General features: G+C 39.2%; 5 protein-coding genes, 1 long non-coding RNA gene and 1 pseudogene across 9 annotated transcripts; 2 read left to right on the top strand and 5 right to left on the bottom strand.

Annotated features, from left to right (window-relative positions):
- Positions 1 to 3224: 3224 nt before the first annotated feature.
- On the bottom strand, positions 3225 to 4432 carry LOC133714286 (uncharacterized). Of its 2 annotated transcripts, XM_062140375.1 has the most exons (3): positions 4327 to 4432; positions 3742 to 4202; positions 3225 to 3442 (listed from the first exon to the last, which is right to left on the bottom strand). In XM_062140375.1, the coding sequence occupies exons 1-2, from the start codon at positions 4426 to 4428 to the stop codon at positions 3750 to 3752; spliced, it is 555 nt and encodes a 184-aa protein (XP_061996359.1). In that variant the 5' UTR covers positions 4429 to 4432; the 3' UTR covers positions 3225 to 3442; positions 3742 to 3749. The 2 variants fall into 2 exon arrangements, with proteins under 2 accessions (XP_061996359.1, XP_061996356.1); XM_062140372.1 differs by lacking the exon at positions 3225 to 3442 and having other exon boundaries at positions 3533 to 4202.
- Positions 4433 to 12592: 8160 nt separating this feature from the next.
- Positions 12593 to 15499, top strand: LOC133716395 (uncharacterized). The gene has a single exon (XM_062143107.1). The coding sequence runs from the start codon at positions 12593 to 12595 to the stop codon at positions 15497 to 15499; it is 2907 nt and encodes a 968-aa protein (XP_061999091.1).
- A 4518-nt stretch (positions 15500 to 20017) lies between these two features.
- Positions 20018 to 25676, bottom strand: LOC133713832 (uncharacterized). Of its 2 annotated transcripts, none has more exons than XM_062139874.1 (5): positions 25514 to 25676; positions 25366 to 25415; positions 24463 to 24568; positions 24318 to 24376; positions 20018 to 20587 (listed from the first exon to the last, which is right to left on the bottom strand). In XM_062139874.1, exons 1-5 carry the CDS (start codon positions 25625 to 25627, stop codon positions 20473 to 20475), a joined length of 444 nt encoding a protein of 147 aa, XP_061995858.1. In that variant the 5' UTR covers positions 25628 to 25676; the 3' UTR covers positions 20018 to 20472. The 2 variants fall into 2 exon arrangements, with proteins under 2 accessions (XP_061995858.1, XP_061995859.1); XM_062139875.1 differs by having other exon boundaries at positions 20018 to 20567.
- A 10479-nt stretch (positions 25677 to 36155) lies between these two features.
- LOC133713827 (squalene monooxygenase SE1-like) lies at positions 36156 to 39343 on the bottom strand (annotated as a pseudogene).
- Positions 39344 to 41547: 2204 nt separating this feature from the next.
- LOC133716394 (squalene monooxygenase SE1-like) lies at positions 41548 to 43144 on the top strand. The gene is made up of 4 exons (XM_062143105.1): positions 41548 to 41622; positions 41736 to 41954; positions 42052 to 42327; positions 42490 to 43144. Exons 1-4 carry the CDS (start codon positions 41548 to 41550, stop codon positions 42682 to 42684), a joined length of 765 nt encoding a protein of 254 aa, XP_061999089.1. The 3' UTR covers positions 42685 to 43144.
- A 1698-nt stretch (positions 43145 to 44842) lies between these two features.
- On the bottom strand, positions 44843 to 46531 carry LOC133713828 (WAT1-related protein At2g39510-like). The gene is made up of 6 exons (XM_062139859.1): positions 46235 to 46531; positions 46031 to 46147; positions 45734 to 45956; positions 45482 to 45643; positions 45254 to 45402; positions 44843 to 45110 (listed from the first exon to the last, which is right to left on the bottom strand). Exons 1-6 carry the CDS (start codon positions 46474 to 46476, stop codon positions 44981 to 44983), a joined length of 1023 nt encoding a protein of 340 aa, XP_061995843.1. The 5' UTR covers positions 46477 to 46531; the 3' UTR covers positions 44843 to 44980.
- Positions 46532 to 51399: 4868 nt separating this feature from the next.
- On the bottom strand, positions 51400 to 55202 carry LOC133713833 (uncharacterized). Of its 2 annotated transcripts, none has more exons than XR_009848262.1 (5): positions 54310 to 55202; positions 52674 to 52713; positions 52136 to 52242; positions 51850 to 51936; positions 51400 to 51610 (listed from the first exon to the last, which is right to left on the bottom strand). It is a non-coding gene; the product is annotated as an uncharacterized LOC133713833 (long non-coding RNA). The 2 variants fall into 2 exon arrangements; XR_009848263.1 differs by lacking the exon at positions 54310 to 55202 and adding an exon at positions 53609 to 54303.
- Positions 55203 to 57653: the final 2451 nt, after the last annotated feature.

Raw genomic sequence — 57653 nt, 5'->3', positions numbered from 1 at the left:
AAGAGAGGGAGAGGAGTTGCTCTTAGAGAGGTTTGCTCTAGAGAGAACTTAGATCATCTTAGAGATGTTGTTGTTGAATGTGAATGTGTGTGTTAGAATGAGAGGAGAATGTGTTTATATAGGGAAGAAAAAGAAGAGTGAAATGATGAGTGGAAGAAAAATAATGAAAGTAGATCTAAGTTCACTTGTAAAATATGGAAAAGATAGAGAAAAGATGAAATGAAAGCAAAGCATGAAGGTGCAGCAACATGGAAGTGGTGATGATCTATTAAAGAGATTGTAGAAGAAAAATATATCCAAGGAAAAAGAGAAAAGCATCTGGCTTTCTTCATGTGGGTAGGAAACATGAACATGTGAATATTGAGCTGGTTTTAGGTCAGTTTCTGCCCCTTTATTCCTTCAATTATTTATCCAACAAGACTTCATTATATGCCTTCGACTTCTTCATATGAAATGTTCCACTATGAGTGTAGATCATTCTGACAAATTTTCAGATTTTTATTCCATGTGGTTAGGCAGAAAATGCTGCTGGACCTCTTACAGGTCCAGTTTTCCAGTTTTGCTTCTGTAGAAAATTGGGCTGATTGTTTGAAGGCCTTCCACTCAAAAAAAGCTCTGGCACTCTTCATAAGAAATGATTCTTGGGCTGTCTAGAATGGATCTGCAGAGTTTCAGCTCATTTCAAGTTCATTTGGTCAGTCTTCCGCCCCTCCTTCCGTGTTTAGCTCGGTTTCTCCTAGCCGAAGTAGGAAAATGTGCTAAAGTTGACTTTTCATGTTTCCATGCTTCCATGCTTTCATAGTAGGCTTTATTTAGCCTCTAAATATATATTTCGAACTTGTCGACAATATATAGCTTGAGCCACTGACATTGGCTCAATTTCTCCAAGACACGCCTTGTCAGGCCAAAATGCTTATTTTGGGTCCAAACAACATTAATATTGCTAATTTTCCTTCTCTCCCATATTCGCCAGAAATAACAACAAATATATGCTTTCAAATACTACTATATTCAGGTATGTCTTCAACACAAGTACTATTCTATTTACCAAAAAGAGAAAGTGTTTAGTCTTGACACGTCTCCGAGCTTCTCGGAGCGAGTGACCTTGGTTTTTTTCGAAACCTAGGTTTCGACTGGCAGCGGCGGCGCTCTTCCTTCAGGCAAGGCGACGATCGTGGACGGTGGCGACGCAGGGAAGGCTCTCTGCGGCGATCGTGGGTGCAGCGGGGAGGGCTTCCTGGTTTGGAGGCTTCTCAGATTGTGTTGGTGGGTTTCGATCCAGGTTGTGGCAAGCGTTGCTCGTGGTGAGGTCAGTGGTGGTCTATGACGTTGATCGATCCAGGTGTGCGGGGCTCCGATCGCGGTTGTCTTAGCGAGGAGGCGGTGGCTTGTGTGGTGTGATCCAAGTCGGAGATCTGCTGTCTAGCTTTTGAAGGACGGCGGCAAAGATTTGTGATCGGAGGTTCTGAGGCGGATCGCAGTCTGTTGAGGCTCCGATCGCGGTGTGACAGCGGAGGGTGCGAGTTCGGGCGGCTTTGAGAGCGGGTGCTGGTGGTTCCCGGGCTCCGTTGATCGGCTTTTGAAGTAGGCGTTCCGGCCGGTCTCTAGGAGGACCTAGTGATGGTGGAGGAGAGATGGAGGCTGCCGGAATGGTGAACGGCGGGGCTGCCTTCTGGGAAGGCCGGTCTAGTCCGGCTGGTGTGAGGAAGTTGGATCTTGGTAGTGGGCTCGGGCCTCTGCCATACTGGGTTATGGTGCAGCCTAGTGATCTGGGTCTTTGGCTCAGGTCTCCTCTTTCCTTTCACTAGTTTGGGTTGGATTAGGCTTTTGGGGAGGTAGATAGTTTATCTTCTAGCCCTATTTTGTCTTCTGGATGTTACCGTGCTCTGTGTTGTTGTGTTGCGACGTACACCATTTGGGTCTTAGGCGTCAAGATGCTCAAGACAGTGGTTCCATCTTTGGATAGGGTAGGGTTAGGGGAGTTTTATTTATTTGCTTTTCTTTTCTGCAGTTCCTTTAGGTTTTCGATTTGTTGGCTAGTAATAATTTAGCTGCTTTGGGCAGATTGGTTAGGAGTTTTCTGGCTGCCTTGCGCAGTCTATATTGTGCTTGTACTTGTACTATGAGTGGTTTCATGAAACCCTCTAACTTGACGCAGTGACGTCGTAATATATTTGGAACCTGATTCCATTTCCCTCAAAAAAAAAAAAAAAAGGTACTATTCTATTTACCTATTTCACATATGATCTCTCTAATTCTATTATGTATTTGCTTGAGATTCAAATACAATACAACTTTATTATGTATTTACACACTGTATGAATTGCAGGTCTGACAACACACTGTAGCCAGCCATTAAAAAGTTCTGATGCACCGAGTTTGGTTTGGATTTATTCACTGTAATGGAAAATTTTAGGTAAAGTGTGCCTGACCTCAAAAGGTAGCTTACCTAAATTTCTCCACCATTATCAAAAAGTTTCACACCAGACCAAATGTATAAACCAAACCTTTTGTACACTCGGGATGCCAGAGAGGCTTCCATCTTTAATATATAGTCTTTTCGTATTAAAAAAAAAAAAAACCTTTTGTACCATATAACATTACAAAATCAATAATATTCTTATGTATAGAACAATTAGTTTTCTAAGCAATTCATTGATAATTCATTAGTTTTCTTATGTAAATCCCGCAGCAGAGCGCGGGCAATTTTGCTAGTGTAAACTATACGTAATGAATATAGATACAAACGATCGATACGATATCAAAACACAATATAACATGAACTATTAATTGTTGAAATCATTAAACATAACCTTAAGCCTGTAAGAATTATTGTGGACACATATAAATAGTAATTACAATAACATGTTAACAATTTAAGAATAAAGTAATTGAGATTGCTTAGAGATTCTAATCTTATTACAATATGAATATTGTATCTGCATGTATATTGATTAAGAAAGCTTAATATACTTGAATATTAAGTAATGTAATATAGATGATTATTTAGAACTAGATGACTTAGTTTTCTACCCTACGCAACTTCTCTGCCATCAACAAATACATTGTATTCACGCTCATGATGATGATGATGACGACGACGACGACAGAGATTCCTATGTTTCAATAAAAGTGCTTCTTATATTGCTTTTGCTTCTTTTTTTTCTTTGATCTATTGGCATGGTGGCATGGTGAGGGAGAATTATTTTGAACTAAAAATCTCTCATTCAGTACTGTATGTATGGACAAAATTATCATTGAAACAAGTCTGTTTATACTTAATTTATTCATAATCTCATATTGAAACATCGATCAATTCTTACAATATTCAAGTACCTATGAATACGGAATACCCATGAACACATACCATCTGGCTAGAGATTTATGAAGACATACCCCATGCATAGTTTCAACAGTGTCTATGTGAGTAAGGAGTTACGGGCTGAAAATATGTAAAATTCATACCAAAGTTAGTCTACAATGCTCAAGAAAATATAGGTTATCGATTGGATAAACGATAAGTTGATGGATCTCGATCTTTTTGAAGTATAAAACAACAATATCTATAATAAAATCAAGACTTTAGAATGATCGATTATGATTCTCGTTAAACAAATATAACCAAAGATATGGTCTGATCCAGATAGCTGGCGCGCTGAACTTATAAAAGTGGTGGCCATGCAAAACAATGTAAATTAAGGTTTTAAATTAATTGAGAATATTAATTATCCTGCTGGTTACCTCATTAGTTAGTCCACTTGAACATCAACCTCGGCATCAAGGTTGAAAGCATTGCCATGGGAATGTTGAGCAGCCAAAGGAGCCCGCTGCAAGACAAGGACATTGCTTGGTAGCTCAAAATCAGGTTGATGCATGTTCATGACTTGGAAAATGGGCGTTGCTAATGGAGGCGTTGTGTTTCGTCCCTTAATGGCACAGATCAACTGAACCAACCCTATTAGAATAAGAATGAGGATGAGCACCGATATAAGACAGCGTTTTACGAGATCTGACACTGCATAGGCACTACTAGCACTCTTGGTTTGAGAAGGATCCATTGGGGGTTGACCAACACCTTGATATACTCGAACAATTGACAAAGTATAATCATGAGTTGTCTGGGTTTTATGACGAGCGATTGGTTGGGCAAGATATTGAGCCCCCATCATCGCAGGAGGTGCAATAGCACAGTCCACCGTCAACTACAAGTATAGGAGAGGGATCGACAATAACTAATTAAATTTTGGAATTTTAGAACTTAAAGAGACCGAGAAAAAATTAATTAATAAAAGAAAACTCTATGATCAGGTATACTGGTATACATACTATATGAGTTTCCTGTAGGCTGGAGTTTGTGTTGAAGAAGTTGAAGACAGGATGAGAAACCAGCAGCAAAAGCAACATTGATGAAAATGAGAAACGAGCCATTTTGGCTTTCATTTGCTTGATTACATGTCGATCATATGAGAGGAGGTGATGTTGAATTATACCTTTTTTTTTTTTTTTTTTAGTAAATGCCGATGGGTTATACTCTTTTTTGGTGTATATGCCGTCCAATAAAGGTTAGCTTTGCTGCACAGCAATTTCATAAACTAATTACGAAAAGAACAAATTTGCTTATTATGAGGCAATGAATCGGTAGTGAGGAGGTAATTACCGTCTCCTTTCCATGCATGTGTTACCTGTATCTAACCATGGTTATTGTCAAGAAAAGCTGTTAATTGTTGTTGCTTACTTCTTTAACCTTTGCTTTAGTTAGGTTTTAACTTGAGTTAAAAAATTTCTGTACATATTTGAGTTACTTTTACTTTGACTTTTGTGTTTCATGTTGGTATGTCTAAGTTTCTAAGAAGATAACTGTAATAACCTCGTTAGAGGAATTGTACGAAACTCGTTGGAGGAATAATACAAACCTCGATAGAGGAATAATACCATCTCGTGAAAGAATCAAAGACAAACATTTCACCCTTCCTTTAGTTTTCTCACCCCTCCCTTTAGCTGTAACGGTCCTCCTCTTGTCGGAGAGCCATCATTCTGTTTCTTTTTTTCGTTTCTCTATCGACCTCTCTCTCTCACTCTCTCTCGTCCGAAAGATACCGAAACAAAGAAAAAATTTCTCCAAGCTCTCTTTTCCTCCACAGGCCATCATTCAACGCCGGACAACCTCCAGTGGCATCATCTCAGCCTTGCGAAGCTACCTGCAGCGGTTTTGGGTCACGGCACAGTCGGAAACGGCGGCGAAGAGACCGGGTACGTCCAGCCCCGATTTCTTTCCAAGTGTGATAACTCGAGCTACAGATCACGAAACCTCCTCAAACTTCGTCCACAGCTTCGCTTCAACCATCTGAAACTCCCAGAAACACCCTTTCACGGCGGCGCTGTCTCTGGAGGCGGTTGGAGTTCAACCCCGACTTGAATCGAAACGGAGCAAGGGATCCAAATATCTCGAGTTACAGGACTTCGTTTTAGGTGTTTCTTGAACCAGTGAGTTCACCATTAAGTTCCGAACAAGTCTCCCGAAGGAATCGAAGCGAAAGGAGGACATTTTTATGTTGATCGGAGCTTCGCCGGTTTCTGCAAATTCTCGCCTGTTTCTGGAAAAATTCCGGTCACCTTCAACTGTTCTAGGTTATTTTCGACCACTTCCGGTCATTTTCAGCTTACATGGTAGTTATGAAAGTTGTTAAGCATGATGAGGGGAAGAGGAGCAGCCCGGCCCCGACACCATTGGCGGTGGTCGGCGGCGGCTCTGCCACTAACTCCGGCGGCCCTTTCCGGCCACCTCCGGGGGTCAAAAATATAGTTTCTGTGCATTTTTAGATTCTATATTTCAATATGATCATCTCAATATATTATACGCAATTTTCGGATATCGTATGATTAAGTTATGAATTTTTACGTTTCGATCGATTTCGAATCGTTCGATTTATGATCTGTGAAGATTCTGACCGTCCGATGGACTTGTAGTTTGATATGTTGATCGTATGATTGTCCCAGAGGCCTTGTGTGGTCATGGGCGAAGATCCGACCGTTGGATCTTCGTATAAGTGTGAATTAGAGTTTTGGAAGGCGATTTGTGAGAATCCGACCGTCGGATTTTCTTATAAAATTGTGAAGATGTTAGTAAGGACGATTCAGGAAGATCTGACCGTTGGATCTTCATGATAATTTTGGAGGATGATCCTAAAGGCGATCCGTGAGGATCCGACCGTTGGATCATCATTTAATTTCGATCCGACCGTTGGATTGTCGTTTGAGTATGTTTTTGAGCTATTGGCTAAGTTAAGGTCATGTTTGATTAGGTGATTGACGGTCTTCCTTGGGTGAGCGGTTTCGGTGTGTATTGTGTTAAATTGAAGACGCAGCGGGAATATCGAGGTGAGTAAACCTCACGTGGTTCATATTAAAAACCGAATAAATTTAATTACTTTATTTTGTCGTAATTGTGTGAAAATATTTATGAAATAAATATTTGTTTTAAATCATATGGGCTTGATCAACTACGGTCCATAGGTAAGTAAAATGATTTAATTATACAAAATGAATTTCACGATTTTTATGCTTGAACTATAGTTGGTATTAGTGATTATCCCTGAGCGGATAATTACGTATATATATATTTACGTGGTTATATATGGATTGGTGTGACATGGAGATGTGTGATTTTATAATGATTTAAGTGATGTGAAATCGAAAACGTGATTTACCATATTCATTTATGATGATAGTGATTGGTGAAATTATATTGGAAATTTAGGGATGACGTGGTATTGAGTGATGATATGATTGAGTATGGATTGGTGATTTTTGGAGTGTATTTTGAGTACATATATATACACAATAATAGTACGTATCATGGTATTATTGATCCTATTGTGTGAAAGAATATTATTGTACTCGATTTTGGTTTTAGGGTCAACATAGTGTCCAGTATGGGGGAATCAGATGCTCTAATACTAGGTGGATGATGGGCTACGATTGGTTGAGTTTAGGGTCAACGTAGTGACCAGTATGGGGGAATCGGATGCTCTAATACTAGGTGGATGATGGGCTACGATTGGTCGAGTGTAAGAGACGCCCCAACCCTTATTGGGTGATGGGCTAAGTTGAGTATGTGTATCGGATGTTCTAACCTATGTTGATGAACTACGATATTGATAATCATGTCGGATGCCATAACCTAGGCCAGGTGATGGGCTACGATTCAGTTAGAGCTCTAGTCTGTCAGTCACCGTATTTGTATAAATACGCTTTCGGGGTTTTGAGAAGAAAGATGTGAGTTTAGATCCCGTATTAATCTTTGGTGATTTAGAGTGGTGATTTTAGTGACTGATTTTGGGGATTGTGGATTGCTTTGTGGTTGTTGTGATTGTTGGTTGTTTTGCTTGAGTTAAAAGAAATATGATTTAATAAATCAACCGTTCATTTTTTGTTTACTCATACGAGCTGTCAAAAGCTTACCGGGTTTGGTGTTGTTGCAATCCCGGTACACTATTCAAATTGTGTAGCGGGAAATCCTGCAGGTCAGGAGAATCAGGGCGGTGATCGTGCGGGTTAGAGTATTTGTTATAGATTTACAGCAATTGTAATAGTGAGGTGAGTTAAGCTCATTTGAGCCTTACAATTTGATTTGGTGAGAGTGTGCTGTAATAAATAATTTGAGGATTTGGTTTATTGTGATATTGAGAGGTGTGAAGTGTGGTTGTTTGTGAGAAAAAATTTTAGGACGTTTATTCTATTAAGTTGTATAATTCATGTTTCGGATTTTAATTGTATTTAAAATTCGGGGCGTGACAATAACCATTAATCGGATACATGGTTAGATACATGCAATGTTCTAAAAATCGCTAGACAGTAGGCGGGCGGTTGGGAGGGGTCTAGTGCTAGTTACTTAGGTGGGTGCCTAGGCGGATGTTTGGTCTAATTAATCTTATTAGACAGTATATAAATAAGTGCAATTAAAATATTAAAAAAAAAACTATACTTAGTAGTATAATTGATTGAAAATATAGTATAAAAGTTAAGCATATAATGGATACTTACATATAAGAAGTCAATCTTTTAGTATTTGACCAAAAAAGATAAATATTTTGAATATTTTTTAAACCAGATCAACTTATGCACCTCCCAGACTAATCGGGACGGCCGGACACCGCCTAGCGCCTAAACGGCCGCCCATAGGGATTTTTAGAACACTAGGTACATGTGATATATGGTCTCATACATGGATGATACATATTCTGTTTTTTTCTGATATATAAAGGAGCTGCTAAGTGACATCTCAGGAAGCCTACCACTTGCTATTTTGATTGTTCCTTTGCTTTGCATCTCCTCTTTCTATCTAAAGTAGCTGGAGTTTGATTGTGTGAGTGCATATATATAGTGAGAGATGCAATCTTAATAAGAGCGACCGCTGGAATCAACATGTGCTAAAATAAGTTTGATGTCGAATCCACCCGAACCGGATTCATTTCGCCTAGAAAATCTCTCCTATTCAAGTCCAGCATAGTAATTAAAACTCTCTCAGTACCACACAGTAAAACTTCACTATGGTCCAAAGTCCAAACTACCTAAAAGGGTGCCACTACATAGTAAATACCTAACTGGTTAAATTAAAGTGAGCATCAACCTTGGTGGACTCTTGGCCGGTCACCAATCTCACTCGTTCATTCCTTCTAGCTGCTTCTTCTGAACTTCCCTTATCACCTTTTGTATTTTCATGGCCTTTATATATCGACCGAAAGGAACAGCCTTGACTTTTAGTTCACACACACACACACACACACAAAAACTTGGCTATTAGTCCTATGGCCACTGCTACCTCATGCAGCAAGCTCCTCTAGCTATATAGCTGGGACTCATGTTCAACAATTTGCCCACAATCCTTTCCTAGACCTCGAATTTGTTGATGAACCCTGTTTGTAACTAGTAAAATTGATGGTGTATCACATCTCTGTTGTGCGCTTTGAAACCCATATCACCATCCTTCTCCACGTGAAAATTTCTTGAGCCACACCGATAACCACTTCTCTGCCTGCAAGATCCTTAATTAGCAAGAGACCGAATTCCTGCTCAAATGATTATGGAGAAATGTGAGTGCATTGCTTTATGATTGTAAGGGAGGTGTTTATTAATTATTATATGGAGTCCTCTCCTTGTACTATATCGCGCGCACCTCCAAACTCCTAATCCTAATTCATATTCTACTCTGCATGGTTAAAAACCAAAACTAATTATATCAGGTTTCCAGTGCACTCCATGTTGAACAAAACACTGAAACAGTAATGCATGTTTTGCAATTATAATTACTTGTGCCAGTTAATGACATGTATCCTAAGATCTTGGTCAAGGTGAAGATTTTAACTTCAACAAAGGAATGAGAAGCTGCCAAACAACATCTTATTTCTACGTTTTTTTTTTTTGGACATATGGGATTAAACATATGAACAAGCCCCATGGCCACCCAGGGCAAGATAACAAACAATAAACGAGTTCTAATGGACAAGCCCATACAGACCATAGAACGTACATAAGAAATTTTAATTTCCAACTGAACTACATAGAGCCAGCATAAGGAAAATAAGGAAGAGTCTGCAATGAACCAACAAAATTGTAGACCAAGGGGGGTCCACTGACGTGGCCGTTTCACATCCTCAGGAATTGCTTAATTATGGTTGACCGTGAATTGAACGTTAACTGTAAAAGTGTTGGCGTCATGGTGAAACAAGCTGGGCGTAATGGTATTTCGCAGCAAAATATCTCCATACCCAGCTAGTCATCTGCCTCTCACGCCTCACAAATATGTGGTACTGCCCTTATCGAATCTATCTTTCCCCTTACAGCTGATTAGAAGCAGAGAGAGCAAAGCTATCCCGTAATCAGACAACCATCATTGTGGGTCAATACCGCCGACTCCTTCAATCTCATCCTTGTTATGTAGATGAATCTTGATTTGTGTTATTGAGTTTGATTTTGTCACGTAAGAACGCCCCTTCCTCAATGATAAATCGTTTGCGGTTTGGTGTTTTCTTCAGAGGGAATTTTGATGTGTAGAAATTATAACCACAAAGAACTCATATGCAACAAAGAAACTACTTTTGTGCAAGACATCTCATGACTCATCTGGGAATAAAGAGATGAGGATTGGCCATTTTGGGTTACAGGTGGCTGGAATTATAACAAATCTTGAGCCAAAACTACTTTAAAGGAGAAGTCATCAGCGAACCCCTTCTTTTTCCTTGCATTTTTCGTTCTTTACCCTTTTGCAGGGTCGATTCTCATATGGCTCTTCTTTGGAATCAGAAAGATCATCCTGTTCCTCTTCTCCTTCATTCACTCTACTCCTCTTCATTCGTTGCATATGGAGGACGATGGATACCACTATTTAGTCTGCCAACCTTATCTCCTTCTCGGTGCACCTGCCTCTCCCCTTCTCCCCTAAAAGCCCCTATGGTTAATTCATACTTTACAGTTTCATCTTCCCTGTCGTATGCGAGTTTGACGCGGTCAATCTAACGGAAACTCTGACGCCATCTCTTGGTCTACAAATGCATTGGTTCATTGCAGCCTACTCCGGAAAATAAACCGAAAAACTAATAAAAGCAAAGCCGCACGGAGCCGTCATAAACCAAACAAAGCTTTCACAAGCCGCAGCAAGCTGCCATAAGCTGCTGAGTAACTCTGTAACTAAAATATCCCAAAAAGCAGATCTGAGACATGGGATGGTGAAGCTAAAACCACACCTTGAACCACTTTTCTCTTCTCCATTAGAGATGCACCATCTGTGAAGGAGCCGAGGCCACCGAAGACATAAGCTAAAAGCAAAGAACTATTACAATGGAGAATGGTGGTTGTGAAACCCATGTGTGACCACCCATACTCGCCTAGGTAAGTGATTTTCACTTTTGAAAGCTAGCCAAGTGAACTTTCATAGAAGTAATCTGAGATAAAAAGAGGAGAGATGATATGAGGTGTTGGGTGGAAGAGATCATGGAGGATTAAGTCAGATATGAAAATTTTGGGATAGATTGACAAAGAGAAGATAAGAAATCAAGCAAGTAATATCAGTCAAGGGGTTCAGGTTCTCGGTCGATTCCCGTTCACCTGCCTGCCTCCTATAGTCCATTACATCTAGATTTGAACATAGTCAGTACAAAACACCATAGAGGGTGTACAATCACCACATTCACAAAACAACACAGCTAGAGGGTGTACAATCACCACATAGATAGGGTGTAAAATCTACCAGAGAGTGGATAAGGGGCTAATGATTGTGGGTAAGGGTGGATTGAAAAGGAATCAAAGGAGAAAGAAGATGGCGGTGGGTGGTGAGATCTGAGCTGACGGTGGACTCTCAGTGTGAAAGGAAGTGTTGAAAACTCTAGAGAGAACAGGGAGCCTCTCTATCAGTCTATCTAGAATTTTCTCTTGTTGTAAGATCGAAGATTAGTAACATCTTTCTACGTTGAAGGAAATAAAAGGTACTGATCAAGCAGTCCATATATAATAGCAATGAGACCAAGCATTTTGGAGTAAAAAGGAACAAAATTAAAAACTTAGGGGGATTAATTATGATAGTACTGGTTTGTGTACATTTCGAGAGATAGCTTGTATTGAGCAGTACCAATATAGTAAAAGTTGGGCAACTGCCAATTTATTTAATAGGAAAATAAAACAACTCAAAAAGATTATCAATTATAGTGAACTACCTCCTTCACCCGTACTATATAAATATATTACTCCGCTGAAACATCCACCTTGACATCAAGTTCAAAACCATTGTCATGGGGTTGATTGACTGTCAAAGGAACCCGTTGTGTGTCGAAGATATTGCTTGTTAGCTGAAAATCGGGTGGCATATTCATGACTTGGAAAACAGGTGCAGTTGATGGAGGCACTGGTTGTTTTCCCTTAATGGCACAAATCAACTGAACCAACGCAGATAGAATAAGGATACAGATCAACACCGATATGAGACAGCGTTGTACAAGGTCCGACACAGTGTAGGCAGTACTAGCACATGTACTCGTGGTTTCAAGAGGAACTGTTGTTGGTTGACCAACGTTCTGATGCAGAACAGATGACAGCCCAATTTGAAGAACAGTTGGATCGTGCTAAAGGAGGAAAACGAAAAGTGACTAGTAGACGCGAAACAGCTCCTCGGAGTCCGTTTGGGACACACCTTATCTTTCCGGAAAGGGAATCGCGCCAGAAATCAAACTCGTCGCTATGCCACGACCTGTGGCCTTTTTCTGGCTTTCGGGGTCGTTTAGGGCCTCAAAATTGCATTTTCTATTTTCCGGTGTTTTGGTTTTCCTAGTTATTTTCGGGTTGTTTTCGTTTTTTCCCATGGGCTTTAGGGTTTCATTGTTAGTCGCCCTAGGGTTTATTTTCTTATAAATAAGCCGCCTTAAGGCTGCAGAACGGATCTTTTCATCTTTTATCAATAAATTGAGATTATTCTCTTTTATCTCTGGTGGACTCCAGAACTCTTTTGCTAGGTTTATTGCTGGTAAACCTATTTATAAAATCTGTCTGCGTCAGGTGGTATCAGAGCAGGTCTTCCCTGTCTCTCCTATTTACCTTGGTAGCAATGGGTGAAGTTACAAAATCAGATATCGAAGCTCTCACAGCAGCGTTTACCGCTGCCATCAACACCATGAACAATCGGATGGACCAACAGATTGGAGAAATTCGTGGGTTGTTGGGAGAGAGAAACAACCACAACAACAACGGTCAGAATAGAGACAGGGAAGGAGGCCAGCGAATTAGGGCTCCACGTAGAGAGGTTGTTGTTCATACTTCAGAATCTGAGTCTGAAGAAGAGGTTGTGCAATATGAACCACAAGGACAAGCTGACCAAGATTACAAAGTCAAGGCCGAAATTCCTTTCTTTTCGGGCAACTTGGGTGTAGAAGATTATCTAGATTGGCAGCTTCAGGTGGACAGGTTCTTTGAGATTATGGAAGTTCCTGAACACAAGCAGGTTAAGCATGTTGCATGGAGATTGAAGAGTACTGCTGCAGTTTGGTGGGATAAATTGCAGAACACTCAAAAGAAGCAGAGGAAGCAGGGTGTTAAGACATGGCGAAGAATGAAGCAGTTGATGATGGAGAGGTTCTTGCCGGACGATTATGAGCAGATTCTGTACAGGTTGTATATTGAATGTGTCCAGGGAACTAGGACAGTGGCTGATTACACCGCTGAGTTCTTACGCTACTCAGAGCGTAATGAACTAGGAGAAACTGAAGGCCAGAAGGTGGCTCGCTATGTCAGTGGGCTGAAGCCTTCCATTCAGGACAAAATTGGGTTACAAACTGTTCATACTATGGCAGAAGCTTCGTACTTAGCATTGAAGGCAGAGTTGTTAGAGAAGCCTTCACGAGCTTCTTCTTTCCAGAGATATAACTATCAAAGGAGCACAGATTTAGCAAACGCCTCGACTGACAAGGGTAAAACCACACTGCAGAAAACAGAAGGCGCTTTTAGGACTTCCAACCCTCCTTTTAAAGGGGCTGGCAGTTCTAGTGGTGCTCAAAACAGGGCCCCGAACCAGAGGCTTAATAATCCTTATGCTAGGCCTACAACAGAAATTTGTTATCGATGCAACAAGCCTGGTCATAGATCTAATGTATGCCCTGAGAGGAGAACTGCCCTTATAGATGATTATGATAAGGAAGAAGGAGAAGTTGGAAGAGATGGCGATTATGATGGGGCTGAATTTGCGGAGGAGGAGTCCCCTGAAAAGGTTAATATTGTGCTGCAGCGAGTACTATTATGTCCTAAAGAGGAGGGGCAGCGACGCAATATTTTCAGGTCCCTTTGTTCCATTAATAACAAAGTGTGCAATTTAATTGTGGATAATGGAAGCTGCGAAAATTTTGTAGCCAAGAAACTGGTGGAGTATTTACAGTTACCTACGCAGCCTCATGAGGCACCTTATTCCCTCGGGTGGGTCAAGAAAGGTCCACAAGTTCGAGTTGTTGAATCCTGCAAAGTACCGGTATCCATTGGTAAGCATTATAAAGATGAAGTTATGTGCGACATTATTGATATGGATGCTTGTCATATTTTGTTTGGACGACCTTGGCAATATGATGTGGATGTGACGTATAAAGGCAGGGATAATGTGATGTTGTTTATGTGGAAAGACCATAAAATTGCTATGGCTCCTGTGTGTCAATTTGAGAAATCTGGTGGAAAGAAAGGGGAGAGTTTTCTGACCTTGTCTAGCAGTGAATTTGAGATGGAGGAGGCCTTTAAAGAATCTGAGATTTTCTGTCCAGTGGTGATTAAGGGGTTGTTGGCTGCAGAAAATGAAGAGGTGGTGATTCCTAAGGAAGTGCAGAATATGTTGGGAGAGTTTGAAGAGTTGATCGCGGATGAGTTACCCAACGAGTTACCACCTATGAGAGACATTCAGCATCAGATTGATTTGGTGCCTGGAGCTAGCTTGCCCAATCTGCCACATTACCGAATGAGTCCCAAGGAGAATGAGATTCTGAGAGAACAGATTGAAGACTTGTTGAAGAAAGGGTTCATTCGAGAGAGTATGAGTCCTTGTGCAGTTCCCGTCCTCCTTGTTCCTAAGAAGGGCAATCAATGGCGGATGTGTGTTGATAGCAGGGCCATTAATAAGATAACTGTGAAGTACAGGTTTCCTATTCCTCGTTTGGAAGACATGCTTGATGAGCTAGAGGGTTCCAAAGTGTTTACCAAGATAGACCTTCGTAGTGGATACCACCAGATTCGAATCAAGCCAGGAGATGAATGGAAGACAGCTTTTAAGAGCAAGGATGGCTTGTACGAGTGGATGGTTATGCCATTCGGATTGTCTAATGCACCCAGCACCTTTATGAGGCTTATGAACCAGGTTCTTCGTCCTTTTATTGGTTCCTTTGTAGTGGTGTATTTTGATGATATACTGATATATAGCAGGACCAAAGAAGAACATCTTGTACACTTGAAGCAGGTTTTGGGAGCTTTACAGGAGAATAAACTGTACATCAACCTGAAAAAGTGTACATTCTGCACCAACAAGTTATTGTTTCTGGGATTTGTGGTTGGAGAAGAAGGCATTCAGGTTGATGAAGAGAAGGTACAAGCTATAAGAGAGTGGCCAGCTCCAAAAACAGCTTCTGAGGTGCGGAGCTTTCATGGTTTAGCTACCTTCTACAGGAGGTTTGTGAAGAATTTCAGTACCATTACTGCCCCTATTACTGAATGTTTGAAGAAAGGCAAATTCCAGTGGGAAGAGGAACAAGAGAAGAGTTTTGCCTTGATCAAGGAAAAACTTTGTACTGCACCAGTTCTCGCTCTTCCTAATTTTGATAAGGTTTTTGAGGTTGAATGTGATGCTAGTGGCGTGGGAGTAGGTGCTGTATTGTCACAAGAAAAGAAACCAGTAGCATTCTTTAGTGAAAAGCTGAGTGAAGCTCATCAGAAGTGGAGTACTTATGATCAAGAATTTTATGCAGTGTTCCGAGCGTTGAGGCAATGAGAGCACTACCTGATTCAGAGAGAATTTGTACTGTTCACGGATCATCAAGCCTTGAAGTACCTTAACAGTCAGAAAACTGTGAATAAGATGCATGCAAGGTGGGTGAGTTTTCTGCAGAAATTCCTTTTTGTGATTCAACATAAATCTGGCACTCTTAATAGGGTGGCAGATGCTTTGAGTAGGAGGGCCTCCTTGCTGGTCACTTTAGCCCAGGAGATTGTGGGGTTTGAGCTCTTGAAAGAGTTGTATGAGGAAGATACTGATTTTAAGGAGATCTGGACCAAGTGCAGTAGCAATAATGCAGTTGCAGATTTTTATGTGAATGAAGGATATTTATTCAAAGGCAATCGACTTTGTATCCCTAGTTCTTCGTTGAGAGAGAAACTAATCAGAGATCTGCATGGAGGGGGTTTGAGTGGACACTTGGGCCGAGATAAAACTATTGCTAGCCTTGAGGAGAGGTATTTCTGGCCACAGTTGAAAAAGGATGCAGGAACTATCGTGAGGAAGTGCTACACCTGCCAGGTTTCTAAGGGTCAGTCCCAAAACACAGGACTTTATCTTCCTTTACCTGTTCCTGATGATATTTGGCAGGATCTTGCTATGGATTTTGTGCTGGGATTACCCCGTACCCAAAGAGGTGTGGATTCTGTGTTTGTGGTAGTTGACAGGTTCTCCAAGATGGCGCACTTTATAGCTTGTAAGAAGACTGCTGATGCGTCCAATATAGCCAAACTGTTTTTCAGCGAGGTGGTTCGTTTGCATGGAGTGCCCAAGTCCATCACCTCTGATAGAGACACAAAATTCCTTAGTCACTTTTGGCTTACGTTGTGGAGGATGTTTGGAACAGCCTTGAACCGTAGCAGCACAGCTCATCCTCAAACTGATGGACAGACAGAGGTTACTAATCGAACTTTGGGTAACATGGTTCGGAGTGTTTGTGGAGATAGGCCCAAACAGTGGGATTATACTTTGCCACAGGTGGAGTTTGCTTATAACAGTGCTGTGCATAGTGCAACAGGGAAGTCCCCATTCTCCTTAGTTTATACTGCTGTTCCTCGACATGTGGTGGATTTGGTGAAGCTTCCTAAAGTTCCTGGTGTTAGTGTTGCTGCTGAAAGCATGGCCAAGGATGTGCAGTTTGTTAGAGAATCAGTTAAGGCCAAGCTGGAACAAACTAATGCTAAGTATAAAGCTGCAGCTGACAAGCATCGATGAGTTAAGGTGTTCCAAGAAGGTGATGACGTGATGATGTTCCTGAGGAAGGAGAGATTTCCTGTTGGTACCTATAACAAGCTGAAGCCCAGGAAATATGGTCCTTTTAAAGTGGTGAAGAAGATCAATGATAATGCTTATGTTGTTGCACTTCCAGATTCGATGGCCATTTCTAACACTTTCAATGTTGCTGATATGCATGAGTTTCGTGAAGATGAGGCTCTTTACCCTGAAGAGAACTCGGGGTCGAGTTCTTCGGAGGTGGAGGAGACTGATGCAGAACAGATGGCAGCCCAATTTGAAGAACAGTTGGATCGTGCTAAAGGAGGAAAACGAAAAGTGACTAGTAGACGCGAAACAGCTCCTCGGAGTCCGTTTGGGACGCACCTTATCTTTCCGGAAAGGGAATCGCGCCAGAAATCAAACTCGTCACTATGCCACGACCTGTGGCCTTTTTCGGGCTTTCGGGTCGTTTAGGGCCTCAAAACTGCATTTTTCTATTTTCCGGTGTTTTGGTTTTCCTAGTTATTTTCGGGTTGTTTTCGTTTTTACCCATGGGCTTTAGGGTTTCATTGTTAGTCGCCCTAGGGTTTATTTTCTTATAAATAAGCCGCCTTAAGGCTGCAGAACGGATCTTTTCATCTTTTATCAATAAATTGAGATTATTCTCTTTTATCTCTCCAGAACTCTTTTGCTAGGTTTATTGCTGGTAAACCTATTTATCAAATCTGTCTGCGTCACGTTCTGATCTTCATCTGCCAACTCAGACAGTTGTTTGTTATGAAACGCCGAGTTTAAAACATCTTCTGGAACTGGTCTGGTGCTACCAGCAGAAGCTGCATGTATGAGTGCCAAAATATAGGCAGGCTAGGTACTCTTACTCTTGGTTTTATGAGTGATCGGTTGACCAAGATCTTTATCATGATCCTTTGACGCGGACGCTAAATCTTCAGACGCGGACGCTAAATCTTCAGAAGCTAGTCTGGTGCGAGTGCGACTAACAGATGATGGAGCAAGGTCCACCGTCAACGACGACTGCAAGTGTAGGTAGTTGAATAGTGAATTAGTTATATATACTAGTTTCTGTTCTTAACATAAAGCGAGCACCAGCTAGAGTTGGAGAAACAAAGTAACAAACTAATTACTAAAGAGAAGTTACCGATTACTCACAATATTGATCCTTTGGATTTCTAGTAGGCTGGGATTAATGTTGTTGAAGTGTGAGAGATCACGATAAGTACGAGCATAAGCAACGGCTCCAAGCGACGAAATCACCTGCAAAAAAATCAGTGAGAAACGAGCCATTTTTCCTTAACAATTTTCTTTGATCGTTGAATTATCTCGTAAATCCGTTGCTTATACTGTAGCTAGATATATAAACTTTTTGCTTGCTTTTGTCTTCTGTGCCGCCTAATGCAAAGTAAAAACAGAGAATAATGTACACAGCTAGCTTTGATATTCTCTTCCCGTCTTCCGTACGGCTAGCTAAGATCCTTGATATTTCCCTCTCTGCTGTTAAAATTTGGTAAACTTCTCAGCATGTTCGTGAACTCTATCGTAACTATTATAACAAGAATCTTTTCAAAAAAAAAAAAGACAAGAATAAATATGTTCACCCATATATGGATACGTGGTATAATTATGGTTATCCTCCTTATCTAAAATGATTTATTAATTAATTAAGGAAATTAGAGAGAAGTTACCTGGATATATTAATGAAATGTGGGCAAGTTATTCATAGAAAGAACATATTACAAAGATCGGGTGATTATCCAAGGGATTTTGATAATCCTAGTCTTGCTTACTGATTGTAGCTTTGTAGTAAATTAGCAACTAACATTGTTTTCATTATTGATAGTTTTTTACAGGTAAGTCCCAACTAGTTACAAATGAGATTTCCTGGTGCTATCACTGCTATTTAGTGGCCTCACTAAACGTTTCCTAGGTAAATCACTTGGGATCAAACCTAGGCAGGGAAAGAGTCAACCTCACAACTTCAACTGAAATATTAAACACTAACAACTTGAATTCAATGCTACACAGCAGCTTAGTAGTTAAGCACTAGGAAACGAACTGATAACTAAGCACTATGACTCACTTGACTATCGATCTTGACAAACTGTCTTGATGGATTGGAACAATTGGCCAAGGAGTTGCGCCTCCTATCAACTGCAAAACTAATTGCTAAGGCATGCTTTGCAGCTTCATGCGCTACTTTGTTGCAATCTCTGGGAACAAAACTCCAAGCGCAGTACTCCACACCAGCACCAAATTTATTTCCTCCATAAGGAGGCCTTCTGCGCTGAAATCAAGCTCATTAATTAGTTTGCAGAGATTTTATAGCACCCAACACGTCGCTTACCACATCAATCCTCGAAAACCCCCAAGCCCTACACAGCTTCAATCCTTGAAGTATTGCCTGTGTTTATACCGCCCTTGCTTCCCCATTTACCATGATAAGGGATCTCCAATCCGCCCATGACCTGTTCCCTCTTCAACACCGGTACCCTGCCAACCCCAAAGATGCCGGTCGCTCCGTCTACATTAAGTTTCACTATCACTGAGGGTGGAGGAACCCAACTCGGTTGATCTATTTGTTCTGTTTAGACAGTGGCAAGCATCTGAGTTGGCATTCGCTACATCGAATTCTTTCCTGCCGTTGTGCTGCAAGATGAGGTACTTTCTCCATTTCCGGTGCTTTTTTTCCAATACCTCCGAAGGGTTTGACACCGCCAGATCCACCAACAGTACTATAATGCATATACATAACATGGCTGCTGCATGCTGTAGGTCTTTAACTATAATTTTCCATGCAGGTAACTTGATAGAATAGATTGTATAATTTGAGTTGAAAATTGGAAGCCAATATATGGCAAGAACACGAATGAAGGAAGCAAAGCAGATTCAATGTTACTGGCTTACCCGACTTGTCACTTGATCTAAAAGGGGAGACTGGGTGCTACGTAACGCTTTGTTGAGTAGTTGAACACCAATGTCATAGGCAGTACTAAAACCCAGGTGAGATTCTTTTTGCCACGGATTCACCTATAAATGCCAGCAGTGACCTTTCAAAAAAAAAAAAAAATGCCAGCAGGGGTGCTGTGCCGGAGTACTCGGATGACAACAAAATGGTAGTCTGCCATTATACGCCTCTTTGCCTGTCTTTGTTTTCCAGAGAAATCATAACCAATCAACTCGGTACTAAAATCTAAAATCATCCCCCATATGCCTTGGTTTACACAATAGTATCAACTCAAACTAGTAATGATAAAAATAACCCTTGATATCATCTGAGAAAAGAAGTGAAAACTAGATATATTATCAGACGCTGATTCATTTCATCTCCATCAACTATTTTTCTTTTTTCGGAAATTACATATTTCATAGAAGATAGAACAGTACTGACACGTATTAAAAAAAAAAAAAATTCCAACATAGTAGCTCGGTTCATAATTTCTTAACACACGACTGATCTGAATTTCTTACGCCAGGCTACTGATTGTATCATTCATATCCAAACATCCAAGTAGACAACTAAATGAAACAGTTTAAGAATAAAACAGAATGGTCTCTGCTTGTCACATTTTTTTTTTCTTTTGTTAACTGCTTCCAGTCATAATTTCGGACTCTGGACAACCTGGATTTGAACTTCAGCTCGTGTATAGAATCATTCCACATGCAAACACCAAGGAGAAAATTACCAATTGATTACTGGAAAATGGAAGTCTGACAGTCCAACATACCTTCTTTAAGGAGAATCAAAGCTTCATATATCTTATAAGCGATGCTGTGAACTCAGTTTTAATAATTAAAGGAGCCCTTAATACCCTCAAGGTTCTCCCCCAAAGATAACCTGCAAGCCAACATGAATACCTGAGATTTTATAACGACCTCAAGTAAATCATCATGAGTCAGCGGAAATATTCGAAGACAAACGTAAGGGTTGGCAGACCCAAAAAGTTAAACAGGAGAGAAAGCAAAGGTCAGCGGAGAAGCTAGTAACTTCCAAGACAACAATACAGCAAAATCAACATTATTGAAATGCCTAGATCAACCTCATTAACCAAAAGTAAAATCAACAAAAAGATAAAAGAAAGGATAAGGAAAAAGACATGCAGAAACAAAGCAATCCACTGGTAAGGTTTATATCCTGTTCAGCAAAACGTTCCTAGCCTAAACCTACATCTAAGGATTTGAAGCTCACTCTATTATTACCGAGGCACAGTGTCAGGCATGCTTTGTCAAGAAACTGTAATAAACTGATTTAAGTAGCTCAAACTGTCATGCATTATTTACATAAACAGAATTAAAGCTGCTGCTCATAACTATCGGAGACCTGGAAGTGTAATTTTCTCTGAGAACATAAAGCACAAAAAATATCCTGGTTCCTAGCTTCATCTGCACATGAATTTATCCTTTGAATTTGACTGGTCATATATTTATATCCACTCTTTCAATGAAAAAGCACCAAAATTTTAACACCCTTACACATTGGATAAGATCATTTCTAAATGCTAACTGATGCATATTGACATCAACTACAAGTGGCAGATTACAGGTTGCAATATACCAACCAAGCACATGCATGCTCCCCAGCCAACATTATCATTTCTAATTCTGAATCTGTGATTATTTGTTAATAAAACCATAGGATACAATATGAAAAATTCATAGACCCCATAAGAGTTAACAGGACTGACGTTGCACATGATTATGCAGATTAAAAACCATGTTTTCAAAACACTTTTAGCAAGAGCTCATTTTTCGTCTGTATGGAATGCAGACATATTATCTTCACCACTATCCTACAAGTACATGTGATAATAGGATTCATTTACTCACACTACAAGAAATATAAAATAAAATCAAATAAGTGCAACTCGTCCAACCTAACTGCATCCTTTTTTCAGGACTTTTCTCTTTTCAAGTAAAACATACAAAAAGAATGCCCAGGGTGCCAGAAGTACACAGAAATGATGTGTGAAAAAGTAGACTAGTCACAAAGTCACCACACCAAATACTTCTAGCCCAACAACAAAGCTCCTCCCTCAAAAGTACCCTTATGCTATACTTTTTATTTGATTCTCAATACATCGTCATAATAAGTTTTGATTTAACAAATGGTTCCTTCCACCATAGATATATTGTTTCTGTTTATGAAGAGAAACCAAATTTCATTATCTTGAAAAAGAAAAGTACAAACAAGTGGATGAGCAATCCACATCCAAAAACAAAAATCACAAACAAAAGACCAAGACAACAAGCTAACATAGTTTGATAAACTAAAAGCTAATAGAATGACTAGTCACTTCTGTATTCATTATCTTATTGACCTGGACACTCAAACTGCCATGAGCCAAAAAGGCCTTAATTTCCGACTGCCCATGGCTGCTTGGGGTTCCAGAGAGGGTACTTTTCTAGCCAAGCTGTAGCTACAACATTACTTCTCTCCCTCTGCAAGGAACTCGACTTGGTTGAGTGTGGATCTGGACTGAGAATAGAATCACCAGCTTCAATGTGTATTAGGAGAAAAGTGTGCTGTCCTCTCGGGGTTTATGGGTAGCAAAAATTTAGCAGGCAAAAATTTGAATCCCCATCTGTAAAAGAAAATCGATATAGCAGTATAGCAACAATTTTTTCACCTTTCTATCTGCCCAAAAAGAATATGCCACACTTCCATGGACTGTTCTCTGAGAAAAAACCAATAGAATAAGTCACCAAACAGCATCCATGGACTTTGAGGTTTGTATTATTTTCCCACATTTGTATTACTTACACATGCCACCTTGTAAGGATTTGGATGTGGTTCAGTAGGCAACCCGAGCTTGTGAACAGCATCCTCAAAAACAAATTAGAGACAATTTCCACGGTCTTTAACCATGTTGCACAACTGATTATAAAATCCACAGGTTTTAGCCAAATGTTGCTCTATCTTACTGTTTGTATTCATTGTGCATATGAGAAACAGAGCTAAACCCGAACAATGTTGTTGCTTTATCATTACTTCATGTTCCTTTTCTGCTTCAAATACTAGAGATGCTTCCTTTTTTTGTTTTTCTTTTTTTGCCTCGAATACTGTGGGTGTTCCCTTTTTTGCCACTAGTACTGTAAGCACTCCCTTTTCTGCTTCAAACACACTGGACCGTAGGAGTCCCTTGTCTGCCTCAAATACTTTAGGTTTCTGCCTAGGGACTGAAGATAAAAAATCCTTATTTACATCTCAAGTCATGTTATCCCAAAGCATAGCAGAAAAAGTTTGAATGCTTTTTCTCAACTGACCCATGCAAACAATTCAATGGTTGCCACCTTATCACTTTTTAATCTTGAGACAGAGCCTCAATTCGTGATGAATGCATTGCTAACCATAGTAGTTGAAAAGTAAGAGAAGGGGAGATGATGTATTGCTCTGATACCTATTGATGTAGCACAAGAACCCCAAATAATTGTTCTCTAGGACAATGATGGCTTAAGATAGGAATTCAAGATATAGGCCAGAAACTTAGAAGCTTTGGAGTTGCTGGTTTTCAGAGAACCTAGAAAAGTAGATATTTAAGGGAGAAGAGAGAGGAAACGGTAGGGAAGGAGATCAGAAGCTATCAACCTTCAATAACACTAACTATGATTAATTCCAAAATCTGATTTGCCTTACAGGAGGCCTTATACACTCATCAAAAAACCAAACAAACACTCGAATAAAAGGTGTCATTAAGACATTAAAATATCCCTTTCACTTAATTATTTTCTAATGGACTTGGACACTTAAACAATAACTAAGACATCTCTTTGAACCAAAAAGGCCAGTGTTAGAGTTGGGCCAATGGCTTAGTCTTTGGATTCCAAAGAGAGTACTTTCTAGTCACTATAGCTCTGACAAAAGCTAAGATTCAATGTAACATTCTATCTCATCAAAACTCTGGCTATTATGTTCTCTGTGAGCTTCTCGGTATTTCCCTTCACTGGTCCAACAACTCAGGTGGACTACTATTAGCTCAAATCCAGCACAACACATGCTAAGTCTCTATGGCAGATATACTATTATAAATTAGACAACAATTTAATTAAGATTATCAAACAGGAATGCTCAACCAAGAATTAGGTTCGTAATGAACTCCAAGGCACTACTGCAAACTGCAGAACAAATCAATCTCTTACAAACTTGTCTCTCAATCAGCCTATTAATCTTCCTAACATTCTATAAACTATTGCAAAAATGTTGATGTTTTCTATATTTGTATAAAAGATACAAGAACTCCAGGATTATCATTTTCAGATTCTGCAACGAAGACTTGAGTTTCCACATTCTTAGTGAACCAGTTCATGGTTCCCAAAAATCTATCCTAATGATAGCAAGGACTTCAAAAGGAAAACTGAAAACTCGGTAACTGCGGTTTTCAGTAATCTATCACATTAACACACTTGGCACTGTTGATGAACACTTTGTCTATTGACAATTTGTCCCTCACATGAAGACATCAATGAAATAAAACACTGATAGTTTCAAAACATGGTCCTTGTGTTATCTTAAATTCCAGGATTCCTAATCATTAAGTTGCTCATGAAACATGTACCAAAAAAATAAGAACCCTAAATAAATGGAACTTACTTATGCATACAGTACTTGAACTCTTGTCCTCTAAGAAGATCTTTCTCTCCTTCTTCAAGCTACAATGAGAACATGACAAAGTCAAAAGCAGAAATTTTTCATGTACTTGTCAATCCATAGAGTCTTACAGTATACACCATCGTACCGGATCGCTCTCATAGACGAGCTCATAACAAGTTGGAGAGAGGCATTTCAAAACACAATTCTCCTTTGCTATCATAGTTGACTTGCATTGCCATCCCCACAAGCCACTATTCCAAATGTAAAAGAACAAAGTAGAGCAATCAGAGCAGAACACATTTATAAAAGAAATAATCCCCATGCCAGTCTATTATCATCTTTAAAAGAAACAAGAAACTGAAATTTTGTTGGAAAAAAAAAAAACAGAAGCAATGGATTTAGGTTCGTATGGAAATAAAATATATCTGTTACATCTGATTGTTCCGATCTGAAACTGATGAAGGATGGCCATTTCAGGACAAATTTACAGATACGGCCAGCAGCTAAATGCAACCTTCAGAACTTTCAGAGCATTGTACAAGAAAGAACACATATGTTATTGAAATGTAACTATTTGACTTTTATTTATCATGTTTAGGCATATGTATATCTATGCATAACTTTCCCACTTATTTTTGAAATTTCCCTATCATGTAAATGTCCTAGCTTCCAGATGCCACGAGTAGACAAGACCCAAATGAAATTTGTTCAACAAAACCACCAGCTAAATTCAAGCTTCTTTACTCCCAAGGCCGTAGATTTTTCCGAGCAACAGGCCAGAATGGCTTTGGTTTCAAAGCTTGTAAAATATTTTTTTGTTAAATGCTGGCAGTTCTTAAATTGGACCATATGCTAAGAAAAACACCACTTGTGTTCCAGTCTAGTTACATAATATAGCAAAGTGAAAACAACTAAAAAGAGTTCTCTCTAAAACCTCAAATATATCTAATGGGTTTAACCGAATTCCACAACTGACACAGAAGCCATAAGAAAAAATAAAAATTTGACAGGAAAATGCAAAGAGATGAAGGATATTGTAGATGGGTACCTGTCAATATCAGCATAGCATTGGGTCTTCTTCTGCCTTGTCTCAATGTCCTGTCAAATACCCACATGCACAAACCCAACCATGATTCAGAATTAAGGAACAAAAATTCACAACGTCGTAAATTGACAGAGGAAAAAGAGATACATACACTGATTGGGCGACGGGACTTGGCGAGAACTGCGGGAGAGAATAGCAACGACAATACTAAGAGGATTTGGATTCTGAGTGGAGAAGAACAACATGAGGAATTTCGGCTCACCATTTTGTTCTTCTTCTTCTTCTTCGACTTCCTCTCGACTTCACTAAGCTAAAATAATGAGCATCATGGGTTAGATTTGTTCAGAGGGGTATTTTGGGTTTTTTGCTACGTACCTTAGATTTCGAAGGTAAAAATATTTTTATATATATAATAATTAATTTTAGGTGGGCACAATTTTTTTTTTTGTTTTTTTGAGTGTAAAATTTTACTCCTTATATTATAACACTGAGTCATTTCTGAATTGAAATGTTTTAGTTTAATTAATACATTTCATTAAAATTAGATTATAGCATTCTTATTATATTATTCTCCGTTTCACGACGTAATTGTTTATCGATCTCATTGTTTTAAACAATAAGTCAGTGATTATCATGTGTAAATTTTTTTTTGATATTCATCAGAGTTGTGGCTGAACATTGCAATAAACAAAAAGTAACAAATGTAAAATATAAAAATTCCAACTTATGAACAATTGGATGAACAGATTTTGGCCAAAATTTTATTATTATCTGGTGTGATCGATCTCTCTGTTCGTTAGCAACTTCAACATATATATTCTCTTTTGTTCGCCTGAAGACAAAGATAAGAAATCTATACATGTAGTTTGTGGATACCTTAATGTCTATCTAGGTGCATAGAAGTGTTTTGATTTTTCACATATACATAAGTTATAGAATTAGTAACAGTGATGATGCATGAACACTTACGCAGATGAGAGTAACAAGGAATTTAATGAATAAACTTTGTTAGATGCTAATTAATTTTGGTTATATAGATCAATGAATCAATTGTTACAGTTGATTATATTTGTAATACCCCGAAAAATCCAAATTAATTTCCGTGGATTTTTAGAAATGATTTCACGATAGTGGGAGCGAGTACGAGGCTTGGAGAAGTTATGGAATTAGTTCGAACGATTAATTTTCGAAAACGAACGTTATTTAGGAGGTCTCAAAAAGTGACTTTTTATACATTGGGAATTTGGGAAAACTTCATTCATGAAAGTTGTAGAGCGCGTCGATACGAGTTCGTGGACATATGGAATGCGAAAATCGGAGTTCGTATGAGAAAGTTATAAGCGATTGAAAATCGGGAAAATTCTATAAATACAAAAAAAAGTTCCGGAAATTGCATTGGAGGACAGAAATTTCAGAAACCTATATTTTCTCCCCAATTCTCTCCCGAGCCCAGATTTGTTCCTCTCTCTTCCACCGGCCATATCTCCCTCCACAGACCTCCGATCGACTTGATTCCAAAAGTATTTTCATTCGCCTTGAAGTCAGTTAAAACTTCCTAGAAGACATCAAAGTGAGAAAAGAACCATGGAAGGTGCTAGGAGGCCGAGAAGCTGCACAGCTCGAGCTGGAATTCGCCCGATGCTGCTCTTCCTTCACCGGCCGATATCTCTCTCATCCAACCTCGAATCGAGTTGATTCCAAAAGGGATTTTGCTGGGCCTGAGCTATATTACAACTTTGTAGAAGACATCGAGGGGAAATAACCAACGTGGTAGCCGCTACAAGTCGAAGAACACGGTGCAGTCGAGCTGGAAATCACCTCCTTTCCCCACCGTCGTTCTCCCTCCTCCGGCCACCTTTTGCCGTGATTCTTGAGAGGATTCTGCACTTCTGAGGATGTAGATCATTTCCCCTAAGGTGGATTGCATCGATTTCATCTGTGGAGATCGAATTGGAACGAATTCAAAACTAGGGTTCTTCGGGTTTCAAACCTTATAAGGTAAAATTCTACTTTTTGGCTTATAATCTGACTTTGGTGTAGTTATGAAAGTTTCAATTCGAGTTAAGATGAAGAACTTTCGTGTTGGGAGTTTTGTCTAATTTTGACTTTGGATGGGTGGCGGTGCCGCCACTGTGATGGTGGTTTCCGGCGACCTCCGGCCACCCCAAGGACAGTTTCTGTCCATTTTTGTGTTCTACGTGTCGATACGATCGTTTGCATATATAATTCATAATTTTTGGATATCGTATGATTAAGTTATGAATTTTTAAGTTTCGATCGATTTCGATCGTTCGATTTGTGATCTGTGAAGATCAGACCGTTCGATGGACTTGTAGTTTTGTTATGTTGATCTTATGACTGTCCCAGTGGCTTTGTGTGGTCATGGGCGAAGATCCGACCGTTGGATCTTCGTATAATTGTGAAATAGTGATTCGGAAGGCGATTCGTGAGAATCTAACCGTCGGATTTTCGTATAATTTTGAGGAGATGTTTGTTAGAGTGATTCAAGAAGATCTGACCGTTGGATCTTCGTGATAATTTTGGAGGAAGATCCTAAGGGCGATCCGTGAGGATCCGACCGTTGGATCATCATATAAATTCGATCTGGCCGTTGGATCATCATTAAATTAGAATCCGACCGTTGGATTTCCGTATATGTGTGGTTTATGAATGATTGCTAAGTTAAGATCGTATCTGACTAGGTGATTGACGGTTTGAGTTAGTGGACGATTGTGGATCGTATTTTGAGCGGAATTGAAGACGCAGCGGGATTATCGAGGTGAGTAAACCTCACGTGGTTCATATTACGAACCGAGTACTTTTAATTAATTTATTTTTTGTCGTCATTGTGTGAACTATAGTTGGTATTAATGGGCATTCCTGTGTGAATGTCTATCTATATATATATTATTTATGTGAAATAATATGTATTGTTGAAATTGTGAGATATTATGTACTGTTATGGTTGTGTTGAGTTTATTGTTGAAAAGCAACAATATTGTGAGAGGTATTAAATTTATTGTTGAGAAACAATAAATTGTTGATTTGTTGAGATATATTGATCTGTGGAGATCAATAGGTCACGGGGGTGACCATGGCATCTATTAGTGAACCACGCCCTTGTACCGGGTAGGTGGAAGCTAATAGCATTAAATCGTGAACCACGCCCTCGCGCCGGGTAGGTGGAAACGATCAGTTAGAGCTCTAGTCTGTCTGCCAAATGTTGAGTGACCTTATGAGGGTAACGGGGAGTGACTCATAAGTGTATAATATTTATATATATATATATTTATATATATATGAGAGTGAGAAAGTGAAGTGGTTTTGTGGTGATCATTGTAATTGTGATGTTTCTACATTTCTATACTTGAGTTAAAGGAAATGTATTTTATTAAATCAACAGTTCTTTCTTGTTTACTCATACTGGCTGTAAAAAGCTTACCGGGTTTTGTGTTGTTGCAACTCCCGGTACACTATTCAAATTGTGTAGCGGGTAATCCTACAGGACAGGAGAACCAGGACGGTGATCGTGCGGTTAGAGCAATTGTTAGAGTTTTACAGCAATTGTACGTTGTGAGGTGTGTTATGCTCATTGAGCTTTACAATATTGCTTGTGAGAGTGAATTGTAATAATGAACTCGAAGTTTCGAGATTTGGATTTTGTAATTGTAATTATTCATGTTTCGGATTTGAATTTATTATTCAAAATTCGGGGCGTGACAGTTTGGTATCAGAGCGTAAGGTACATATTTGGTGATAATCAGTACTCCCCGAGTGATGGCCCGTCTGCAGCGGATCCCCATCATATACTCTTCGGTACTGGTATAATCATTGGGTATGTCTTAGTATGGGGTCTAGACAGCGTGTATGTCTGTAGGACGGTAGAGTTGTCTTCTAAGTTCGTATTAGAATAAATTTAGTTTCCGCAGGTTGTAATCTTCGAGGAATAGAGACCTCTAGATTTAACTCTGATGAGTCGGTGAGATTTGTTTTATGGAAGTGAGGTCCTTTTGGATGTTGAAGTGTTGGTTGAAGGCATGATGTTGACCTATGCACGTACCTAGTGTGGATACGAGTATGAATTGTTATAAATTTTGTCTTCTTAAGTTGGACGTACAGACGTTTGGATGGGATGTACGTATCAAGGATTAAATATCTTGTTTTGTAATGAGATGTCCTTGTGGAGTTTGTTAGTAGGGTTGAGGTTAGGAAAGAAATTATTGTGGTTACTTCTTCCTTGTGCTTGTAAGTTGTTAAGCAGGGTTTAAGGTGCGAGACAAGAATTTTATTTTGTGCTCGATGGTTAGAGATGAGAGACCATTGTTTTGGGTTGTCGTTGAGTACTATAATTCCTTCAGAATCAGGATTGTTGGTAGAATTGGAATTAGTAGTAGTTTTGATGATTCGGAATTTGAATTGAGTTCGCGAGACGTGTCTTATATACGTGGTTGATGTTGCTTGCATCATTTTGGAACGATACGTTACAATTCAAAAGGAAAACTGGATTTGAAATTTATTCATTTGAACACCATGGGTTGATGACCTGACCGTGACTTGTGAATATAGTTTTGTTCAAGTGAATGAAATTGAATTTTGTGGCCTTTGTGTGGTGAACTAGTTTTCTTAAGTTTTGGATCATAGTATGGAGATGGACTGCAGTGAATTTGAAGTTGTTGTGTGTTTTAAGTTTAAGTAGGCGGGACACTTAAAGTTTTGCAAGGGAGTTGATTTTGGTGTAATTAATTGGGAGAGTTAGAATCAGTTCTTGTGAATGATGTTGGATGAGAGTGTGTGCCTTTGGTGATTGATTTTAGGTGATATAGTTAAACGCAATTTCGGATATTGATTTTAGTGACTTTGTTAGGTATCCATGGTGGTTCAAGTGAATTACTATGTGATATGGAGTTTGATTCGAATTCTGAATCGCTAAATGTTAGGGATTGAATTGTGGTGAGTTTTTGTTGAAGCAATTGATAGATGGAATTATCGAGATTCTATAAGAGTTGTAAGAGTAACTCTAAAGACGTGGGTTTTTCCTAGCTAACTCAGGATGTGTTTAGCTTTATAAATCCCTAATCCTATCGATGAAATTGTTGTGTTTGGTTTGACTCAGAGGATACTAGCTAGACCTCGATGCGACTTAATTGATTGTTGGATTCTTTTTGAGTGATTGTTTTTATTGCATCATTATGAAAGATGTGTGCAGTAGAGTTGTTTATGGTTTTGAAAATAGTATTGGGTGACCAAGGTTCGATCCTTGGTGTTGTCGTTGGTTAAACAAAAAGAAAGGAAAACATGCACACCATCTTATTGATTTTATATTACAAAAAAAAAAAAAAAAAAAAACGAGGACTATGCTATGCTAAGCCTAGTCAGCAGCTCCGGATGGATTGAGGCTGAGCTCAAGAGAAACGTTAGAGCCACTGTTGTAACCGCCTGAGCCACCAGAATAGTAACCAAATACGCTACCTTCCTCGGATGTAGTCTTCGGGTTACCAAAGACGTCCTCGCCGTGCACGGGGAACAGAGGAAGAGTTTCAACCTCCTGGTGATCTCCTCCTCGTTGTTGCAGGGATGTTCGTCCTCCTGTTGTGCCAAAAGAGTTGTACTGGTATTAGTATTGAAGGGTGAGGAAGAATATGAAACAAAATTTAAATCAAGAAATCCTTCATTACCAGTAGAATAGGTGGAACCAAAGTTGAGATCAATGGATCTACCATCATCAGTAGAACTAGTGGACCCAAAATTGATGTCAATGGATCCACCAGCTGGCCCAAAATTGATGTCGATGGATCCACCAGCACCAGTAGAACCAGTGGACCCAAAATTGAGATCAATGGATCCACCAGTACCAAGAGAACTAGTTCCCATGGGCACTGGAGCAGCCTGATTACACCTATTCATCTGCTTCTCTCGAGCCCTGACGTTCTGGAACCAAAAGTAAATGTTCTTACCCTCAACATGTCCATACTGGTTCAGCTGGAGGCAGATCTCGTGAATGTGCTCTGTAGTTGGGCACTTAAATCCCTTGACGTAGTAAAGATCCTTGAGGATTCTTATTTGTTCTGGAGTAGGAATCCACCTGGTACGGCTTCGCCAGAAATCCATGTTGGCACTACTTCCAGCTGCTTGGGTGTTTCCTCCCTCCTCTGTTGGTTGCTGTTGTTGTGGTTCCATTTGTTGCGGGGTTTGGAGCTCCATTAGTTGCAGAGTTCGTGGCTATTGGGTCATGGAGTGAGAGGATGTGAAAATCGAGGAATACATGGTTTAGTGTTTGAGGGAGATTTTGTTAGAAGGATTGGAGTTGTTGAACTGGTGATTGGAGATCTGAGATTCTCAGAGGAAAGATGAGATCGAATCTTCAAATGGAAGAAAAGATCTGAGAAAGAAGGATTGAAGATTTGGAGGAAAAGATTGAAGATCTGAAAGTTCAGAGGAAAGATGGGATTGAATCAACTAGATGGGAGAGAAGATCAGAAGAGAAGGATCGAAATTGATGAAGAAAGGATTTGAGAAGAGAAAGGCTGAAGAGTTGAGAGAGAAAGACTTGAGCTCGGAAGAAAATTTCTTTTCTTTTGGAGTGAACAGTTTTTCTCCAGAATGCACCTATTTATAGAACAAGGTGAGCAGATCTCCACCGTTGGATGAACGATCTCAGAATTTGAATCCACGCGTTGGATTAAAGTCGCCCCGAAACCCGGAAAAGCTGTTGGCGCGTGTTGAGCGTGTAAGGGGACAGGCCGAACCTCGAGACGCTGTGGCAGACAGCTTTAGCCGAAAGTGATTTGCTTTCCGTAAATCACGGAAGAGACGTGTCGTGGCACGTGGAGTGTACCGACAGTTTGTTGTTATTCTATCGCTTATGATAGAATAAATAAAAGAAGTTGCATGGATAGTAACGAGAGCAGCTGGTGCTCTAGTGGTTGAAGAGCAAGGCTCTTGTACAAGAGGTCAGAGGTTCGAACCTTGCCTCTCGTTTATTTTTATTATGTTCGCTTATGACATAATAAGTATAACATTTGTACACATTATATTAAGCACAGCTTGTGCTCCAGTGGTTGGGGACAAAGGTTTCGTGCAGCAGGTTAAGGTTTCGAACCTTGCCTCCCCCGTTATTTTATTTATGTCGCTTATGACATAATAAATTTAACACGTGAGCATATATTAATGAAGGCAGCTCTTGCTTCAGTGGTTGGGAGCAAAACCTTCGTGTTCGAGGGTCGGGAGTTCGAACCTTACCTCTTACAAATATTTTTGGATCTCGTATATGCTTGATATACGGACGTATATACGGTATGTACGGTATACATACGTATATACGGTCTGTACGGTATGCATACGTATATACAGTTGTACGTTATGCATACGTATATACGGTCTGTACGGTATGCATACGTATATACGGTATGTACAATTTCATACCGTAGCCGAGCTGGAAGTTGGTGGGCCGATTGGTAGGCCCAAATAGTAAGTCCAAATAGTGAGCCCAATTGTTCGGCCCGATTGGTAGGCCCAAATGGTAAGCCCAATTGTTCGGCCCGAATGGTAGGCCCAAATGTTAAACCCAATTTGGTTCGGGCCGGTTCGAAATGTGGATGGTCCGATTTCTTCGGCCCAATTGGCCAGCCCTAATGCTTAGCCCAAGGATTGAGCAAGCCCAAGTCATCGTCACTGGGTGACATATTTTATTGGCGTGCTTTTGGGGATGATTTGTTTTGAGTGATGCATCACTATTGTTGTGAAGAATGGTGCATGCTTGAGTTTTATTATAGAGATTTACCGTGATGCTAATTGAGTAGCGAAACACTTTGTGGGAGTGTTTACTGTGCTTGTATGCCAGTACAGAGTGATGATCTAAGTGAAGATCTATGTGATGATCTATGTGAGGATCTATGAGATGATCCATGTGACGATTTTGTGTATGTGATGTGGAGTGTTGTTGAGCAGTTGTTGTGTGAGTTTACGTTTGTGATGAAAGGATTTAGTGGCCATAGGAATGTATTTTTATACAAAGAGCTGAGGCTCTGTAGATTACTACAGATTTGGAAAAGATGGAGATTCTATGGTTAGGTCAACCTTAATCGAGAGGAATTGACTTACGCTCAAATTTCGGGACGAAATTTCTTTAAGGAGGGTAGATTGTAATACCCCGAAAAATCCAAATTAATTTCCGTGGATTTTTAGAAATGATTTCACGATAGTGGGAGCGAGTACGAGGCTTGGAGAAGTTATGGAATTAGTTCGAACGATTAATTTTCGAAAACGAACGTTATTTAGGAGGTCTCAAAAAGTGACTTTTTATACATTGGGAATTTGGGAAAACTTCATTCATGAAAGTTGTAGAGCGCGTCGATACGAGTTCGTGGACATATGGAATGCGAAAATCGGAGTTCGTATGAGAAAGTTATAAGCGATTGAAAATCGGGAAAATTCTATAAATACAAAAAAAAGTTCCGGAAATTGCATTGGAGGACAGAAATTTCAGAAACCTATATTTTCTCCCCAATTCTCTCCCGAGCCCAGATTTGTTCCTCTCTCTTCCACCGGCCATATCTCCCTCCACAGACCTCCGATCGACTTGATTCCAAAAGTATTTTCATTCGCCTTGAAGTCAGTTAAAACTTCCTAGAAGACATCAAAGTGAGAAAAGAACCATGGAAGGTGCTAGGAGGCCGAGAAGCTGCACAGCTCGAGCTGGAATTCGCCCGATGCTGCTCTTCCTTCACCGGCCGATATCTCTCTCATCCAACCTCGAATCGAGTTGATTCCAAAAGAGATTTTGCTGGGCCTGAGCTATATTACAACTTTGTAGAAGACATCGAGGGGAAATAACCAACGTGGTAGCCGCTACAAGTCGAAGAACACGGTGCAGTCGAGCTGGAAATCACCTCCTTTCCCCACCGTCGTTCTCCCTCCTCCGGCCACCTTTTGCCGTGATTCTTGAGAGGATTCTGCACTTCTGAGGATGTAGATCATTTCCCCTAAGGTGGATTGCATCGATTTCATCTGTGGAGATCGAATTGGAACGAATTCAAAACTAGGGTTCTTCGGGTTTCAAACCTTATAAGGTAAAATTCTACTTTTTGGCTTATAATCTGACTTTGGTGTAGTTATGAAAGTTTCAATTCGAGTTAAGATGAAGAACTTTCGTGTTGGGAGTTTTGTCTAATTTTGACTTTGGATGGGTGGCGGTGCCGCCACTGTGATGGTGGTTTCCGGCGACCTCCGGCCACCCCAAGGACAGTTTCTGTCCATTTTTGTGTTCTACGTGTCGATACGATCGTTTGCATATATAATTCATAATTTTTGGATATCGTATGATTAAGTTATGAATTTTTAAGTTTCGATCGATTTCGATCGTTCGATTTGTGATCTGTGAAGATCAGACCGTTCGATGGACTTGTAGTTTTGTTATGTTGATCTTATGACTGTCCCAGTGGCTTTGTGTGGTCATGGGCGAAGATCCGACCGTTGGATCTTCGTATAATTGTGAAATAGTGATTCGGAAGGCGATTCGTGAGAATCTAACCGTCGGATTTTCGTATAATTTTGAGGAGATGTTTGTTAGAGTGATTCAAGAAGATCTGACCGTTGGATCTTCGTGATAATTTTGGAGGAAGATCCTAAGGGCGATCCGTGAGGATCCGACCGTTGGATCATCATATAAATTCGATCTGGCCGTTGGATCATCATTAAATTAGAATCCGACCGTTGGATTTCCGTATATGTGTGGTTTATGAATGATTGCTAAGTTAAGATCGTATCTGACTAGGTGATTGACGGTTTGAGTTAGTGGACGATTGTGGATCGTATTTTGAGCGGAATTGAAGACGCAGCGGGATTATCGAGGTGAGTAAACCTCACGTGGTTCATATTACGAACCGAGTACTTTTAATTAATTTATTTTTTGTCGTCATTGTGTGAACTATAGTTGGTATTAATGGGCATTCCTGTGTGAATGTCTATCTATATATATATTATTTATGTGAAATAATATGTATTGTTGAAATTGTGAGATATTATGTACTGTTATGGTTGTGTTGAGTTTATTGTTGAAAAGCAACAATATTGTGAGAGGTATTAAATTTATTGTTGAGAAACAATAAATTGTTGATTTGTTGAGATATATTGATCTGTGGAGATCAATAGGTCACGGGGGTGACCATGGCATCTATTAGTGAACCACGCCCTTGTACCGGGTAGGTGGAAGCTAATAGCATTAAATCGTGAACCACGCCCTCGCGCCGGGTAGGTGGAAACGATCAGTTAGAGCTCTAGTCTGTCTGCCAAATGTTGAGTGACCTTATGAGGGTAACGGGGAGTGACTCATAAGTGTATAATATTTATATATATATATATTTATATATATATGAGAGTGAGAAAGTGAAGTGGTTTTGTGGTGATCATTGTAATTGTGATGTTTCTACATTTCTATACTTGAGTTAAAGGAAATGTATTTTATTAAATCAACAGTTCTTTCTTGTTTACTCATACTGGCTGTAAAAAGCTTACCGGGTTTTGTGTTGTTGCAACTCCCGGTACACTATTCAAATTGTGTAGCGGGTAATCCTACAGGACAGGAGAACCAGGACGGTGATCGTGCGGTTAGAGCAATTGTTAGAGTTTTACAGCAATTGTACGTTGTGAGGTGTGTTATGCTCATTGAGCTTTACAATATTGCTTGTGAGAGTGAATTGTAATAATGAACTCGAAGTTTCGAGATTTGGATTTTGTAATTGTAATTATTCATGTTTCGGATTTGAATTTATTATTCAAAATTCGGGGCGTGACAATATTAGCATTGACCACCCATGTTGATCTTTACTTTCTGGGTGGAACTAATGCTGCTGATTTGATATTTGATACAAATTGGTTTATCAAATCAGAAAATTAGAAAATTTTAGCTATCAATTTTTCTCTCTCTAGATATACTCATATACTAGTTCAATTTCTTTAATGAACTGGAGGAGATCTGTAGTATGCTGGTACTGTGGCAGGAAAGAACATCTGTCTAACTCCTTCACCCTTTATGATGGGGAATATGATGCCTGATGCACTCTGAAAATAGAACACCAGAAAATACATATAAGCAGCCAGTTATGAGTACAAGGAAATTTGGACGAAATTGACAAAAATGTTCATAAGAAAGTAGTGGAAATATTTTTGTTGCCATACCAAGATCAATCGAAACCCAAGCCACGTGCGTTTAGGTGAAGGGAATGGAAACATTAAGCGGCCTACACCATAGATGGCAACAGCAAAAAAATGGAGGAATAAGTGTAATGGACGAGGGTTAAGACCAGAGAGAAGAGATACTGGTCCATAGGAGCAGATGCCTCCAAGGCTCAAATAGCCGAAATAGGCTTCACGCATTTCCTGTCTTGCTGGATCAGGTGATGCACAAAACACCTTGTACAAAGCACCTGCCAATGTGTTTATGGTAGATGACACAGGCTACAAATAAAACAAAAGCACGTTGTCAGCAAAGAAGAAACCACAAACAATGCCGCATAGGAACATAAAATTAATGGCATAAAGAAGGAAGATTTAGTTATGTGTTATCCGAATGCCGGCTTTACCTTACGCAGTGTATAGAATGATTCTAGGTAATTGCACAAAGCCGGTGCATCATCAAGATCATGTAAGGGTCTAAGAAGATCGCGGAGAAGAACAATGTCTGAAAGAGCCAGTCATTCCTCCTCCTGTTAAAGGATGCCTCATGTTGAAGGAATCCCCTAATAAAATTGCACCAGGACTAGGAAGAGGATTAGCAGCCATGCTTTTATTTTGCATGGATCTAATGTTTCCTTTCTCTACTGCGGCCATAAAAGCATTGAACAGTTGTGGGGGAACCTGAAATACAAAGTGATCCTCAGATTAGTTCAGTTCAGGTGGGTATGTGTATCAACTAGCAAGTGTAAACTAATCAAGTCAAACAAGTTATTTAAAGATACCTGAGGAGCCACCACTGTTTTCAAATAGTTAGCCATTTCACCACTAGCTACTGAAGGTACTTTTGTTCCAGGTACATCCACCAAACAGCGAACCTCAGTGGAACTGATAGGATAAAACAGGATGGGAGAAGGGTGTCCCAAAATGACATGCCCATGATTTGAGTGTGGAAGGTCACAGTTCTCCAAGATCAAACCAACAAAACAAGAGGGACTTTCAACCTGCAACATGCAATAACAAATAAACTCTAATATTCTCACAAAAGAACAAACACTCCTATGATATAATTGAGTTCAAATTGTTGATTATCCCCAAGGTTGGCACTTCATTATACCTTTGGTGCACTGAGAGATTTTCGCAGATTTGAAAAGCAGCCATCACACACAACTGTTAGGGGAGCATATGTTCTCAGCTCCTCTCCAGCCTTGTTCTTGTAAATAACCCCTTTGACAATGCCCTTTTCCTCGATTAGTGTTGTCACTGATCCTTGTTCCAATTTTACACTGCAATGGAATTTCATGGGACATGATCAGTAAATGATTGAAACTGGAAACATATTGCACCTCGAGAATCACATAAAGAATCTGTAAAATAGATATCTGATTGTAATATACTTGAAGGGAAATAAGGATTACTTTGAAAGAGTTGCAACTTTTTCACGCATTCTTTGAATAAAACGGCCATTGTGGAAACTTCTCCCAGCCACATCTGAACTGTATTTCTTCAAGGGATAAGACAGTGTTGTATCCTTCCCATCTTTGTAAAGAGCATAACCAAACACTTTCTGGGCATCAATTGACTCATTTGCACAATCTGCAGTCACAAATAGAGATTGTTCATCAAAATTTAGGTGCCAATTTAGTATTAATCATTCAACTTTAGTAGAGACTAGAGAGTAGAAACTATGAAGAAGTATTGAAATTATAGAAAAAACAACTTTTGTTCTACACAATTCCAGAATAGGTAATTACTTACCCTCGAGACCCAACTCAATCAATTTGAGATATCCCCCAGGCTGCAGTAGCTCCCCAACAATTCTGTCTGGCTCACTTAAGTCTCTTTCGATTACATGCACACGTCGTCCTTCCTGTAACAAAAAGCAAATTCAGCTTAACGATCAGAAGCTCAAATTAGAGCCACTACAGCAATGATCTAAAAATGTAATATACTTTAGGTAATGCTTATGTAATTCACAACTCTCCTCCTGAAGCTTTCTCAAATGTAATATACATCGGTTCTGTCTTGCTACTGATTGTAAAGAACGGAACTTAAGTACATTTTTGACTACGCAGATCGACCAATCAGGAAAAAAAAAAAAAAAAAAAAAGGCAATCATCTTTCATGTATTGACAGACGCATGATGTTGTTGTACTGCCCAAAATGTGTGCATTTAGAAAGTCAAAAAGAAAATAAAAATTCTGGAAGTTCTGGGTTGTTGACTAAAATGAGTTGAAATAGAACAGAATCCCAATCAAATACAAAGAAAGAAACCAGAATCTGACCTTGGCAAGAGTGTAAGCAAGAGCTGCACCGGCAACTCCGGCACCGACAATGACGATATCAGTATTTTTTTCCTCCATTTCCGGCTGAAACTCACCGTTTCCGAACCCATTACTCTTTACTTCACTTGAAACCTTGAATTGTTTCTTTCCTCCCAAAGTAGAACTGATGATCATGAAGAAAACAGAGCCCAGCAAAGAAACTAACACTCCGCCCAGAACATACTCGTAAGAAACCATCTTCAACAACTATGCTGATCGAAGAATGGAACTTAGTTTTGTGGATCTATGTGGCTCTGTGATTCACTATATTGGGAAGTGGAGGACTAATGGTTATGGACAGTACTGGAAGTTGAGTGGTTTATATAGATACATCATACATGTGCGTAGGGTTCGAAATGATCTTCCTATCTTTCGTAACAAACGAAAATAAGATCACACACAAATGAGCTAATAACTTGACCCAACTTCCACGATGCTTTCACAGTCTCGATCGATCACTCCCAAGTCCCAACTCCAAGACATGCCAGTAGTCGGTCCATAATATGATTTGTTGGTTTTGACTACGTATTTGCATTTGTATAAAAGTTCAATAAGAAGAAGACGAAAGTATATAAATTAAAGGAAAATATAGCTTCTTGTTTGGAATGGAAGCCACACGTATGCACCAAGGTTTTCTTTGACCAGATTTGGTCTCAATTGTAGAGCTGAACTAGGTCTTTCACTCTTTCTAACTTCTCACTTCTCAGTAGTGACAGGGCAATTCCTTGACTAAATTTCGCATGGATAATTTCATCGCTCATCAAAAATTGCAAGACTTATCAAATTTGTTAAATAAATGATAAGTGCATATAGTCTCGTATTGTAACAAACGTCACATTTTAGCCAATGTAATGTAAACAACATGACATTATTTTATAAACAAATTAATTCCTTTCCAAAAAAAAGTGATGAATGAAGCATTATTACTAAAGTCCAAACCCAATTTGTACACCTACATACCACTTTTGTATCTCCTATATGGCTATATTGGTAATGCAGCAAACTGCAAAGAGATCTATCTTCTACTTACATGACATAAAATATCATGATATCAGATCACCAATTCCTACGAATTTGATGATCTTTAGTCAACTACATGACTTATTAGTTAAGAAAAATCGAAGTAGTGACCAAGAAAAACAAAGATGGTGAAAATTGAATAAACGATATTTTGTTCACAAGACTGCTTCATGTTAGACCAAAAAAAAAAAAAAAAAACTGCTTCATGAAATCAGGGTTAAATTTTATTAACTCGGACCTACAATATAGCAAAATAACTCGCCACGGTGTGCAAGATTGCATTCTCATCTCATAAAACATTGCCTTAGTGCGAATTGTGTTTTTTTTTTTTTTCAAATAATTTATTTTTTAAGTATTTTCTTCCGGTTAGGTCATTTATTATAAAGAAAAGAAAAAGAAAAACTAAAAAAAGGAACATTGGATAATAACTTCCTAGTTAAAAGTTCAAACATTTACTCAATCTATCAATTAAAACAACGTTCTTTTTTTTCTTTTCTTTTTTTAAATAAAAACAACGTTCTGTTCAAGTAAAACCCTAATTTGTGTTTGGCCCAAACTCTAGGTTACTTGACCTAGTAGTAATAGGGTTTAATTAGAAGAATATAGAGATTATCTTTCCTTGTATGATTCAGACTCTATGCATTGTAATCCTCTATATAAAGAGGCCCCTATTATCAATGAGAATACACAGCGATTTCCTCTCAATTTCAGTTTCTCTACAACACGTTATCAGCACGAAGCCCTAACCCTGAAACCCTAATTTCGTAACCTTCAAATCCCAATAGCCTCCGCCGCGCACCTTGAAGCTCTCACCTCCAGGAGCCCAGAACCGGCCGGAATCGACCTGAACCGGCCACCGGAAGTGACCAAACCGGCCTCCCAAGAAGAATCCGAAGATCTCCTGCCTGGTTTGCCATCTTCCCGTCCACCTTCCACTGCCATCTTTTGTCAGTAGCTGCACCTCGTCCCCAGATTCCGGGAACCGGAAAAACCATCACCGGAACCTGCCTGGAAACATCCGAACCGGCCACCGGAAGCTCCAAACAACCCGCACCAAATATTTCACCGGTTCACCACCTTCCGGACTTCCGATTTCTACCAAATTTTTCCAGCGGTAGCACCGCAAACCCAGAAATCCAGAACCGGAAGAAATTCCCAGAAAACCGGCCTGAAACTTGCTGAACCGGCCGACTGAAAGTCCGGCAGAAAAACCGGCAGAAGAAAAGGAAAAAAAAAGGAAGAGGCAGCCCAAGCCGAGCCCAAGCCCCGGCCCACTGACGCAAGCCACGTCAGCAGCACAGTCAGCAAGCGGTCAGCAGCGGACAGTGCCACGTCAGCACCGGTCAACTCTGGTCAACGCCGGTTGACCGTTTCAGGTCAACTTTCCGACCACTATTCCGGCTGCCCAGGTAGTTTCCCAGCGACTTTTTCAGGCCAATTTTTCCGGTCAAGATTTCCGGCAATTTTTCAAGGTAAACTTTTCTAAAAGTTCCCGTTTTTGAAGTTTTTATCGTTTTTCTTTTCTTTTTCTCGGGGACTTGCAACCTCCCTTCTTCTACCCCCCCTTTCTTCATCATAGGGGACACTTAATTAAGCCGAACTGTGGGGGTTCGTGCTCACTCCAAGCTTAGAGCTTGTAGAGTCCTCCAAACTTAGAGTTTGTTGAGAAGTTATGATCGACCACAAACACATCATTGTGTGCGATGGCTGCCTTTCAAATCTGCGCAAATCTCTCAGTGCACCGAAGGTATAATGAAGTGCCAACCTTGGGAAGAATCAACAATTTGAACTCAATTATATCATAGGAGTGTTTGTTCTTTTGTGAGAACAATAGAGTTTATTTGTTATTGCATGCTGCAGGTTGAAAGTCCCTCTTGTTTTGTTGGTTTGATCTTGGAGAACTGTGAGCTTCCACATGCAAATCATGGACATGTCATTTTGGGAGATCCTTCACGTATCTTGTTTTATCCCATCAGTAGCACAGAAGTTCGCTGTTTGGTGGATGTACCTGGAACCAAAGTACCTTCAGTAGCTAATGGTGAAATGGCTAACTATTTGAAAACTATGGTGGCTGCTGAGGTATCTTTCAATAATTTGCCTGACTTAATTAGTTCAAACTTGATACACATACTGATATGATTGAATCAACTAATCTGAGAACTACTTTGTATTTTAGATTCCCCCACAGCTGCACAATGCTTTTATGGTCACAGTAGAGAAAGGAAACATCAGAACAATGCAAAACAAAAGCATGGCTGCTAATCCTGTCCCCACTCCTGGTGCAATTTTATTGGGGGATGCATTCAACATGAGGCATCCTTTAACAGGAGGAGGAATGACTGTGGCTCTTTCAGACATTGTTCTTCTCCGCGATCTTCTTAGACCCCTATGTGATCTCAATGATGCACCAGCTTTGTGTAATTACCTAGAATCATTCTATACACTGCATAAGGTAAAGCCACCATTTGGATAACTCATAACTAAAAACTCCTTTCTTTATGCCATTTTATGTTCCAATGTGGGTGGTGTTGTTTTTGGTTTCTTCTTTGCTGACAGTGCAGTGTTCTTTTGTTTTGATTGCATCCTGTGTCATCTACCATAAACACATTGGCAGGTGCTTTGTACAAGGTGTTTTGTGCATCACCTGATCCGGCAAGACAGGAAATGTGCAAAGCATGTTTTGGCTATTTGTGCCTTGGAGGCATCTGTTCATATGGACCAGTATCTCTTCTCTCTGGTCTTAACCCTCATCCACTGCACTTGTTTCTCCATTTCTTTGCTGTTGCTATCTATAGTGTCGGCCGCTTAATGCTTCCATTCCCTTCACCTCAGCGCATATGGCTTGGGGCTCGATTGATCTTGGTTTGTTAATTCCTAGAACTTTTGTATGAACATGTTTGTCAGTCACACATTTGCATATTGCATAGTTGTTGCTTATAAAAATCTTTCTGGATTTTAAATTTCGGAGTGCATCAGGCATCATATACCTGATTATAAAGGGTGAAGGAGTAAGACAGGTGTTTTTTCCCGCAACAGTGCCAGCATTTTACAGATCTCCTCCTGTTCACTGAAGAAATGGAAACTAGCGTATCTGGAGAAAAACATTGACAGTTTTGACACCCAATTCAAGTTAGAATAGGAATCCTTGTACTTCAAGATTATGTACTTTGTACCTCAAGATTATGTACTTTGTAATCCCTATAAAAGGATTGTTATTGTTATTGCCAAAATTGGAATGTTAATTTGATATTGAAAGGTCTTTACCTGCACTCTCAACAAGAAATACCACATATTTTCAACCCAGATTCACCAAAGTGACCGAACAATGGTTCTTGACTATCCATATTTGCATCAAGTTCTTACTGATTTGATTATCCAGTCTGGTTCAATGAATTTTCAGGGTGCAAAGCAGAGATTCATAAAACCAATATTCTGTAATAGAGTCTAGCTAAAATGTCCAAATATTTTTTATTTTCTATAAAAGCTGCATAATATGCAGAAGCCAAATTCAAATTTTGAATTCATGTTCTTGTTGAACAGGTCCCTCCAAATTCACCTAATTAGAACTCTGGAAATTGGTGAATCATTTTGTTATAGTTAAGCGATCCAGATTTCTTTAGGCACAATCACATGAAAAATGCTGAAGGGGCTAGAACAATGGTGGGCTAATTTGTCGACAAATAATTAATTCTTTAATCTAGCTGATGAGTACTTAAAACAGGACAATGATGATAGTTGCACTTCAAAAAGAAAATGAAAAAAAGAAAAGAACACTAAGAGCTGATATTCGTGAAGTGGTTAGGAATCTCTTAGCACTGTGATATCTGTTACTCTCTGTCTTTCCGGTGCATTCAATGCACACACCAACTTCAATTCAAGTTAATTTTTTTGGCAGTTGATGTTGTTACTTTTTACTCAGATGTAGTAATTTGTATAATTTTGGAGGAGGCCAGAAGTATACAATGTATTTGAAGTTTGCATATGGAACAAGTTCCATGCAAGCCGAGATTAGATGAAAAGTTGTTGTGTACTTGTACAAATATGATTCATCTCTGGCTCTGTGGTAAGTGTCTGTGTTTCAAGAACAAATTGGATTAACATAAGTACTCCATTGTTCGACTGTTATCTATTAGAATTTCACCGAAAGAGAGGAAATCGTTAATTAACTCGTTATTGCAATTTGCAAATATGTGAATGGTTTATATTTGAAAGGTCTTTGCTTGCACTCTTCAATACTAACATATTCCAGCTAGTAGTCACCAATTTATGAAGTTCCCCAATTTACTGTACTGAGTACTTGAATCTGAAGAAAACCTGTTTAGATCAGGTATGTGAAAACCAAGTTGCGGGGACAGTATATAATCAATTGCATTGCTCAACATCTTCTGTATTTCATGGTTAAGAAAGGAAAGAATTAAACATTATAGCAATGTCTATGGACACCATGATTAGTCTGATCCGACGGGCAAAGCTAGCGTTAGCTGTGGTTTTCTTGTAGGGTGCGTATGCAGGGTTGTCCATGATTAGTGCTTTTGCTCCAAACAATGGGATGAGCCTGCACATATTTGTAGTCTACCATATGGTTGTTGCCACTGCTGCCATCATTGCTCCTTTTGCTCTAATTTTTGACAGGTCTCTCTTGCTCTCTCTAAATTAGTGATCTTTATACTTTGTCTCTAATCTGGTTTCCTAATTCCAACTATATGAAACCTGCTTACTTGAGACTGATCATGAGAAGGAAATCAAGGCCAAGGATGACATTCTCCATCATTTCCAGGGCAATGCTGCTTAGCCTTTTCTAGTAAGAGTGCTTTCTTAATCATAACCAACACTTGTTTAAGCTATAAATCTGAATGCATGCATTCATCACCTAAATTAGTTCAATGACTTCAATCCATTACAAACTTTACTTGTTCTGGAACTTTTAAGTACAAGAGTATGATTGGCAAAGCTAAACCTATAGGGGATGGAAGTGAAAATTATTTGCCTCCGAGGAACTAATATCGTCTAATCCCTTAATTAATTAAAAAATAATAATGAAAAACTAAAACAATATACAGCTGATAATGCAGAATCTGCCTTGTCTTGCTAAACAAACTCCAAACTTAAACTTGCGCTGGGGTTCCAGTTGGTTCTTCCACATTGGCCTTCTTTGAATCAGAGGGAGGCTGATCTCTTGCTTTTCCCCAAAGAACAAGATAGAGGCCTCCCACAATGGTTACGGCTCCGATGAGACTACAAACATAAGTAGCTGTTAGCCAACACCACAGTAAAAGAGTAATATGGAAACATGTATGTAAATACATAGTAGAGGGAAAACATTACTTCAGTAAAACAGTAATGAAAACATATACATAGGAGCGGGAAAATATTCATACCTCCCAGTATACAACTGTTCTGCCAGAAAAAATGAACCCAAAATCGCCACAAGCAGAGTGGCCAAGGGGTTAAAGGCCGAGTAGAAAACTGGTCCCTTCTTCTTCACAACCAGTCCCATGACATAATATGCAGCCCCCGAAAGAAGAGCCTGCAAATTATGTCAAACTCATATAAAAACTTATAAAGTGTAGCATTAGAAGTAAAAGACCATTAAAAATTTTCTTCACCCCATATACAGCTGCGAGCAACTTGTAGTCCAAGTGTATGGACCATGCTTCCGAGTTCCCCCTTTCAACCACAACAGCCACCACTGCTCCTTCCACCATACCCCAGAAGCAAATCAAAGCGGTGAGAGAGAGCTTGCAGGGGTAGGACTTGAGTACATTGGCCTGCATGTGTGTAAATCAGATGCATGTATCAGTAACTAATAATAGATATCGAATATAAATTTAGACTGATTAAGAGTTGCATAGACCTACTTGTAGGATCATGAAACAGGACCAGCAGAAGCAGGCTAGTGTTAGGAAGAAAGCACCCTTGACTTTGGGCTGTGAAGAATGATTTTTCTCGTGGTCCCTTGCCCATGGCAAGTTGAGGGAAGGCCCCTTGACCATGGTAAGGAGGATTGCTCCTACCACAGTAACCAAGGTTCCTACAACCTTGGCCAATCCTCTCGGGTGTCTGTAGTCCACATTCTCCAGCCTGTATTCGGAAAACAATTGGTGAGTAAGAGTCTGAGTGAGATTGAGTTAGAGTGTGAGTGTGAGTGAATATACCTGAAAATCCAGGCCATGACAAATGCAAACACCGGAAGCATGTTGCACATGGCCGATGTGAATGTGGCATTGGAGTTCTTCATGCCCACATAGTATAAGTTTTGGTCCATTACAGGGCTGCCAAGTATTAAAAACAGAGGCTTAGAAACATGCTGACTGAAACAAAGGAAAAAATTGTTGCAATGAAGAAATAAAAATACTCACTCAAACATGCTTAGCAGCATGATCTTTGCCATGACCTTGATGGTCATTGTAGGCCTAGAATGTCTCTCTAGGTACCATGCCAATGGACTTGCCAAGGCAGTTGCAATGGCCATACGATACACCACAAAGGTGTAGTGGCTCATGCCCTGCCTTAGTGCAAGGATTGAGATGATGGAGAGGCCTGCATACAAGGCTTGAACAAAACACACTGAAATGACAAGAATTGTAGTCATGGAACTCATTTTAGCTGGGAAGGGTGTTGTAAGAAACTAATGAGCAACAGTGGTGTTTGTAACAAACTAGTGAGCAAGAGTAATTGGACTGTGTGTATATGTTCGTACTTGATTATATATAGGCTAGAAGAAGGTAAGTGAAACGTCAAGTTGGGTAAAAGCCATAGCTAAAAACGACTTGCATGCATATATTAACCAACCAACCTTGAAGTGTAAAATGTATCGAATTAAAGTAGCTAGTCAAAAAAGTTGTTTGGTTCCACATTATGAGTTCTTCCACATGGAAAAATGAAAATCATCTCTTGACTTGTCTGTTTGAGTTATCCCTGTACAGTGAAAAGCTAATTAAAAAGCTTTTCTCTATTTGGTTATGTCCTTGTGAATTCAAAACAAGTGTTCTTTGGTGATACACGCATAAATGTCTAGTGGAAGTTTCGTATTAATTATTAATATTATTGTTGTTTTTCTGCAGTAAAAAAAATAGCTAATAGCTAAGTTACACAGAATTGTGGGAAATAAAAAGAAAAGCAGCAGAGGAATGTTTCATGCTGCTAGGTACGAGCTTTTTACTTTCAGTCAAAGGCAAATAGTTTCAACTGATTAAGCCATTAAGTAAGAGATGGAGAAGGAAACTTAACAGAAGGAGCGCACAACATCGAGTCTCGATCAATCAGGTAATTAAGTACGTGAATAACGTTATCACATTTTAATGATGGAAACTTAAATGAAAAATCTGAACTAGCTCGTGGAATAATTGGCACTAGGTTTTGATTACATTTTGGGAAGGATGGATACTCGTTAATCGTGTAAGTGACAAAACCTAATTGAATTACCAGTCACAGAATGTTTTGAAAAAGAATGTATGTACATATACATGCACACTAGCTAGCTTACTAGAGCATCTCCAACACCTCTATAAAATTCGTGTTATGTAGATTTAAAAGTTAAAATTTCTATAATTTTTCTTCCGCAATTTCAACAGTTTCTCTATCATATTCTTTATAATTTATTATCCATGATTAAATATAGTAGGATTTTTAAAATTAAATGTTATCATATAATTAATAATGAAAATAAATATAAATTGGAAAGAGAGAGAAAAGAGTAAAAACTTCTTAAAAAGTTATTCCCTAAAATTGAGTTTGTTGTAAATAAAAGGATTTTTATTTTCTGTCTCTTCAATTTCTCTAAAATGAAGATAGGTATAGAGAATCTGTTGGAGAAAAAAAAATGCATATTTTTCCCTAAAATAGAGAGGAAAATAAAGATTTAGGGAAGTTATTGGAGATGCTCTTATATAAGTGATCAATTTGTTTGGATTTCGATCTTTTATTCAGGGACAAAGCAAGAATTATCACAAGCACTGAAAGATTAAGCAGCCTTAATTGTATCATTAAAGAAACCTTTTTTTTTTTTTTGAATAAAATAAAACTTATATTGATTCTCAACAATAGTTACAATCGTTTATAGGGGCATCCTGAACATTCACAGGAGCATAAATTGACCTACTAAGGTTATATTGAAAATCTAAGGCAGAACAGACCATATTTCGTTGGAATGGCTGTTCGATTACAAAGTTGAAGCTCACTTTCTGGAAATAAGAAAACAAAGCAACTACAAAGTGATGTAGATTATCCTCATCCATTAAAAACCGGCTATGCTGCTCGCCAATGCTCGCAATTGAGGTGCTTACAGTATAGTAGCCCAAGTAAGACTCCTTGAAGTCATTGAGAATTTTCTCCATCAATCTGCAGGGAAAGAAAAGTAAACTAAAAACAAATGGAAAACTTGGCTTATCTGCTTCATCAATCGAGCGCATGATAAAAACAGTCTCCTTATTTGAAATACTGGACATTAGGTAAGGCATCCAGAAGTCTAGGAAGCCCATACCCTCATCCATTCCACCCGGGTCCCAAACCCAATAGCTTGAGAAAAAAGAATGAGCCCATGACTGCACCCAAGAGTCCACACCCATTACCGTGGGCCTCTCAACCTCTAGGGGCACCCAAAGCCCAGCACTATGTCTCTTCGTTGGCCCGCCGGTGCCACCATCGTGTACCAAAACCGGGAGCCAACCCCGACTTGTTGCGTCACCTCTCCACCTCACCGCCATCCTTCGCAACCAAGTCCGGGCAGTGACTGCACCACTGCGCACTACCGCAGCCAGCATCACGCTGCTAACCTCCAAGGTCGAGGACAACCAGAATATTCCGGTCAGCACCATCAATGTCAGATCTACAAAGAAGCATCGAAACCACCACATAGTGCTCGGATCCCAAAGCCGTATCGGAATCCATGAGCAGATTCGTCGGCCTAAGCAGCGATCACCAATAGCTTGGTCCCAAAGAACAGAAGCATATCCATCTGATCGGATTTGGGATTGAGGGGTTGAGGGCAGAGTGCTGCACCTTGTCGAGGTCACGGTGGGCTCCACTGGAACAAGCGCTTGAGCGCTCGGTGTTGAGAAAGCCTCAAGGGCTTCCATGGCTGTGAACCATTAAAGAAACCTAAGTAGTGCTGGCTCGTAATTAATAGTTTAGATTAATGTAAATGTGGAAGCTTAACACTTTAAATAGCACATGCTGCTGGCAAGTGCCAAGTGATAATAAGAATAGATACTGATCGAGCTAATCGAATTAAACTTAATTTAAATTAATAGTTAAGATTAGTGTCAATGTACGTGGTAGCTGTTGGAATATGAGCATGTGATTAAATGGCTTCACAATGAGTATGCTATGTGTGAGGAGATGTACCATTACATTGGTGCATCAAGATACACTTAAACAAGGAAATTCACCAATCCTGAAAGGGTACATGATTGCTGACAATTATGGTGAAAGGGTATAACCATTGATTAGTTATGTCTCTTCACTCAAGAGGTACAATGATTGAGGTTTATAAATAGAACCTCAATCCTTTCCATTGTCATTCATTCAGAGATTTGACTTCCCTTATTGTGTCTAGATCAAAGACACCATACCATTGTGATCAACAGTCTGACGACGCTAATCACAACGATCCTTTTCTATATTTTCCTATAGTAGCATCAGAGCAGTTTTTGATGCAAGGGAAATCAAATCACAATTCACAAATTCACAAAGACAACATTCAAACATTGGTTCAAAGGAGAATCCAGTTCTAATTACACAAAACTGAGAGGAAGAGCAAGTTTCAGACCCTGCAAGATTGATTCTTGTCGCCTGAATACTGAGTACAGAAATAGTTTGGGATTGTGCTACAGCAGTAACAACGGACCCAAACATTTCAGACTTCTAGGCCCGCCGTGGTGCAATCGCCCGTACCAGAAACCTTGTTTCAATAAGAACTATCGCCAACAAGCGTCCTTCCAACAGAAAGAGGCGTCGTTCAAAACAAAAGAAGAAGAATTTAGTCTGGGTCCGAAAGACAACCATTCGAAGCATTTGGATTCGAATTCAACTTACTTCAAATCGTTTCGTCCGGACTTGACGCCATTTTTTGACGAGAATCTTCATATTCACCAGACCCAAAGGCCGACTGATCTGTCATTGAATCAATACATCTCGCCTCGTCAATTTTATAAAACTCCAATCTACAAGAACGACGAGTCCAATTGGTTTCCTATTCGCTCATCAGAACCAGATACATCGGCACCAAGAAAGATACCAGAAGCGAAAATTCAAGACAATTTCACTTCTTTCTTCTATCATCAACCTCGCTTTTCAAGGAATTTGGGTGAGAATTTGGTTGAGGATCAAAATTTTGGTGAATATTCGATTTGGGGTGATACGTCAGTAAGAACGTGAATTGACAAGCAAAAGTTCAATTATACTAGGTTTGATTAACCTGGTGTTTAATTATCTCTGAAGCACTGATAGCGGAATGTGAAGAACAATAGTGTGTCGACTCCGGAGCTACAAGACATGTTTGCAAGGACAAATCCTTTTTCATCAACATCAAAGAAAAGGCACAAGGAGATCATCGTTTATACATGGGAAAAACTATACATACATAGATGTTCGTGGAGAAGGAGATTGCAAGCTTTCGTGTAATGGCACAAATGTGATTCTCAAAAATGTCTTGTATGCACCCACCATTAGAAGAAATCTTATTTATGTTGCTATGCTTGAAAAGAAAGGTTTTGAAGTGAGATTCAAAAATGGTGTAGTCACTATTGGTAAAGAGGGTCGAATAGTACTCAAGGGTACTAGAATCGATGATATGTACACAGTTATTATTATTAGTAATAGAAATATTTCTTCTGAGTATATTTTTGTCTCTACTTCAAGTCCAACTTTATTATGGCATTTGAGATTAGGACACAAATAAAAATAAATTACTCAGAATGAGCAAAATTGGAATGTTACCTCAAGTAAATTTGAATGATTTTGAAACATGTGAATCATGTATCAAAGGAAAAATATCTAGAAAATCATTTTCTGAACGTTGGCAATCTTCTTATTTACTTAATGTTATACATTTGGATTTATGTGGACCTATGAGAACAAAGACTCATAGAGCAATGGAATACTTTGTTACATTTATCGATGATTATACACGTCACTACAAAAAAAAATTGCAACGGCCACGGCGCAATGCCGTCGCAAAAGGCTCTTTTGCCGTAGCAAAGGAGCATTGGCGACGGCTCTGCGACGGCAATTCTTCCGACGCCGTTGGTGGCGTCGCCAATGGTATTTGCCACGGCAATTCGCCGTCGCAAGACTATTAGCGACGGCAAAACGTTTGCCGTCGCAAGAATTTTGCGACGGAAAAATGCCGTCGCAAATACCAATGGCGACGCCACCAACCGCTACTGAAGTTTTTTGCCGTCGCCAAAAGTCATTTGCTACGGCAAAAATGCCGTCGCAAAAATATTATTTATGAATAAAAAAAAATCGGCATGCAAATGCATGCCGATTTTTTTTTTTTTTTTTAATGAATGAAAACTATACAAAAAGGAATGAAGCTTATATAAAAGGAAATGTTACACTTTAATTTTCCTCATAAATGTTACAAAATGAATATTGAAGCTTCTACCAAAATTTACAAGATCGATAATTAAGCTTTACAAGTTAGTTATTTTCCTCTACTTCAAGATGAACTTTGCAGGGATCTTCCTCGATCTACTTCATGTACCAATTACTCTAGTGTTGTTGCAAGCCTCCTATAACAGAAAGTCAGAAATCTTCAAGCATTCATTAAAGAAACAAAAAGCTGGGAGATGTACACATGACATAGATATTGTTCATATATACCAATACATACAATTAATATTTCAATTGAACTCTTAATTACTTTTTGACATTTTGAGTCAGCAAGTGTGCTAAATCCAGGTCTTTCTACGATTAAAGCTAGAGTACGTAGTTGATTTGAAGAATGCTAAATCCATAGTTCCATACTTACCTCGAAATATGTCTGAATTTCCATTCATTATATATCATGAAGATCCCTTCCAATTAGTTCCTGAATAGGGGGCTGCTGCGAGTAATCCTAAAGGAACACGAAAAATTATTCAATTCATATGCACTAGGAATAGTAAATTATGCAACTGCATCAACGTAGACCAACTGTTTTTAAAATGGCATAGTCGAACTGCAGCGTCACTATAGTATCAATTGCAAACCAAATACAATTGATAAGTTCCATAGTTACAGACTAGAAATAAATAAAAGTATCTTCTGAACATTACCAGAATCGTACTTGAGGTGATATGTTCCCCTACTTGGTTTGTTACTTCATGCCCCTCCTCTCAAATTTCTCCATAACAATGTTGCCTTAAGGCCAAAAGTACTGCTCCTGTATGTTTACGCAGGTAAAAATTTAATCAAAATCAACTTAAGCACCCAATTGCATAATATAAATGCGAAACAGATTCCAACTTCGCAGTGGCTAATCTAACCATTATTATATATTTACCATATAGCAAAAATCGATAGCAAAAGAAAATTGATAAACAATATACATAAGAGCTTGTAAATCAAAAAGGAAAATATCGAATAACAAAAATAAGAGGTTTCTTCCTGGCTTCTGGGTGTGTGAACGTATGGCTGCCAAACAGATAGAAAAGCCAAACAACACTGATTTCTAATGGGTATAATATACACAATTAGTCAAACTATATACTGCACATAATTGCATATACACGACCCTTCAGGCATGAGCATGGAGAAAAAGGAACCAATCAAATCAATGAATCAACACAAACATTATTGATGAAGAAAAATTACCAGCTAGGGAATCCTTGCGCTCCAACCAAATAGTAGCCAACTGCAAGACAAGTACCATAGTAAACAGAAATCAGAAAAATTGTTAGCAGAGTAGAGATATATCCATTAAAGAAAAAATTAAAATGAACAACAATTAGAGTGAAAAGACATCCTTAAGGTTGAATCTAAGATTGCAAATCTTTGTTTTTTTGGCATCGATTCAGCACAGTAAAGCAATTGTAAACCATCGAGACATGAAATTTCAATTCTTTGCTCATCCAATCATATGTCTTCCGTACTTTGAAACTTTTATACCCAGAATCATAGTAAAAGTGATGAGTAATTGTGAATAAAGATATTATTATACAGCATCCAAACCCAGAAGCTGATGAGATGGGAATATGGAAGCCATCAAGCTTCTCTCGCGGCCGTAGAATAGATATACGAGATGACGGATATCTAAGAGATGAGATATTCAAAGTCCTACTGAGAGAGAGAAACAGAGGGATAGTCAAGTACTGTTCTTAATTATAATTCGTAAACTAGCATGAACAATTGAGCTAACTATCAATTGTGAAATGATAAATTTTGAGAAACAACCAAATCAGCCACACCAGCATATAGCAAAGATCAAATACCGAACTCTTTATACTATCTCAGATTTCAAACTTAACCAAAGTATTAGCAGTTTGTGAACATATACTGGATATTAGGTATGGAGAGATCACTTCAAAAGAACTTTTCTTTTTAGGAGGCACAAATGTATCTACTAAAATGTAATTTAAATTCCAATATTGCAATGGTAGAAACCTATGAAACTTGACAAAATTACCTAAACAAACAAAAGACTACCAAGGAAAATAATACCAACTCCATTAGTTCCTAAGATTCAATCAGAAATCTATCAGCCAAGACCGAATTTTCATCAGAGGAGCTGAAGGCATCAGATATCATACCCAGCGCATAGGCACCAGCTCCACCTGCACCTCCAAGCATTGTAGTAGTCACCGAAAGGTAATTCAAAGGCGGAGGCACATGAATGTATCTCCCAAATGAATGGAAAACAACTCTACTCTCCAAACAGATTACAACAACCACCAAAGCAACGGCACCATTCATGACTTAGGAATGCCTCACAACTGGTTCGGATTCTTAGTGACCCACCAGAGGGTAGGTGTACACACATGTAGAATGTTCAACATGGTCCACCCAGTATGTGCTTAAGTATTGGAACTACCAGGCCATTATTTGCTTACATTCCAGTGTCAAAAGAAACCCAAATTCAAGCATAGTGAGGAACCCTTTTCTTCTATAATGGATATGCATACTCAAAAATGAAATCCAGTCAATCAAGTAGTTCAACACATATATACCATTCTTTACAAGCAACCAAAAGTCACTAGAAGAAAGAAATTTTCCAACTTTCATAAGCAAAACAATGTCTTGACTGAACCTAAAACACCATTTCAATTCAAACCAAAAACAAAAGGATTTGACATGCAGAGAAAAGAGGGAAATTGGTCATCAAGTTTGCAACTTTTATACTTATTTCTACATTCTAGTAGATCATAACTGAAAACCTCAAACATAAAATTGAACACCAGTAATAACAAGAAGCCCAAAACAGAAACCAAGCCAAAAGAGATTGAGAACTAACCAAGATGCGAACTTTCCGAGAACAGAGAAGAGAACGCATCCGAGTTCAATCGAAATTCCTCATGAATTCCGCTCGGACAGAACGAATCTCTCACGAATGACACAGCCATTAAATTGGACGCATCTGAGTTGAATCGGATTCAAAGAGAGAGAGAGAGGAACGACTGAAGAGAAAACCAAATTGAAATAACCAAAAAGAATAATCCCTGGATTTAGACCAACACAGTGGCCACCAAGTTCTGCGATGTTATTTGTTGGGTTAGATCCAGAACGAAGAGGAAGAGAAAGAGGGTTGCGGTAGAGATCGAACAGAGATTGAGGGAAATAGGTTAGGGCTTTTTGATTAGAAAATAGATTTAATAAGAGAATTGGGCTCGTACGTAGCTGTTCTCTCATGCGACGGCATTGTAGACGCAGTCGCCAAGTATGGAAATTTGCGACTGCAAACGTTCGCCGAAGAAAAATAGGCTACTTTTGGCTACCCCATTGCCACGGCGTAGTAATTCAGTCGCAAGTTTTGCGACGGCGTAACTTTGCCGAAGCAAATAGTCAATTTTTAGCGACGGCAAAAGGATGCCGACGCCAACTGGGGTAGCGGTTGCAATTATTTTTTGTAGTGCGTAATGGGTATGTCTACTTCTTGAAAAATAAATCGGACGCCTTGGAAAAATTCAAGAAATTTAAGAAAGAAGTAGAAACTCAATTAGGGAGAGTTCTGCAAAGAAAAGAACATGGCATAAGACACAATTATACTATGTCATATATACCACAACAAAATGGCATCGCAGAAAGAAGAAGTAGAACCCTAATGGAGATGACAAGATCGGTGATGTCCCATGTAGACTTGCCTCTGAATTTTTGGGGAGAAGTGCTATCAATTGCTTCATATTTACTAAATAGAGTAAATACAAAGGCTAAACCATTAACACTATACGAATTATGGCACGGAAGAAAACCATAGTTTGTTGGGCAAACGATGATAGCTCTGTGTATCAATAGATAAGTCACTAGCCGCCAGGATGGATTCCCAAAACGAAATTCAATTTTTTCTTTTAAATTTAACATATGGAGTCACCATCATTATATCATGATTATATGGAAGTCACAGGTCAGTTTGTTGGACTCACAGTTTAACTCACTCATATTTGATAGCTTGAGTTTCTTAGGTCTTTGTCACGCTTTTAGTATCCAAGTCGTTCCCATTAAGAATGCTTTCTATAACCAGTAGTGTCCACTGACCCAATTCACATCATTCACAGTGGTGTGGTAAGACCACTTTTGTTGTAGTGAGAAAAGAACCAGGTTCTAGATTTGCGCTCCTGTTCAGGTTATCGTCATTACGGTCCAGCTCGGATCAAGTTTTGATTGGCTACCCACAGCGCAAATGAGCCTACTCAAATTTGGTCGTTCCGTTTAACACCTCCTTTACTTGCGATTGATTGGAAGGATTTTTGTAGAAATTTTCCCGACAAATCTGAAATATTATTCCGGAATAGGAATATATAATTTTCAAATTATAATTTTTCTAAAATTTTGAGTTGGATAAAACAAATTAAAGAAAATAGAAAAAAAAATGATGAGGCCAAATTTAAGTAGGAAAAGGATAGTCACATCTTTTGAACGGGAATGAAGCACTCGACAGCCACTTTCTCATCTGCCAATCTGCCATGTCCAATATTCTAACTGCTTTTTGCATTTTTAATCAGTAGAGATGATTTTGTTAATCCATCACTAGAATTCGTCCCTAAAGACCACTTTTGGTGTAGTAATTTTATGGCCTGGATTTTCAGGTAAACTCTTGAATAATGCAAAACAACTTAATTTGTATGGCCAAACAGAGGTCTTAATTGGGAACTTTAATTACAGTGGGTGGAGCTATAATATTGACTCAAGTCAAAGTCCCTTCTCTGAGTTTAACATGGGCCATGGAGCAACAACCTCAGTCATCAACAATCACATAGTCACTCAGACGACAAGGACCTTTTTAAGGTTGCTTTATTCATGTCAGCAGCAATTGTCTCTCCTGGTCTGTTTTCATTGTTTTGCAAGTAAGAATTCCCTAGCTAGCGGTTCAATTCTCATGATTTTACTCATAGTGAAAAGTAATTTTCTGAAGGTGAATTTCGATATACACAGACATACATTAAAATCATACCCTTGTCAGCTCTCCCTCGCAGCTCAGATATGTTTCTGGGGTACGGTGGAAGCAACAGTTCTAGCCCTTGACCCTTGTAATGGAATGGAGAAACAGTGCAGCATGGTCTATACACTGAAATATCAAACTCGTAACAGCTGTTTGCGGGGTATTCAGGATATGTTTTCTCCTATTATACTCGGCCAAAAAAAAAAAATCAGAATATATAGGATTGAAAATTTATTTTTAATTTGATGCACGGAATGCTCTCAGGGTTGCTTCTTGTGTTTTCTATTCTGCTTTTCATCCCTTAGGCACTGTAATGGTTGCAATTTTGGGCTTTATTGTTTTAGCAGGCAAATGTACCTTTGGAGGTATATATGCAGATTCCTAGTGCATTTAGGAATGAAATTTCAGAATCGCTAGGGACTGACAAAACTAACTATTGATGCTTGCAGTCTTACTGGAGCCATCATCATCATTGTTGGCCTATATATGGTTTAATGGGGAAAAACCAAGGATCAACCTCCATCTCAATCAGAAGGACAAAGAGAAAATGGAGATGATCTACCAGAAATAGGGTACGATAGATTCAGATAATCTTGTTGCTGGTATATTTTCATCGATGCAAATAGTGTGGCCTACATATAACAGCTTAAAATTTGAGCTCCTTTAGTTCTTTGTAGTGCCAGGTTGACTTGAGAATATTTGGTATGGCATGCCTGCTTTGAATTTGTAAGGACCTCATGGCCAGTTCTGCTTGGAATTTGAATTTTCAATGTGGAAAAAATTCCCTGCATGCCAAAACCATAGACAAGCCTCTAATTATGTACATATTTCCAGGAAGAAATCAAAAGTAATGTGTCCAGTCCTGGTGATCATAATATAGGCCTAAAATATAACGCCAAAAGAGAATATAGGCCAAAATTGGAATCATTGATATTTGAAGGTCTTTGCCTGCACTTTTCAACAAGCAATAACCACAGATTTTCAGGCCAATTGACTTATTCGGTATGCACTAATTCTTCTCAAGTCACCAAAGTTACCAAACAACAGTTCTTGACTAATATATGCCTCAAGTTCTTACTGATTTTACTATGCGGTCTGCTTTAATGAATTTTTACGGCACCATGTAAAGATCCATAAATTAATATCCTGTAACAGAGTATAAAATGTCCAAAATCCAATGTAGAGTTTTTCATTTATTAAGC

This window comes from Rosa rugosa, chromosome 6 (assembly GCF_958449725.1).
Source record: "Rosa rugosa chromosome 6, drRosRugo1.1, whole genome shotgun sequence".
NCBI lineage: Eukaryota > Viridiplantae > Streptophyta > Magnoliopsida > Rosales > Rosaceae > Rosa > Rosa rugosa.
This window is presented reverse-complemented; position numbering and strand designations above follow the sequence as displayed.

Bases quoted from the DNA above. Each gene is read 5' to 3' on its own strand.
- LOC133714286 (XM_062140375.1), bottom strand. From the start codon at position 4,428: ATGGCTCGTTTCTCATTTTCATCAATGTTGCTTTTGCTGCTGGTTTCT. The intron at 4,203-4,326 runs GTATGTATACCA...CTATACTTGTAG, and splicing joins GCCTACAGGAAACTCATATA to TTGACGGTGGACTGTGCTAT.
- LOC133716395 (XM_062143107.1), top strand. From the start codon at position 12,593: ATGGGTGAAGTTACAAAATCAGATATCGAAGCTCTCACAGCAGCGTTT.
- LOC133713832 (XM_062139874.1), bottom strand. From the start codon at position 25,627: ATGGTGAGCCGAAATTCCTCATGTTGTTCTTCTCCACTCAGAATCCAA. The intron at 25,416-25,513 runs GTATGTATCTCT...GGTATTTGACAG, and splicing joins AGTCCCGTCGCCCAATCAGT to GACATTGAGACAAGGCAGAA. The intron at 24,569-25,365 runs GTACCCATCTAC...CATTTGGAATAG, and splicing joins TGCTATGCTGATATTGACAG to TGGCTTGTGGGGATGGCAAT.
- LOC133716394 (XM_062143105.1), top strand. From the start codon at position 41,548: ATGATCGACCACAAACACATCATTGTGTGCGATGGCTGCCTTTCAAAT. The intron at 41,623-41,735 runs GTATAATGAAGT...TGCATGCTGCAG, and splicing joins AATCTCTCAGTGCACCGAAG to GTTGAAAGTCCCTCTTGTTT. The intron at 41,955-42,051 runs GTATCTTTCAAT...TTTGTATTTTAG, and splicing joins AAACTATGGTGGCTGCTGAG to ATTCCCCCACAGCTGCACAA.
- LOC133713828 (XM_062139859.1), bottom strand. From the start codon at position 46,476: ATGAGTTCCATGACTACAATTCTTGTCATTTCAGTGTGTTTTGTTCAA. The intron at 45,957-46,030 runs GTATATTCACTC...TTCCGAATACAG, and splicing joins GTCATGGCCTGGATTTTCAG to GCTGGAGAATGTGGACTACA. The intron at 45,644-45,733 runs GTAGGTCTATGC...ACACACATGCAG, and splicing joins CCTGTTTCATGATCCTACAA to GCCAATGTACTCAAGTCCTA.